The sequence below is a fragment of the Clytia hemisphaerica genome, unplaced genomic scaffold (assembly GCF_902728285.1).
Source record: "Clytia hemisphaerica strain Z4C2 unplaced genomic scaffold, Clytia hemisphaerica genome assembly, whole genome shotgun sequence".
Classification (NCBI taxonomy): Eukaryota; Metazoa; Cnidaria; class Hydrozoa; order Leptothecata; family Clytiidae; genus Clytia; species Clytia hemisphaerica.
The window spans coordinates 344,489-416,577 of NW_027103710.1; the positions used below are offsets into that span (position 1 = coordinate 344,489).

General features: G+C 36.4%; 5 protein-coding genes across 5 annotated transcripts; all 5 read left to right on the forward strand.

Annotated features, from left to right (window-relative positions):
• The first annotated feature begins 1,292 nt into the window (after positions 1–1,292).
• LOC136804200 (ATP-dependent RNA helicase glh-2-like) lies at positions 1,293–1,862 on the forward strand. Its single transcript, XM_067060903.1, has 2 exons — positions 1,293–1,309; positions 1,418–1,862. The coding sequence occupies exons 1-2, from the start codon at positions 1,293–1,295 to the stop codon at positions 1,860–1,862; spliced, it is 462 nt and encodes a 153-aa protein (XP_066917004.1).
• An 8,030-nt stretch (positions 1,863–9,892) lies between these two features.
• LOC136804223 (uncharacterized) lies at positions 9,893–39,784 on the forward strand. Its single transcript, XM_067060923.1, has 21 exons — positions 9,893–9,961; positions 11,256–11,289; positions 15,907–15,997; positions 16,450–16,606; positions 19,606–19,804; positions 20,545–20,715; positions 20,920–21,183; positions 21,694–21,975; positions 23,046–23,291; positions 23,492–23,746; positions 23,946–24,227; positions 24,327–24,554; positions 25,157–25,201; positions 26,646–27,254; positions 29,326–30,952; positions 32,291–32,329; positions 33,645–33,743; positions 35,227–35,271; positions 35,502–35,627; positions 36,848–36,943; positions 39,615–39,784. The coding sequence occupies exons 1-21, from the start codon at positions 9,939–9,941 to the stop codon at positions 39,755–39,757; spliced, it is 5,061 nt and encodes a 1,686-aa protein (XP_066917024.1). The 5' UTR covers positions 9,893–9,938; the 3' UTR covers positions 39,758–39,784.
• Positions 39,785–47,269: 7,485 nt separating this feature from the next.
• LOC136804201 (uncharacterized) lies at positions 47,270–48,079 on the forward strand. Its single transcript, XM_067060905.1, has one exon. It carries the CDS (start codon positions 47,270–47,272, stop codon positions 48,077–48,079), a length of 810 nt encoding a protein of 269 aa, XP_066917006.1.
• Positions 48,080–48,267: 188 nt separating this feature from the next.
• Positions 48,268–50,295, forward strand: LOC136804202 (uncharacterized). Its single transcript, XM_067060906.1, has one exon. It carries the CDS (start codon positions 48,268–48,270, stop codon positions 50,293–50,295), a length of 2,028 nt encoding a protein of 675 aa, XP_066917007.1.
• Positions 50,296–50,453: 158 nt separating this feature from the next.
• LOC136804203 (uncharacterized) lies at positions 50,454–52,596 on the forward strand. Its single transcript, XM_067060907.1, has 2 exons — positions 50,454–50,601; positions 50,801–52,596. The coding sequence occupies exons 1-2, from the start codon at positions 50,454–50,456 to the stop codon at positions 52,594–52,596; spliced, it is 1,944 nt and encodes a 647-aa protein (XP_066917008.1).
• The last annotated feature ends 19,493 nt before the right edge of the window (positions 52,597–72,089 follow it).

Genomic DNA, 72,089 nt, shown 5'->3' on the forward strand with positions numbered 1-72,089 from the left:
ACTAAGTGTTTTTGATAAATGATAAAAAAATAAAATCTTTCCAAGTTAGCCCAAATAATATCCCTGAATGAACTTGAAATTGAAAATTTGTATGAGAACCCATCTCTTCCTCACTTCTCTCCCATAGAGAATTATAAAAAAATTGGATTAGAAATCAGAAAAAAATGAACTGGATTTATGAACCACTCATATACCCGAGAGACTTCATAATGACGTAATCTATTTATAATGAAATGAGTAATTAACTAGCGTATAAATTTTTTATTGCACGATTTTTATATGACAATTAAATAAAAACAATTAAAACGAAATAACTTTTTCATTCATTGGAATAACCGTGTTACACTCAGCCTCCCCAGATTAAAGTTAAAGTTAAAGTTTTTTTTTTCGCGTAATAGAAAAATTTACAATGAATAAAAACCTGAGAACAAAAATAGCTTGTAAATAGTAAGCTTTCTAAGCCGTTCATCAGTACCCGGTATTCAAATCAAAATACGGGGAAGATATAAGAGTTCGTTAAATATAATAAGTCGAACTGGTACTTGCAATAAAGCAAGCCTAAAAATTATGTACACGCATAAGGGGACTAAAAATACCATATAGCACAAGTTTAATGGTCAACAAATAATAAAATGACTAGTTGTATTTTTTTTTATATAAATGGTTTTGAGAATAAGTACATTTATAAATCAAACTTAGGTCGACATTTTATGCAAACTTTTTTACTTAAAGTCGACACGTGCGTTAGGTCGACAAAAAACTGTCGACCTTTCACTTTTACTGCAATTGTTGACCTATGGACAATTTTTTAGACATGAAAAACATATCTCTGCAAAAGAAGGAACCCAGGGCTCTGTTGTCTCCTTTACTCAGTAGCTGATTCTATCTTTAAACTGAATAAAACAATGTGTCGACTTAACGCTCATATAAATTGAAAAGTCGCAAAAATATACCTTAAGTCGACAGTGCAATAAACTTTATTTGCTTTTGAACTGATGTCGATAAATCAGACCTCACCCTTTTCACCTGATGTAGCATCGACACTTGTGTGGTTTATGCTTCAGAATCTTCTGTTGCTTGTTCATAAATGTAGGAATGCAATATTCTGCTGATTTATATGGCTCATTCAATTTTTGTCGACTTATAAACATAATTTTTAGGGAAAGTTCAAAACTTTGGATTTAGATGTTTTTGGCCCTCCAAAATGTATACTTGTTGCAGTTTTGTCGACCTCTCGAGCATACAAAAAGCTTCCAAGGCTTCTGACATTGCGCGCCTATGAATTTTTTTAAATGTTTGAACAATTGTGGTAAAGGCGACAGGAAATAAAAATTGCAGTTTCGTAGACATCCCCAGCATGCAAAAAGCTCTCACGGGTTTTGACATCACGCGACGATGAATTTTATGGTGATTGCAGTGCTGGGGATTGCAATGCAGGTGGAGATGGTTTTGGTGATTGTAATGCTGGTGGATTTGGTCACGGTGAATGCAATTTTGGTGGAGATGTTTCTGGTGATTGCAATGCTGGTGGAGATGATTCTGGTGATTGTAATGCTGGTGGAGATGGTCTTGGTGATTGCAATGCTGGTGGCGATGTTTCTGGTGATTGCAATACTGGAGATGAAGGTTCTGGTGGTTGCAATGCTGGTAATGATAGCTTGTGTGATTGCAATGTTGGTGAAGATCGTTCTAGAGGTTCCAATGTTGGTGGGGATGGTTATGGTGATCGCAATGCTGGTGAATATGGTTCTGTTGATTGCAATGCTGGTGGACTTGGTTTTGATGATTGCAATACTGGTGGAGATAGTTCTGGTGATTGTAATGCCAGCGAATTTGGTTCTAGTGATTCCAATACTGGTTAAGATGGATCTGACCAATGCAATGCTTCTTTTGATGGTTCTGGTCAATATAATACTGGTGAAAATGGTTTTGGTATTTTGCGATGCTGATGGAGATTTGATTTGATCAATGCAATGTTGAATACAGTTCTGGTGAATGCAGTGGTGCAAATGATGGAATCAATGGTGTGGAAGTTTGAGTCAATTGTACAGATGATGAAATCCGATCAACGAGAACAAGTCCACCAGTATTGCAATCGCCAGAACTTTTATCTCCCGTATTGCAATCACCAAAGCCATCTCCATCAGCATTGAAATCACCAAGACCAAGTCCATCAGCGTGGCAATCACCAGAAACATATCGACCAGCATGGCAACCACCAGAACCATCCTTACCAGCATTGCCATCACCAGGTCTCCAGCATGAAGCTCTCACGGGTTCTAACATCGCGAGATTACGAATTGTTTTTAAATATTTAGAAACGATTGTGGTAAAGTCGACATGAAATAAAAATTACAGTTTCATCGACATCTCGAGAAGGTAAAAAGCTCTCATGGGTTCTGACATCGCGCGACTATGAATTGCTTTTAAATCTTTGAAAACGATCGTGGTAAAGTCAACATGAAATGAAAATTGCAGTTTCGTCGACATCTGTAGCATGGAAAAATCCCTCACGGGTTTTGTCATCGCGCGACTATGAATTGCTTTTAAATCTTTGAAAACGATTGTGTTAAATTCGACATGAATAAAAATTGCAGTTTCGTCGACATCTCTAGCATAGAAATAGGTCTCTCGGATTTTGACATCGCGCGACTATGAATTTTTTTTAATGTTTGAACGATTGTGGTAAAGTCGACATGAAATAAAATTGCAGTTTCGTCGACATCACTAGCATAGAAATAGGTCTCTCGGATTTTGACATCGCGCGACTATGAATTTTTTTTAATGTTTGAACGATTGTGGTAAAGTCGACATGAAATAAGAATTGCAGTTTCGTCGACATCTCCAGCATGTAAAAAGCTTTCCGATAGGGTTCTGACATTGTGCAACTATGATTTTTTAAATGTTTGAACAGTTGGGGGTAAAGTCGACATGAAATAAAAATTGCAGTTTCGTCGACATCTCTCTAGCATAGAAATAGGTCTCTCGGATTTTGACATCGCGCGACTATGAATTTTTTTTAATGTTTGAACGATTGTGGTAAAGTCGACATGAAATAAGAATGGCAGTTTCGTCGACATCTCCAGCATGTAAAAAGCTTTCCGATAGGGTTTTGACATTGTGCAACTATGATTTTTTAAATGTTTGAACAGTTGGGGGTAAAGTCGCCATGAAATAAAAATTGCAGTTTCGTCGACATCACTAGCATAGAAATAGGTCTCTCGGATTTTGACATCGCGCGACTATGAATTTTTTTTAATGTTTGAACGATTGTGGTAAAGTCGACATGAAATAAGAATGGCAGTTTCGTCGACATCTCCAGCATGTAAAAAGCTTTCCGATAGGGTTCTGACATTGTGCAACTATGATTTTTTAAATCTTTGAAAACGATTGTGGTAAAGTCGACATGAAATAAAATTGCAGTTTCGTCGACATCACTAGCATAGAAATAGGTCTCTCGGATTTTGACATCGCGCGACTATGAATTTTTTTTAATGTTTGAACGATTGTGGTAAAGTCGACATGAAATAAGAATTGCAGTTTCGTCGACATCCAGCATGTAAAAAGCTTTCCGATAGGGTTCTGACATTGTGCAACTATGATTTTTTAAATGTTTGAACAGTTGGGGGTAAAGTCGACATGAAATAAAAATTGCAGTTTCGTCGACATCTCTAGCATAGAAATAGGTCTCTCGGATTTTGACATCGCGCGACTATGAATTTTTTTTAATGTTTGAACGATTGTGGTAAAGTCGACATGAAATAAGAATGGCAGTTTCGTCGACATCTCCAGCATGTAAAAAGCTTTCCGATAGGGTTCTGACATTGTGCAACTATGATTTTTTAAATGTTTGAACAGTTGGGGGTAAAGTCGACATGAAATAAAAATTGCAGTTTCGTCGACATCTCTAGCATAGAAATAGGTCTCTCGGATTTTGACATCGCGCGACTATGAATTTTTTTTTAATGTTTGAACGATTGTGGTAAAGTCGACATGAAATAAGAATGGCAGTTTCGTCGACATCTCCAGCATGTAAAAAGCTTTCCGATAGGGTTCTGACATTGTGCAACTATGATTTTTTAAATGTTTGAACAGTTGGGGGTAAAGTCGACATGAAATAAAAATTGCAGTTTCGTCGACATCTCCAGAAGGTAAAAAGCTCTCATGGGTTCTGATATTGCGCGACTATGAACTGCTTTTAAATCTTTGAAAAAGGTTGTGGTAAAGTCGACATGAAATGAAAATTGCAGTTTCGTCGACATTTCTAGCATGGAAAAAGCGTCCCAAAACAAAATCCGATAGAAGGAATACCGGAAATATCGGGAGAATCGGAAAAATCGGAATAAAAAGCCGTAATCTTGAAGAACTCCTCCTGCTGGAAAGAAGGGATTTGAAGGGTCATCGGGGCTGACCAAATATTGTAGTTTCATCTGAATGAAGGGAGGAGAGATATTGTGAGTAGACTTAAATTAGGTTCGAAAAGTCGACATGAGAATGCGTTTGTTTACTTTGGAGTATACTGAAGGTGATTAACTTTTTATTGGAGAAATAATATCGCAAATAGCTCTTTCTCACGTACGAATTCTGCGAAAGGAAGACGCGCGATGGAATCATTCACCCAAGTTAAAATTCTCAAAAAGAATATCAGTGACGTATCAGAACCTTGTGAATTTTACAAGCAGGAGTTAGTGGAGCACCAAGATGCAGTTAGAATTGCAATAACGATGTCGTTCATTTTCATTCTCATTATCGTGACATGTAGCATGCTTTTCTGCTTTTTCTTTCCACCTAAAAATGATAAAGTAAGATAATAATTCTATAGCTTTTTGTTTCGATTATAAGTTCATGGATCAAAAGCTCCTAAGTGATTTCTTTTGGGAAGGAAGTTTAAGTAGTTTTGGGGTAGTTTGCTATATGATTCTTAGTTATTTTGATTCAATAATTATGCTTTCATTTATTTTTTCAGCAATTCAATCTTTCCAACTTGAGAGACCCAAGAACGGAAGAGGAAGAAGTTTAATGAAATTTTACCTATTCGTTACCAAATATTATACCTTAACCACACACATTAAAATGCTGTCCATTTCTCTTTTTTGGTACCGTAATCCCAACTCGTCCCCTATAGTAGCGCCCCTGGCCCAAATCACAAAATAAAAATTTTTAACTTAAGGTCAATACACTTACGTTAGGTCGACAAAAACTGTCAAATTTATGTTTTTGCCTCAGTTCTTGATATGTGTAAGTCAAGATTACGTCATTTTTCCTATCGGAAACACCTACCGTGGTCGCCACGGTTGGGTTTTCTGTGAAATACAACTTGTGGAAGCAAACTGTAAGATTTTATTCGCGCTGACTGTCAGCAATAACACCCTCCAATAACAAACATTATTAGATGTCATTATCTAAAACAACTTTAAAACACATCTGAGAAAGCATATTTCCATATTGATCAGCTGCGAGTCTTATTGCAATTTTAAAAAATACATTGTACTCAAACTATAAAGGATACTTTGTTTAAAAACTCTTCTGATACAAGAATCGCATCACATACTAGTACATAAGTGCTTTATAAAACAACTAGCCGTCCCGGCGTCGTCCGAGACGACTTTCACACGATTTTAAATGCCCGCTTCGCTTGCACCTTTTCAGTAATACTTATATAGAAAGCAATGCCCTTAAATTGATACCCTTGCATTGCTTTAAAAACCACAATCAGATTTCTTTCGTACAACATCAGGGTAATAAAGGGTCGTCTAGCCATCGTGGCTAGCCATCATGAGTAGACATTTGAGTGTGACTTTGAAAGACTTTGAAAAACTTTGAAAAATGTTTGTCTTTATAAGTGAAATTGAAGTTTGAGTTAAATTCAAAGGAAATTTTCCAAAAGATGAAGACTTCGGTGGTGTTTTCAAAAATTTAAAATTTAACTGCGGAGGATTGAATTTAATCTACAAACAAAAACGCGGCTAAATAGAGATGCGAGCTAAAAATCGCTAGTGGAAAATGTTTGATGCGAGAATCCTGCAGCGTTTTTTCCCGTGATTTGCGTATTATAATATAGGATTTCACTTATCACTTAAACTGTTTTTTCCATTGCAAAGTCTGACAACTTTCTTTCCTGTTCCTTTGGGAATTAAAAGTTTCTTTTTAAAAATTCTGCTTTCAATACTCTAGCGATTAAAGACAATTGTTAATTGTTATTTTCATCTTTCATAAAGTTATTAACATAGTCAAGTTAACAGAAAGTCAATCTTATTACAAGATCTTATTACTCAAATATTTTAAACAAGCTCCCTTTCGTTAGAACTTTGAGAAAAAATCAAAATAACTAAGTAGATATTTTGTATTATTTGATTCCACAACGGCAATTTGAAAATATCCTTTTTGTTTGGTACAAGAATCTGAATCGAGGCCATGGTTACTTTTGTTCTCACTTGAATAGAAGTGCGATTTGCTTTAACAGTGTGACTTTCACGGCAGCAGGAAACACCCGTTTGGTGGGATAACGGGTGTTTCCGATAAGAAAATGACGTATATATAATATAGCCCCGGGTGTTTTTGAATTCGTTCTTTTATCAGGATTTTTTTGTTTTTTTAATATATTTAAAAATGTTCGAAAAATCGATGCAAAGTTACGCTAGAAAACAGTACTTTTGTCGACAGCTTTTGACAAGGGCTCGGAAAACCCGAGTTAAAAAATCGCGAGTTAGAAAAAACCCGAATTAAAAAACCCGAGTTAACTTTTTTTCAAATTCACGTCATAATTAGAATTAATTTCATCACATCTAAGACAAGATCACTTTTGTTTTTGAGACGTAACAAACCCTACTATCATCACCTACATCGAAATAGTAAGGTGTAAAGGCTAAGCCTCCTGTAATATTTTGTAAAGGAAGTAAAAATTGCAGTGTTGTCGACATCTCCGGCATAAAGAATGTCACGGGTGTTTTGTTTTGACATTGTGTGCGACTATGAATTTTTTCTAAATATTTGAAAAATTGTGGTAAAGTCGACATGAAATAACAAAAAATATAGCAGTTTTGTCGACACCTCCGGCATGTAAAAAAAGACAGTTACAGGTTTTGACATTGCGTGACTTCGTATGAATTATAAATATTTGAAGAATTGCAGTAAAGTCGACAATGAAAATAAAAATTACAGTTTTGTCGAGACCTCAGAGACATGTAAAAAGGTGTCGTTATGGTTTTGACCGCCAGACTACGAATATTTTTTATGTTGGAACAACTGGAACAATTTGTGGTGGTAAAGTCGACATGAAATAAAATTTGCACCTTCATCGTTGACCAAGTCGACGCTCTCTTCGCCGACATCTCCGGCATATAAAAATCTGTCGTGGGTTTTGACACTGCCCGAACGCCCGAACGCTATCGAATATGATTTTTTTTCATAAACATTTGAACAATATTGTGGTAAAGTCGACATGAAATAAAAATTGCAGTTTTGTCAACATTTAAGCCTGTAAAAAGCTGTCGGGGGTTTTTACATCGTGCGAACTAAATTTTTTTATAAATGTTTGGTTAGATGTAGTAAAGTCGACATTAAATAAAAATTGCAGAATTTGTCGACATTTGCTTCCCGCCACTAAAGCAAGTTTCATACCAGACCTTTTCCTTTTTCACTTTTTAAACCCTCGTTCTTGAAACTGGTGCAACACAAGGAGACCGAGGAGGAAGTTGTTCCAATGTCTTTCCCATAAGCCTTTGCGGTCGCGTGGGAACAAATCAAGATGTGTAATCTGTGCCAAATAAATGAAGGAAGAAGAATGTCGACCTGAATGAACCTTATCAAAGTAAGTATAGTTTTTTCATAATTATTATGTAATCTGTTAATTATACTTAAGAGCTACACTTGAAATTTCATTCAAGTACGCTTAAATTGAAGTCTAGAATGGCATGTATCAATGGAAATTTTACTTGTAGAGAATATCAAAATGTTCAACACTGGTACTGTGTAGATTGTGTTATCTCACCAAAAGGTTCAACACTTTCTCCATCTGAATTGCGTCAAATAAGGTTGTTGGGAATAATATTTCCCAAACTTGATGTAGTTTTCATAATAGCTATGTACAAACTCAATGAAAAGGACTTCAAAAAGACAATTCGATTTTGCAATTTTGGAAGTCTCAGGAATCTTAGATCTCTAAGCTACAGGAATCTTGAATCCAAATATAGAATGGCATGTATCCATGGAAATTCTGCTCTTCGAGAATACCAAAATGTTCAACACAACACTACCGAATGGACCAAATGTGTAACCTCACCAAAACTTCAAGATCCAACACTTTCTACGGGTGAATTTTTGTTGGGAGTAGCATTTCCCAAACTTGATTTCGTTTTCATAAAGGCAATGTACAAACTCAATGGAAAGGACTTGAAAAAGACGATACAGTTTTGCAGTTTTGGAAGTCTCAGGAATCTTGAATCAAAATCAAAATCTAGAAACTGCTCATCAACGTGTGTAAAAATTTGACCTCGATTAGTGTTTATGGTTCAACTTGGATTCAATCTAAGCTACCACGGCGTTATCAATCAATCATATTTATGATTTATTAGCGCGAGACGTGTGATGTCACAGTTTCATAATGGCTGATAATGAGATTAGAATTATGTAGCAGAGAAAGAAATATGCGGGCAAAATGGAACAGCCAACATTTTGGTTTCTGCTGAGAGACATAGCCTTCAACAGCTAACTTCCTTCTTGACGGTGGTGCATAGAGCAATAACTAAAGATTCTAGCTTTTTACTTTCGCCAATTTAAGCCTTTGTTGCGCGAACTAAGGCAAAAACTGTGATATTTTGCTACTTTTTTACTTTTTCTTTTAATTTCTCTCTATCTAGTATTAGGGAGGTTGGGCCTTACGCGTGCGGCAGTAACAAAACATAGATTTTCGAAAAAAAATATTCAAGCTTACATATCTCAGGAAGGAAACCTCTTAACATAAGTATTTTTTCCAAAGTGTAGAGAATTTATTCAGCTTTCAGAGAATCGTGCAGCGTTTTTGTTTTCCGTGATTAGCGTATTATAATATTGGAAGACACTACCTTAATCGTACTAATTTTCGCGGGAACTAATTTGCGCGGTTTTGGCCATTTTTAGACAAATTTCTTTCATTTTCCTAGGGCTGAAAAGGTGTCGAAAACTGTTTGCCGAAGTAGAACCAGAAATGTTTCGGAAATCGTCCTTTTTTCACATTTCCGTCACATTATTTCAACTTATTTAATTGTTTCTTTTCCAGAAAAATGTTCTTTATGATGATGCCCAAAACTTAGCATCGTTTGATTTCCAAAAAAATTATCCTTTGAATCCGAAAGTCCTTTAAAAATTGCCGGAACAGCTGAAAACCAGCGTAAAACGGGTTTCCTTCATTTTTTCAAGTTATACTCAACAGATTTTTTTGATTTTTTGCACAATGATGTAAAATGGCAATGCCAAAAATGTGACGGAGCCTAAGAATTTGAGATTTTAAAGGATTTTAGTGCGATTTTATGGTATGTCTTCCAGTGTCTTCACATTTTTAAAAGTCATAAAACCTGAACCTGAACTACCTATGATCACAAAATTAGGTTGAAGTTGAGCCCAGTGCAGTTCACTTTTTTGACTATTTGATATCAATCTTTCAGAATAAATAGTTCAATGGAGAAGAGAAAAACTAATTTGAATGTTAATAACAATGATTCTCATATACTCTGCAAGAAAGCTAGAGCTAACATAAACCAAGACAACAGTGTTATTTTTGATGACATTAATAGAAAAAGGAGCGTTCTCATTAAAAGATTTTTGTGCAAAAAGTTTGGCAAGATACAAAATTTTGCAGCAGTATCCAACTCTGCATATGTTTTCAATTGTACGACAAATCATAAATGATTTAATTGACGCTGCAATCTGTGGAGGAGATACAATATCGATTGATAAATCTTATGATGATTAAAGCCAAATACAGGTAATTAAGAGCAAGGAGAAACAAAATACCTTTTTAATATTTAAACAAAATTATTAGCAAATATTTTTTGGAACTACCTAGGGGTCCTAAAAATTAACCCATGTCTATTCCTCTGTTACCAACTTTTCTCCGAATCAGATCATTATAGTTTTACTGACTTTTTGGACACTGATGCCAAATGGTAATGCTCAAAACGTGACAGATTTCGTGTTTTTTCTGCACAAAGATATGTATATTGCCAACAATTTGTCAACACTTTTTTGTACAGAAAACATTCTGATGACAATGCCCACAATTTACAACTATTTGACTTCCAATAAAATCAAACTTCTGAATAATTGTCGAAACAGTAAAAAACGCTATAAAACAGTTCTTCTTCATGCTTGCAAGCTGTAGTCTGCGTTTTCTTTCTTCTTATCGTTTTTCTATTTTCATCTGACTTTAACCATCAAGTATGTCCATTCAGCATGTTGCTTGTTGATTGAAGATCAGGGAACTTAAAGGGATAATCAGATGACAAATTAAATTTGGCTTATAGACATCTTCCATGGTCTGAAGTAAAACCCAAAAATATTTTAGCCCAATTATTTTCAAAAGTCGTTGCCTGTTTGAGCAATACGGTATGGTAATTTACTTGTCATCTGTCAAGGCATTGTGCTTTATTTTAAGGACCCTCAGGGTTTGAATTAAAAACTTTGTGAATTGTGAATCACAGAGTCAACTTTAGCTCTTATAAAGAAAATCACGAATCAAAAGCAACAATCCATTGTCGTTTGAAGCTTCAAAATTTCAAGAAGTTCATTCAAACCACTTATAATGCGCAACAAATTCTATTTGCCCAAACCATGATGCGTTGGCGTAACCAAAATATTAAAATGAAAGATTGGCAGGTTGTCGTTTACATTGTTGATTTACATTAGAATTGTGAAGTCTATTCTAACCAATAGAATGTCTTGGTGTATAGATAAATAAATATTCAATTTCATTTTGGTTCAATTGTATATAATAAAAAGTTTATTTATGTTCTGAATTCATTTTTGTAAAAACGTTTTCATATTTCAAAATAAGTTCTAAGCACAGGGATGACCCACTATGACGTCAACTTTTGCATAATTCATTTTTTGCATTTTTGGTGTACTGTCCATTGAGAAACTTATTCCAGGGAAATCTTATTCAGCATGCTGGTTTGCAAATGAAATGGAGTATGTCAAATTTCATTTTTGTCTTGTTATCCCTTTCAAGTTTCAGTCATAATTCAAATTATAGTTTTATTTTTGTTCTTGATTTTTTTCAGATTCGTAGTCATGTCACAAAAGGGAAGACGTAAGGTAAGAATTCTCAAACACAAAGCAAGCCTTGTGTTATCTTCCATTCCTCATCATTTTGATAAAGTAGTCTGTTGACTTGAATGTTAACGACTCGTTCTTGCTAGTTCCTTGAGAATGACGCTTGTCGATTCTCAAATTTCATTTTAAGGGCCTGGCTTTTTCATGTCAAAAAAATACAGAAACCACTGAAAAGTGAAAAGTGAAAAGATACTCACGAAAACCTTTCTTCAGTACCGAAATTTTCCACCATTTTGAAATCAATATTATGTCTCGCTAACCTTAACTTCAGAACAATCAAGACAAGACAAGCGGTCACTTGTGAACGCCCATAAGCCTTTTATACTGAGAAAAATTCCCGCTTCTTCTGCACTCTTCTGCACGCTTGCACTCACAATATCTGTGACATCACCTGGTTTTACAGAAAACACCGAAAAACTCAGAAAAGTGTCATGAAAAAACCTGGGAAAGCTCAGTGGTTGCAGGAAGAGGGTTTTGACTGGAGACTTTTTGAAAACACCAGAAGCACAGTAAACACTTCTAGTCTGGAGGTTAGGTGTTTTCGGGATCCCAAAAATGCAGAATTTCAGGTTTCTGTTTCAAAATTTCTGCACTTTCAGTGTTTTCTGGACTTTTTTGACATGAAAAAAACAGGCCCTAAGAGAACATTGGTAATGATTTCAATGCCTTAGGCTGCATACCATTTATACATCCATCCTATCGAACCCAACCAGTTTTCTAAAGTCTAAATGGTTTGGAGTGGTTTAGCTAAACTAAGATAAATTAAGATGACCTTGCAGTGTCAGATTGTTTGTCGCACCGCTGTTTTTAATTCAAAATGGTAGACTAGGCGGATAAAAAAATCAATGCTTTGATTTAGGCTTTTTCGTCCGCTTCTTGTTCGCTCGTCTAGAAAAACGGGAGTTTAAACTCAGGCGTTGAAATAAACTAAAATCAAAACAAAACTACAAAATGGTTCACTCGGTTTGCTAAACGAATCGTTTAGCTATCGAAGCTATCTTGCAAAAAAGCTAGTTTGGTTCGATACATTGTTTAGGTAAACTTTTAAATGGGTTGATCGGTTTGCTAAAACTTTGGTTCCACTTCGATAAGATCTAAGCTAAATGGTATGCACCCTTAATAATCTTCTTGAAACAAAAATAGACAAAAATTTTGAATTTTTACTTCTGAAAAGATAAATTTTTGGTCAAAATAAATGCAGTAAAGAAGGCTAGGCACCACAAGAACAGGTTAACATGCTTCATCCCACCATCACAAGCAAAAAATGTGTGTCGCATAATAGTTTCTTTTTGGACCTACCAACAAAGGTAGTCTTTTAACCCTATCTGCCCCGGGAACCCCCCCCCCCTCCTGATTTTTTCTCCCCCAAATTTTAACCGCGAGCTGAATTCTTTTCAAATTTTCTGACTTCTCCAGAAATTTACCCTTATACATGTATGTATTCCGAAAAAAAATTCCCAAAATCCAAATATTACAGCCTGAGCGGCTACGGATTCGGTGGTAACCGCCCAAAACGCCAAAATCTGAAAATTTCAAATTGCCATAAAATCTGAACCACTTGTCCAAGTCATTTGAAATTTTGTACAGTAATTCAGATTCAGATGTAGAATAAGACTGCATAAAAATTTTTCCCAGAATCCCTTCATTTCTTGACCTCAATTACCCAGGGGGGGGGAGCGAGTGGCGATTTCGCGTTTTTCGCAAGATTTTGCCGAATTTTAATCAAAATTCTCATTCAATGGCATTTTTTTCTATTGAATCTTGTTTTATGTTGTAAATGTCAACTCTGTACCAAATTTCAAGTTCATTGCACCATTTTTCAGGGATAGTTATGGATAATGTGTCATCACACGCAATTTTAAATACAAAGATTTTAGAACGTTCCATAAGAAAGAACGTTCGAGGACGTTTTACAATGGGCTCGAACCATACAGAACGTTCTAGAACGAAATGAATTTATCGTTCCTTCTGACGTTTCGTTCCGTTCCGTTTCTTTTTTCACTTTACCATTGGAACGCATTCTGGAGATAAAATGTTCTAAAGAACGCTCTATAACGTTCCGATATCGTTCTATAACGTTCTGATATCATTCAGGATTGGCCCTAAAAATCATATCTCTGCTGCCGGAAAAACTTCTTACATGGCTGGCTGACAAATTAAAGTAATTTGTGTATCTACAATTTTAGAAACCTTCACCTTTCTTATTTGTCACTTGTTACTAATGTGGCTTTAGATAACGATTTGCGATCTCTATTGCCTGTTTGTACTTATTTTATACCACTGAGACAGGGGTGTACACTTTAAAGAAATCCTTAAAAATCTATAATTTGCTAAATAAACGTTAAGAAGTCTCCATGAAAAAAGAAAATCTTTAAAACCCTAACGAGAACAAACCATGATTTGACACAGAAATTTCTTACCTTTGGCTAATGATCTTTGGGGTCGTGTTTTACATTATGATGCAAATCACCATTATTAGAAGAAGATAGCAGAATCAAAATAGGAGAACTGACTTTATAAAAAAATTAAAGAAACTCTTGCAGTAAACACTGGCTTCAAAGTATTCTTGCTTTTTTCCTAATTTGTTTGAATAAACAATACCACTGTGTACTGTGCACATAAAGACTTCTCTGATCAGCTGTCTTCTCTCAACTCAAAGCTTGAAGATGAAACATTTGTTTATGTTTTTGTTTTACAAAGATTTTGAAAAAAAAATTTGAACATTCGAATATCAAACAAACGTTCAAAAATCAAATCCAAACGTTCGATTGACACGTTCGAATTTGTCAAAGACCTATATACACGATAGAAATTGTTTTTCGTCTACCGTAATTTCAAAGAAAGCGTCAGAATGTTCTGAAACGTTCTGGATCGTTAGTGGAGCGTTCTTAAATTATTGACCCATTAAGAACAGAATTAATGTTTACAAATTAGGAACGGAAGGAACGTTTTTGCAAAAAAGATAGAACGTTCTTATAAAATTTTGAACGTTCAGGAACGTGCAAGGACGCCAAAGAACGATAAAGGACAATAAGAAAAGCGTTCAGAACCTTCTGAAAGATATTGTATTTAAAATCGCTTGTGATGACACATTACAATTATCCGAAAAACCGCAAAAAAACTTTTGACTTTGACTGGTTCCGCCATTATGAAATTTTGATTTTTTGTAGAATTTTCTATGACACTAAATATCTGCATATTTGTGAGTAATTACAAAAAACAGAAGTGAAAAAGCTTATTTCTGCAAAGTTTTATGTTCTTTTGAAAATATAGCTATAGGTAGGTCCATTCAGCGCGCTACTTGTTTCTTTTCATAGGATAAAAAGTGAGGGGATGAACCCAAAAGACAACAATTTTGTCTCAGGGACAAGAATGAGAGAAATTGTCCCAGCCTAGAAAATTTTATCTTGTGTTGCCATCAATTTCTTTGGAGAGATTCATACAATTCTTCGGTTTAAGATTACTTATTCCTAGGAAAATTTAAAAAGATTTGCACTATTCCAGTGTCTTACATTGTCTGCAGGCTGCGTGATGCCAAAAGTTACTTTACAAAAACTTAGGAAGTGCCTTAATAATCGTATTTATTTTTGCTTGTTACAAATTTTCGTGAATCGCAAATTTTTTTCGAGGAAACTTGTTTTGCATGTATTAAATTTTGCAATTTCCAGTTTCTGGAAATTTTTGCGTCAATTTAATTTCACGATTCACTAAATTACGTATTTTCAAAAAGTGGGAATAAAGCAAGACAATGACTGATTTTGCTTGAAACACATGGTATTGGGTGTACACATAATAACTAAATAGTATCAAACATTTTTTGCATTTATTTAATTTCGCGACTTTGTACTTTTGAAAAATTTAAACAGTATTAAAATGAAGAAACCGCAAAAATTTGTAACATGAAGAGTTGACTTTTTTCAACCATCCAATCTGTCCTTTCTGTTCGTTCTCTCCAGACCATTCCAACTGTTCCAAAAAACACGAAAAAAGTCTACTTGGATTGTTTTTCTCTGGTCTCACATACCCAAATTTTCCGTAAGGCTCCTTATGGCAAGTGTGTCCACAGATTTTGCTCTCTATTTTGACTTCCCATTTTAAAAATAATGATAGATGTATTTTACAGAACCGAAAATAAGTTGGCTTATATTTCACATAATGAAATTCTTTGAGGAATTTCTTCACTATTCCGATTATGTAAAATAAATGCTATGTTATCTTCTGTGTTCTGTAAAATAAATATAAAAAACATAAACAAAAAACTGATCACTAAGAATTGTCCAAACCATTCTGGTGAAATGGAGACCAAATCTGGCACAGGAATGTTTTGGACAGATAGAATGGTTTGGATGGTTGAAAAATGTCCACCCGAAAATAAATACCATTAAGGTAGGTTGGATGGAGCATGTTGTATTGCAAAAACTTGAAAAAGCTTTTGGTCTTTCCTTAAGGTTCCCAAAATTCATGACTCTATTTTGTTCTCTTGTTGTAATAAAATCTTAAAATCTGCATACTCCTATGCTACAATATCTCTACTGGATAAGTCAAACCTATTTCACTGAAATTTCAGTGATTTTCTAATACTAGTAACTTTTTTTGCAGCGCCTATCTCCAAGGGCCATGGCCCAGTATTACGTGAAAATGAAAGTGGATCCTTCACATTGTTACAAGAAATATATAGATGCATCAAAAGGTTAGATGGATTATCTATTAAAGGATTTGTCAGTACCAGGAACATTACTTTAACCAGATTAATTTTCGCCATTTACGAATTTTTGCTATTTTGGCGATTTTTTGCGAATTTTTGCCATTTTTGCAAAATTAAATCCTGCGAAAACGTTCGGGATCGCTCATACATGAAATTAAATCGACACAAAATTTTTGAAATGGCATTTTCAGCAAAAACTATGTCTACACTGTCAATATTTAGCAAAAAAGACCATTTTGAAGACTATTCACAAAATTAAATCCACACGAAATTAAATCTTGCGAAATTTAATCCTATATTAAAGTATAATTTTTTGAAGTAGACCACCACTCCTTAGGGTTCTTTTCATATTGGAAAATCAGTGCAGTGCCAGTGGTATTTGAAGAAAGCTAAGTCCATGTTCTTTAGATTTTTATACCATATCAATTCTTCTTAAGGATGGGGAGTATTCGCTGGAAAAAATTTTGAGAAGAACGATTTCATCCTTGAGTATCGTGGTCAATTGAGAAGCAAAACAGATATGGACCTACTGCAAAAACAAAACTCAATCAAAGACACCTACCTATATGACTTTTTGTTCAATGGACCTAAGTGGTAAGGAAATTTAAAGAATGCCTTAGCAAAACACAATAAGGGAGGGGATATGTATGCAGCAGAATTTTGCTGAAAATGCCAAAACCTCAGGGTGCCCACCCCCTGCTTATTCCATCACCCAACCATATTAAGAAAGTTTTAACCAATCAGATATTCTGCTCAAAATTATCTTTCTAAGGATGTGTAAACTCTTTTTATGGAAAAATTAAGACTCAAAGTTTTCGCATTTTAGCTTGGTATGCTTAGCACATGGCTCCGACTGGGGTTCTAGTTCCCCCCGCCAAATTTAGGTCCCCCCTGAGAACAAGGTCCCCCCCAGCCTGATAAAATTTTAGGTCCCAGTATAATAGGGGAAAAACTTTTGATGAATAATTTTTTTTCAATGTGAATTTTTACCATTTAGTCAATGAAAACAGTAAATAAACAGTAAATAAACAGTAGAGTAAATTAGTAGTAACTAAACATTATACAACTTATGCACCCTTGAGTTCTTAATTGCCCTCTGAAATAGTGCCAAGAGGCTTAACTTTTTCCAGAAAGATTTTGCAAAGGACTAAGTTATGTGTAATACAATTTCAAGGCAAGCAGTAAGACTTAGCTATAACAAAAGTCAGCTAAGATATTTCTAAAAGACTGCATGAACTTTTAGCTTGGCTCTGTGACTAGAAACACAACCAAGGGGTTCCTTTTGGATTATCTTTAACAGAAAGTCAATTAAAATTTTAAGAAATTTTTGTGTTGTATAGACTTTTTACATAAGTATGTCTTCATTTTTGCATTCTAAGGATCAGATCGCACTTCGCATGAAAACATAAAGGTTTAGAGAAATTAAAAACCATCAGTAAAGAAAAATATTTAGGAAGTGTTATTTAGCCCCCAGCGTTACATAAAATTATGCAGGTCCCCCCCCCCAAGATAGAGGCCCCCCCCCCCCGCCTGTCAGGAAAAACAAACAGCTCCCACCTCTTATATGGCAAATTTTAGGTGTAGCCCCCCCCCCCCCGCCTAAGCGGGGAGGGGGGGTGCGAGCCATGTAAGCATATGCTCAATCTTTTCCCAAATTTCAGTCTCAATATGCTTATAACATGGTTTCAGCTCCCCCAGATTTTTAAAGGGGACTTATGCCCAATCGTTAGTGGGGGCTATAATTCACCAATTTGACAGGGTTACCTGTTTGTTGGAGGTTGGTACCTAGCTGATCTGATAGAGACTCTGGGGGCTGTTTCCCTGTATTTTCCAAATTGAATACTGCAGACAATTCTTCGTTCCAGTTTTCCATTTTTAACTAAGGTTCAAATCGAAGCCACCCCAAAAATCTTAAGGATTTTATGAATGACAGAAGAACAGATACTTTAATAGAACTAATTTTCGCAATCGAAAAATAAAATAGGAAAATTGCATTTTGCGGGAACTAATTTTTGCAGTTTTGGCCTTTTTTAGACAAATTTCTTTCATTTTCCTAGGGGTTTTTGAAGAATTTTCAAAGAAATCATATTTCACGAGTTCAAATTTTTGCGGTTTCGGCAAAAATCTGCGAAAAACGCGAAAATTGATTCCCACAAAAATTAGTTCCATTAAGGTATGCAAAAGTTGTCGCCATATTTGCATGAATTAATTTTTTTATTAACCAATGGCTTGGCAATAAAAGTAACCATCTTTAGTATCTGGGCAACATGAAATACGGGACTCGGGATGTTCCGGAATGTTTTTTGAAATTGTTCTGGATTTTTTTTATGTAAACAATATTTGTGTTTCTGATGTTTTTATGTCTAGATTTTTCATGTGGATTCTGTACATCAGGTATTATTGATATTTTTATGACATGAATGGTTTAGGCCCATAGATTGGTGCCGAGGAAAGGTTAAAAACTAAAGTGTCCACATACTTTGGATAGACTTCTGGTTTTGTAATTTTTGGAAATATTAAGGAAGACAGCAATAATGTGGTATCTTGCAACCTTTTTAATTTGGACTATCACCTGTTGGACAGTACACTGTGTTGACAAATACAACGTTGAACATGTGAGTTGCTAAACCTTTTAGCGTCCACTTTGATAACCCAGTAGATCAACAGTACATGTACACCCCGTTCTCTTTCTCATTCAGAGTTATAACTGGTTATAACCCCCTTGCCAGCAATACATGTACCTCTGACCCTAATCTAACTGAAAAGATAAGATAAGATAATGAATTGGAAATAAAAATTTCTTAGAATAGAAAAATAACTAATTGATGAACAGCTGGGTCATTGAAAATGGGTTGAACACTATGCTACCCACTGCCACCCATACAATTAAGCACTTTGGAAAAATTTAGATCTCCATTTCAAGGCTCAAAATAACTAAATCAAATGGGTCGGAAAAAATGTCTGAAATAGATTTTTTGAAAGAATTTTGGGCTGGACAATGTCCCATGTCTGACTGCTATTTTGAGTCCTGTACTATTTGTTTTTGGAAAAATGTAACAGGGGTTCCAAGTATGATGTACCCTAAATTTCTTTTCAGACAATGTGCAGACTAATAATAGTGACTTCAATATGCTTGACCTTGATAACTCGCAGGTCATATAAATGATGGGAAGATTTTAAGTACGCTGACTTGACGAAACTTACAGACACATAAAAACATCTGACAAGACGTAAATACTTTAAGACAATGACTGAATAAAGTGACTGAAACTTAGTTGAAGTTGAAGGTTAGTTTGCTTTTAGAGTTGTATATTAACTTCTTTTTACCAAGGTTTAAGATGATCAAGCTTTCTCCTCTTTTTGCAACTTTTTTACTTAGACGTCGCCTTTTTACTTCTTGTTTCAGAAGAGATTCGGACTTAGGCATTTGATGAATAAGATTTCAGTTAGGCGATATGGCTAAAAAAATTTCCACGTTAACTTTCATTTAAACTTAACAATTAAATTATTATTCAATTACTATTTCTAACAACTAATGCTGTTTTCAAAAAACTAGAAAATCTTAAATCTAAACCTCTTTAATCTTGTTTCAGTCTTGATGCATCTGTTGATGATGGCACTCTTGGAAGACTTGTGAATGATTCCAAAGAATCTCCTAACGCAAAAATGAAAGTATTTGAAATTAAAAAGGAACCTCCTCATCTTTGCCTGTGGGCAACAAAACCGATCAAAGAAAATGAGGAAATTTCCTATTTTTACGGGAAATATGATCAACCTTGGTACCAAAGCCCGGTATGCTACTTATCTCCAGATAAAGTTAATAAAAAGGAACCAACAATGAAAGGAACCAACAATCAAAGCAATTGAACCAATTCGAATGCCAAAAACTGCAATCAAACTAATCAAATATTGCGCAGAATAAGGTGTTAAATTGGGTTCAATTTCGTTCAATTGATTGTTGGATCCGTTCCATTCACATCTGACTTTCAATTAATGTTGTAATTTTTCAATTGTTTATTACATGCTTTATGTCATAGTTTAGAGAAAATATTTTCATTTCAGCCTTGGAACCTGTTTGAGACAGCCAGAAAATACCTCTGCACAAAATTTGCCACTCTTCCCTCCCGCCTCTGTCGACACTTGTCTGCAAACCCTCTCTCCATATCCATGCAGACAATTTTTTTCCATTCGTGAAATGAACTTGTACTTTGCTTGACTTTATCATTGTTTGCACTCTGGGGAGTATAGCAGAAAGTGGACACAAGCGGACAAGGCGGTTGAGATATTTTCTACTCTCATAATCTTGCCTTATAAATTTGGTTTGTCCAGATTTACTATAGTGTTTTAAATTAGAAGCGCTCTTTTGCCTCAAGCTCTTCACTAACATTGACCTTATTTAATATAGAGTGCAAACAACGTCCATTATGGATGGTCCCTTCCTCTCTCTCTGTAAAATACAAGCAAGGTCAGTCAGAGTTTTTAATCCATTTTTGACCTTTAAACCAAAGTATTTTTGTATGTTTGAATGCCAGGATGATACTGATGGTCAAACACAGGATATAACTCATGATGGTAGAACACAGGATGAAAGTCATGATGACACAGACCGCACTGGTAAAACAGAGTATGTCCAAGCAAAGGTTTCTGAAACAGAATCTCCAGATTTAAAGCCTCTAGAAACAAGACATTCATCTGATAACCAGGTACATCAATCAAAGTATAAGCATCAATCGTTTTTCTCCATCTTTTAGACCCTCTCCCTTCCTGTCAGCCAATCGCTAGAATTGCTTGGATCTTGCTAACATAGGAAATAATTTTTAGAAAGTTAAGATTTTGACCTAACAACTTTTCGTCACCTTGCATGCATTTCAACATACATTAGATAATTATGTTATCTTTGAACACAGGATGCTACTCATGATGGTCAATCACAGGATAACACTCATCATGGTCGACCACAGAATAAAATTCATGATGAAACAGACTGTGCAGCACTGGTGAAACTAAGGATGTCCAAGCAAAGATTGCTGAAACAGAATCCATCCCCAGAACCTAAAGGAGCAGCAAAACAACGCCATCCAACATCTACAGGATTTCAAGCTTATTATTATATTTCAGATATCTCTTCACATGAAAATCCTCCAGAAACAAGACATTCATCTGATAACCAGGTACATCAATTGTTTTACTCTGTTTTTAGTCCCTATCCCTTCCCGTCAACCAAACGTTAAATTCCTTGGATGCTGCCAACATAGGAAATGAATTTTTAGATAGTGTTAATGATTTTTACCTACTCTCAGGTGTCTAATAAACGTGGGGGTAGAAACAAACGTGGGGGTTAGAATTTTTTCAAAATTTCAATATACGTGGGGGTCTTGATTTACGTGGGGTTTTGGAAATTGTACTTCTGAAAACTCCGAAATGGGTAAATACAGGGTAAAATCAGGCTATTTGGAGCAAAGTAAGGGACTTTCCTTTTGGCAGTTGAAAATATTTTTAAAGATTAATAAACGTGGGGGTCCTAAAAAGGACCGTTGGTTTTTGGAAAATTTTCGAAAATTTAACAAGCGGGGTGGGGGCACATTTATTAGGCACCTGAGAGTAACAACTTTTCATCACCTTGCATGCATTTCACCATAGCATCACAAATAAGGTTAACATTATGTTATCTTTGAAAACAGGATGCTACTCATTATGGTCAAACACAGGATGCTACTCATGATGGTCAAACACAAGACAACACTCATGATGGTCGACCGCAGAATAAAAGTCATGATAAAACAGACAGCACTGGTAAAACACACAATGTTCAAGCAAAGGTTGCTGAAACAAAATCTCCAGATTTGATTTCAGAGCCTAAGGAGGAAACAGCCAAACAACACCATCCAACATCTACAGAATTTCAAGCTGATATCTCTTCAGATAAAAAGCCTCTAGAAACAAGACATTCATCTGATAACCAGGTACATCAATTGTTTTACTTTGTTTTTACGCCCTTTCCCTTCCCATCAACCAAGCGTTAAAATTGCTTGGATGCTGCCAACATAGGAAATGAATTTTTAGATAGTGTTAATGATTTTTACCTAACAAATTTTCATCACCTTGTATGCATTCCACCATAGCTAAATAGAGGCTTTAATGGTCGAATTGTTCAAATTGTGAACAGTCGGTCAAACTTTTTATTAATGTCTCCCATCATTAGTAGATTCCATTTAGAAGTGGTGCCAAAAATTTTGCGCCCCTAGTGACGCCCTAGCAACAGATTTTGCAATTTCTAAGCTAAAGTTCTAACCTACCAAAAAAGTCAAAAATTCAAAGTCGTCAAACCCCAAAACCATTTATACCATTCGAAGGCTCTCGAAAATCAATATAGAAGACTTTTAAGCGGATATTGTTGGATTTTTAACGTAACTTGAGAAATCATTTTAACGTCAACTTTGATTTTAAGACCTTCAGACTGAAGGGGTACTCCTTTTACCCTTTACTCAGACGGGTCTACTGTCTCGTGAGAATTATCGGAATTAGATAATCCGTTTTTATTTAATCGGAATAGATAATCGGATTAGATAAACAAAAAAATGTCTTGATGGTTGTCGGCTGAATAGAGAATTTAAGGCTCCTAGTCTAGAGCAAAAATAGCCAGTAATTCGCCGACAACAAGAAAGATAGCTGGCAAACTGCCGGCAACTAAAAATATCCAACAAACTGCCGACAACAAAGAAAAATAACCGGCAATCTACCGGCAACAAAGAAAAACAATTTCATGATTTTGCCGGCAATTTTTCCACCTTATATCAACCAACAGCCTGCTGGCTACTGGGATTACAGTGCCGGCTACACCAAAGAAATAGCCGGCTGATTGCCGGAAAAACAAGACCAGCTGATTTCCGGCAAGAATTTTGTCTTTAGAATATTTGTGTGGTCACATTTGTGCACAGTTTGACCGACTGTTCACAATTCGAACAATTTGACCATTAAAGCCTCTACTATAGTATCATAAATTAGGCTAACATTATGTTATCTTTGAACACAGGATGCTACTCATGGTCAAACACAGGATGCCACTCATGATGGTCGACCACAGAATAAAATTCATGATAATACAGACAGTGCAGCACTGGTGAAACTAAGGATGTCCAAGCAAAAGTTGCTGAAACAGAATCCATTCCCAGAACCTAAAGAAGCAGCAAAACAACGCCATCCAACATCTATAGGATTTCAAGCTGATATCTCTTCAGATGAAAAGCCTCCAGAAACAAGACATTCATCTGATAACCAGGTACATCAATTGTTTTACTTTGTTTTTAGGCCCTATCCCTTCCCGTCAATCAAACATTAAAATTCCTTGGATGCTGCCAACATAGGAAACAAATTTTTAGGTAGTGTTAATGATTTTTACCTAACAACTTTTCATCACCTTGCATGCATTTCACCATAGCATCACAAATAAGGTTAACGTTATGTTATCTTTGAACACAGGATGCTACTCATGATGGTCAAACACAAGACAACACTCATGATGGTCGACCGCAAAATAAAAGTCATGATAATACAGACAGCACTGGTGAAACACACTATGTCCAAGCAAAGGTTGCTGAAACAAAATCTCCAGATTTGATTTCAGAACCTAAAGAGGAAAGAGCCAAACAACACCATCCAATATATACAGAATTTCAAGCTGATATCTCTTCACATGAAAATCCTCCAGAAACAAGACATTCATCTGATAACCAGGTACATCAATTGTTTTACTCTGTTTTTAGTCCCTATCCCTTCCCGTCAACCAAACGTTAAATTCCTTGGATGCTGCCAACATAGGAAACAAATTTTTAGGTAGTGTTAATGATTTTTACCTAACAACTTTTTGTCACCTTGCATGCATTTCACCATAGCATCACAAATAAGGTAAACATTATGTTATCTTTGAACACAGGATACTACTCATGATGGTCAAACACAGGATGCTACTCATGATGGTCAAACACAAGACAACACTCATGATGGTCGACCGCAAAATAAAAGTCATGATAATACAGACAGCACTGGTGAAACACACTATGTCCAAGCAAAGGTTGCTGAAACAAAATCTCCAGATTTGATTTCAGAACCTAAAGAGGACACAGCCAAACAACACCATCCAATATCTACAGAATTTCAAGCTGATGTCTCTTCAGATCAAAAGTCTCTGGAAACAAGAAGTTCATCTGATAACCAGGTACATCAATCAAACTATAAGAATCAATTGTTTTTCTGCACCTTTAGGCCCTAATCCTTCCCGTCAATCAGGTTAACATTATGTTATATTTGAACACAGGATGCCACCCATGATGGTCAAACACAGGATCGAAATCATGATGATACAGACAGCACTGGTGAAACACACTATGTCCAAGTAAAGGTTGCTGAAATAGAATCTCCAGATTTGATTTCAGAACCTAACAAGGAAACAGCCAAACAATACCATCCAATTTCTACAGAATTTCAAGCTAATGTCTCTTCATATCAAAAGCCTCTAGAAACAAGAAATTCATCTGATAACCAGGTACATCAATCAAAGTACAACCATTGATCGTTTTTCTCCATCTTTAGGCCCTGACCCTTCCAGTTAACCAAGTGCTAAAATTGCTTGGATGCTGCTAACATAGGAAATAAATTTTGAGGTAGTTTTATTGATTTAGACCTAACAACTTTTCATCACCTTGTTTGTATGCATTTCACTATAAATTAGGTTATGATTATGTTATCTTTGAACACAGGATGCCACTCATGATGGTCAAACACAGGACACCCTAACCCTTCCTGCCAACCAAGCGTTAAAATTGCTTGGATGTTGAATTTCCACCTGGTTTAAATTATTTTAAAAGTGGACAACATATACTGAAAATTTGAAGTGAATCAAGCAAGCAATAAAAAGTTACATCCTCACTAATTTTCTAGGAAAACAGAAAGGCCCAGAAAAGAAATCGAAAATGGTCCATATCTTGAAATATGAAAATTTTCAGACCATGTTGCTGAACATTTTCTTAATAAGCGTGAAATTTCTAAAGGTTATGTATAATCAAGGACCTCCAGGATTTCGGAAGATATCCTTATGCCAAATAAAATTTTATTATTTCTAAGAAAATAACTTTTTTTTGCTTTTAGGATTCCCATCAATCTTCAAGTTATGACATCGATTTTGTCACTCAGGTAAATCTTGCAAAGCTAATTTTACCGTAAAGTAAATTACTGTGGCAGGAAGAAAATTGGTTAACCCCTTTGAAAACTTTTTCGATCATCTGCTAAATTAAGTTTATGCCAAAATTAGTTCCTTTTTTGTCCTCTTTGGAGCTCTTCTCATTCTCAACTTCAGTTGAGCTAGAATCTGAGAAAGTCAGTCTGTCTGTCTCGCCACAAAAAAACTTTGGGGTAGCCTCTGGAGACTTAAATTGTTGGATTTGGCTGAAATTTAGCTCACTTATTCCTTGAGTGAATGAATACCTAGCTAATGACTGATTTGACCACCATAAAAAGTGCTAAAACCATGACTTTTCAAGGCTTATTTCTTTGGAAACTGTTTTTAAAAACTAAAACTAAAATTATTTTTTCACAATTGTTATATGCATAATTGCCTATTTGTACCTATATTGGTTTTCAGACCTTCAAATTTAATTACTTGATTGTTTGCAGCAGAGGAGAGATGGCCAAGTGGTCTCTGGCGGCAGTATCCCACGGGTTCTGAGTTCGAATCCCCTGATGGGAAGATTTTAAGTACGAATCCTTCCCAAGTTCCGTTCTGTTCATAGATAGCCGAGCCGCCAGACCGTGGACCCCATGAAAACAATTGAAAGACTGTCCTAGACAGTCCTAGATTACCTTAAGGGAACTTATTTTGGCGAATCTTCTTTTTTCTGCCTTATTTTTATCATTTTTGTCGAAATAAGGGGATTTGGGAAAAATTCCAAATAATTTAATTTTGGTGAGAACTTTATTTTGGCGAGCGAACGAAATATTTAATTTCGGCGGGAACTAATTTTGGCAAATTTTTCTCAATTCGACAAATTCGCCAAAATAAGTTCCCTTAAGGTACACGCTGGACTATCCACGTAAAATATCGCAATTTTCTGACATTTTGAATACTTTGAATTGAATTAAAGTTTTAAAGAGGTTTTGAAATTAAAGTAAAACATTTCCTTACAATCAGTGACATAATATTTGGCACGAAAGGGGAATTCCCTACAAAATTTTAAAACCACAAATGATTCGAGAGTTCTTTAAGGGTTGGAAAGTAGAGTTTTAACTCTGAGTTTTAACATTAGACTTAATACTTAGGATCTACGGATCTAAAAGCTCAAAAATGGTCCAATAAGGCTGAGAATATAGCTTGGAAAGCCCGAAATTGGCATTCTTGCCCGAGCTTTAATTTTCCAAAAACGATAAAATACTCGAAATTGCCAATATATTATGCCACTTATTGTAGGTACTCTTGGAGCAAGAAATTCAACATGGGAGTTTTTCAGGGGTATCGTGGTATATTGATAAGCATTGATAAAATTGCAAGTATTTTTACATTTGTTTAATGAATAATTAAAATTCTGTGTTGATACAAATTGTGATAGTTACCATCAACTCATTGTCATTATAATATTTTTAGAGGAGCATTTTGAATGATTCTGGGTTGCTGGCTGATGTAGACCTAACAATCATTGACACTGATGACGATGACATAAGTGATGAAATTAACGAGTTGCTTTCGGGTGTCTCGGATATATTTGATATTGGACAAATTTCAATGGAAATTGAAAATGGCTTAAATTGTGTGGAGAATGGCAAAACGAAAATTGACAAAGATGGAGAAACAACGATTGACAAAGATGGAGAAACAACGATTGACAAAGATGGAGAAACAACGATTGACAAAGATGGAGAAACAACGATTGACAAAGATGGGAAAACAACAATTGATAAAGATGGAGAAACGACAATTGACAAAGATGGAGAAACAACAATTGAAAAAGATGGAGAGACAACGATTGACAAAGATGGAGAGACAACGATTGACAAAGATGGAGAAACAACAAATGACAAAGATGGAGAAACAACAAATGACAAAGATGAAGAAACAACAATTGAAAAAGATGGAGAGACAACAAATGACAAAGATGGAGAAACAACAAATGACAAAGATGGAGAAACAGCAATTGATAAAGATGGAGAAACCGAAGTTGGCACAGGTGAAGAGGAACCCCCACATAATACCAAGGTATTTTGATTTAGCTCTTGTGCTATGATACCTCAAAATTTAAGTCAAAGCATCCTCTTTATGATGAACAAAAAATTAAATAACAAATCAATTTTATTTGGTCCTGGTAACTAATCAAAGACTGAAAGTTTTTTTCTGAGACAGCCGGTACGATACAATAGAATAGAATAGTAGAGTAGAGTTGAATCTCCATCTATTTTTATTCATTCAATTTTTATTCATTTTTATTCAAACATTAAAAACTGAAAATAATGAAAATTGATTTGTTATTATGCAAAATAACATGGCTGGTAGTAATTCAATTTTGCTGTGTTCATATTAATATTTTCTTCTAGGGTTAGGTTCCTCAACATGGGTGTGTGATGATATAAATTGTTTGGGGTTTACAAGAAAAACAAATTATGCCTATTAAGATTAACTCTTATCTTAAATAAAATTTTCAATTCTCAACTTAAGTTGAGCTAGATTCTGAGAATGTCTGTGAGTGTATCGGTCGGTGTGTCTGTCTGTCACAAAAACTTTAGGGCAGCCTGGAAACTTCAAAATGGTCGGATTTGGCTGGAATTGGACACTTGTTCCTTGGGTGAATATCTGGGAGTGTTTTTTTTAATTTTTTGAAAATTTTGATTTTATCGGCCTGGGGAGTTTTTACACCTAGTGTAGGTGGAATTGTTTTTCGTTTGCTGAAAAGGGGTAGAGCTAAATTTTTGATTGATAATGATAATAGAAGGTCTAAACAAGAGAAAAAAGTATGGTGCCATTTTTTTCCAGGCAAAGCTCTAAACCCTGCAAAATCCCAGAAAATTGATGAAAAATCAAAAAAATTAAAATATGTAACCACTTATACCATCAGAAAGCTCTCGAAAAACGATATCTTATGGTGTGTCCGTTTTTGCCATAAGTTTGGCGCAGAAAATTGAGGACCTTAGACATGACAAATTTTACACCAAAAGATGCGTATGATGATGTAGAAATCGAAAATGGGTGTTAATAAAATTAATTTTTCACTCATCGCAAAATTTCGCAAAAGTTCTTGCTATGACGTCATAATTGATGACGTCATAAAATTTAAAATTTGAATAACTCCTAAACTAGTTATCAAAATGGTCCTCTATATCGTTTTTCGAGAGCTTTCTGATGATATAAGGGGTTACATATTTTAAATTTTTTGATTTTCCGTCAATTTTTTGGCGCTTTGCAGGGCTTAGAGCTTTGCCTGGGAAAAGTGACGTCATGCTATATCTCGGGACCCAGATGCAGAAAAAATTGCACCATACTTTTTCTTTTGTTTAGACCTGTTACTCTTAGGTGCCAAATAAACGGGGGGGGGGGGGTTGGAAAAAAATTTCAAATTAAATAAACGGGGGGGGACCTAATTACCGGGGGGGTTGGAAAATGGACCTTAAAAAAACCCTAAAAAGGGTCAAAATAGACTAGATTGAGGCTTTTTAGAGTAAAACAAGGCACTTTCCTTTTGGTAGCTGGGAATTTTTTCAAAAATTAATAAACGGGGGGTCCTAATAAGGTCCGGGGGATTGGAAAAAAATCGAAAAATTAACAAGCGGGGGGGGGCCGTTTATTTGGCACCTAAGAGTATCATTATCAATCAAAAATTTACCTCTACCCCTTTTCTGCAAACGAAGCTAAAAACTCTTACAATTCCACCTACACTAACCTAAAACAAAGAATATTTTAGCCATAATTTTATTTTTGATTTGTTTTTATTGAATTCCCCTTGTTAGATTCACTTGGCTTTTCTTTGAACAACTCTACCTAAAATTAAAACAACCCTTGGAAAAAAAATAAAAGGAAAAAAAAAGGATTCTGGGGTCAAAGTGAGCAGTTTGACGAATAAACTCATTTTAGATATCTCTTCTTTCAGATCTGTCAAGGAACCTCTGTGCTGAACTTCAGCCACATGCTTCTTTTTAATGCTAAGGCATTTTTCACCAGGTTTTTGAGAGCGATCATAAAACTTGACTTAAAACATGACCACCTTTTAAGTCATTTTCTTTTGTCCCTAGGTGAACATCACATATTGTAAATTTTTTCCTAATTTTTTCTTTTACAGAAATCGAAGAAAAAGCCATCCAGACCTTGTCCTTTTTGTGACCCATCAAAAGAAATTCATTTCAATTCTGCTCTTTCCCGTCACATAAGAACCAAACACAAGAACCTCCCTCTTGTGAAACTGGCATTATCAAAACCGAAGAAGGAAAAAGATGCTATGTTTCAGGACTTTAAACGCAGAGGCATTGAAATGTACAATGCAAAGGAGATATCAAAAAACAGTCCATCGCTAGTTTTCGAAAGAAAACAAGGAGAAGGTGACGTTGACATAACAAAATACACTAAGTGTTCAAATTGCAAAATATTTGTCAAAAAGACTTACTGGCCACGACATAAAGGATCATGCTCTGATAGTGTCCCACCTATGGCTGTACCAATATCCGCTGAACCTGCTATTGTATGCTCTGATTTATTCAAGCAAAACATACTGAACAAGTTTCGCAGTGATCAAATTGGCAATTTATGCAGAAATGACGAACCCATACTTCAATTTGGTATTAACGCATTCGACAAAATCAAAAGAAGAATTGACAAACAGGTGGAAGTAAGAAATTCAGTGCGCAATGAAATGCGAAGATTGGCAGGGTTATACATTGAATTCAAAAATCAAGATGTTGTTTTATCAAAATATGATAACTCAGCAGATATGATTAGAAGGGAGAACTTTCATGTGCTAAAGAAAGCAATAGAAACCTTCACTGTCAAAGGTGATGACTTGAAGGCAGGAAAGAAAGCATCTCTTTTTTATAATATAAAGAACCTGGCTAAAACCCTCAAAGTCAACTTGCTGATTGCTGTGAAAGATGAGGAAGCTAGAGCTGTTGACGACTTTTTATCCATCTTGGAATCATCAAAAGACAATGTCTTTGGTGAAGCAACTCAAAAGATTCATAAAAATCGACAGATTAAGTTGAGAAAACCTGTCGAAATGCCACTTGAAGAAGATATCAAAATGCTGCGTGATCATTTTCTCGAACGCATCGAATCATTTACCAACGATTATCAACTACTAGACTCTTCTGGGTACATTGAACTACGTGATAACGTTTGTGCTAGACTTACCTTATTCAATGCAAGACGCGGAGGTGAACCTGCTCGCATGCTACTAGAAAATCTTGAGGAAGCGAATAGTGGGGCCTGGTTAGACCCAAGAAGAGTGAATTCGATTGAAGACCCTTTTGACATATCCCTCTTTAACTCGCTTAAAATTACTTATCAAATGGGGAAAGGAAATTTTAAGCTCGTACCGGTGCTGATTCCCAAAGATTTGGATAAAGCTTTGGACAAGCTAAAGAATCCCGAAATTAGAAAAGATGTAGGCGTTCTACCCTCCAATTGTTATGTTTTTCCAGCGACACAGGGATCAGACGCCCATGTTGGGGGGTGGCAGTCCATAAAAACAATATGCAAGAAGCTTGAACTACAAAATGAGAAAACCATAACGGCAACCAAACAGCGCCACAGGATGTCAACAATTTTTGCATCATTGGATTTGCCAGAAATGGAGAGAGAAAGATTTTTTGACCACATGGGGCATAGTGAGGAGATAAACAGAAATGTATATCAAGCTCCCCCAGCCATGGCTGAAATTTTGACCGTAGGAAAGCATTTAAGAAACATTGACGGAGGTAACTTTTTGTGGCATATTGCCCTTTATAATTAGCCCTTAGCCAGATTAGAAATTTACCTTAAAAATCCTCATTTTGTTTCTTGGTATCATTAGAAGCGCGATGTTTGGGAAAAATCCACAAAATGCGGGGTTAATAAAGTTCTATTGGAATGGTTTTTGTTATTTTCCCTAGGAAAGTGGCACTTTAGGCAATTCTGGGTGAAAATTTCATAATTATAATCGTCATGATCAGAAATATTGGGGTTAAAAAATCTGAAAAAGTGCAATTTGACCCTCACTTTTCAATTAGGCACAAAAGAGGACTGAGGGCTACTATGTTTTCGTGTGAACAGACTTGCTAGAAGCACAAGCTAATTTTTTTTTAAATGATCAATTAGGTCCTAAAGATCACTAAAAGTCATGAATTCTTTACTGGTCCCCATATTACACATTTTTTTTATAAGCAACCCCAACTTTCGGCTCAGGGCTGGAGCTGCTAAGGATTTTCAGGATTTCAGCCCAAAAGTTGCTTATGGATTTTGAACCAAAAACACTTGGCAACTTTCAAAATTTGGGCTTTTTACCTCATTTTATGCCTAAATACCTTAAATTTGGTATTAGAAATACCTCCAGTACGCATTTTGATGCCAAATAATGCAGAAAATGTCATGATCAGTTTTGGGCATGCCCAAAAAATTGAAATCGAAAGTGCTCCATATCTTGAGATAGAAAAAATTTCAGACCATGTTTCTGACCTTTTTCTTGATCAGCGTGAAATTTCTGGTCAATTGATGTGTAACATGCCTAGGTTTTGCGCAAAAAAACCTAGAACTCGAAAAAAAGGGTAAGACCCCAAAATCCGCCATTATGGATTTCCGACCATGATCCAAATAACGTAAGTAAGTTTATTGGACCCATATAACCCATGTATTTTCATTTCCAGAAAAAAACCCAGTGGAACGGCAATATCCTACGGGGAAAAAGGGAGCCCCTAGAGTATAGCTGCCAGCATGTCTCTTACCCCTTTCAAAGAGCTGATTCCAATGCCAGGTTTAAATTGCTGGCGAAACGTTTTTTTCTACTCGTTGCGCTTTTTTTGCCTAAAAAGTGCCAAAAACCTTCATTTTCCTAGGGAAAATAACAAAAATAATTCCAATAGCACTTTATAATGACCTCCCCTTATTTTGTGGATTCTTCCTCTGAACACCCACCCCCACCCCTAATTAGACCCCCCAGCAATTAGCCACAAACGAGTACATGAAGTTTAGCAGAATTTGAGTACACTTGATTGCTGTTAGTCCTTTTGTCTATTCGATCTTTCTTGTTGACTCATTCAACGTTTTGCTTGTATTATTAGGTGCAAATGGAGTTCCCGTAGTAAATGTAGCCAATTCAGGTGAGTTATGTTTCTTTAACCCGTACTTACTGATCCTCTCTGAAAGGTACCTTTTTGTCTTAAATATCCCAGCCCCCCCCCCAGCCACAATATTTAGCTTCAGAAATTATTTAATAAAAATTATTGTGCCGTGCGTTGACTTGATTTATAAACCTTTCTAAGAAAACTAAGAAATAGAGAGATACACGCTTTTTTATAAGAATAGTGTACTTTGGCTGAGGGTCAAGTATTCTAAAGAAATTGCCAAAATTAAGGGTGAAATATTCTTAACGTATTCTTACATTTTCAGACTTGATCCTGCTTGACCTTCATACAACACCATAAGAAATGACCTTTTTGAGAGTTTGGCCCTTTTTTGTGCACATTGGAAGCTAAAATTATATTTCTACCATAGAATTTTAGTTTAAGTCGAACAAAAAAACTTAGTTATTTTTGTTACCAAATAGAAAACGACAATATTCTTAATAAAATCTATGAAACTCACCCTGAAGGGTATTCTTACGATTTGGCCAATTTTCACCCTAATATTCTTATAAAAAAAGCGTGTAGTCCTTCCGATGAACGGAATAGGTCCTATCCAGGACAGTATTCACTGTCTTAGGACAGGGAAATCACTGCGCTTGCCTTGAACTGCCAACCCTGTGTTCGCGACACTGCAGAGCTATTTGTGTATAGTTATGATACTCGAACGACACGGGGTGAACCGATTGTTCACGCACGGTCGAACCTAAGTATCACTACCACATCACAGCTCTTGGCATATCTCCCCACACTCTTGTATCAGAGTAGTGGTACCCAATGGACTTTTCCAAAAAAAAATTTACCCCAAATGCAGACGATATCTATTTTGGAAGGAAATCAACCCCCTGGATATACGCATCTACAGAAAGGAACCCCCTGGATATCCTCTCTGCAATTATGCTTACCCCCTGGATATCCACTATTTTACCTGTAAAAATGTTTTACCTCCTGGATATCCTCACCGTTTTAGATGCTAAAACCCCTGGATATCCGCTTCTGAACAGAAAATCGTTTACCCCCTGGATATCCAATATCCTCTACAGGGGGGGATACATACATTTTCTGGAAAAGCCCTATTCCCCTCACATGGTATGAATGGGGTTAACCCGGGTGAAGGTACATTCACATGCCAAGCGAATCTCAGCACTGCATAGGAATCGAACCCTGTCCTCCTGAACGAGAGTCAAGATTGATACCCACTACACCACTGTGCCAAAAAGAAAACTAATAAACTAATGATAAAGATGTATAATCTCTCTTGTCCTCCCAGTAAATTTCAAATCTTTTTATACAGCCCCAGGTCCATCATCCAAAAGGAAAGAAACTGGAAGAAAACGAAGAAAAACGAAAGCGATTAATATGAAGAAGAAGAAAGTGAATGTGGAATATATAGGTAAGTCATCAACACTGATTTCTTTATTCCGGCAAGTTGATGACTGGTAGAATGTCAGGAATAACAAGTAAAAACTGCAGCCTGTAAGTAACAAGATGGGAACAGCTTAAAATCCAACAACTTTTTTGGACCTGCCTTATAGTAGTCCTTTAAATTAACCCATGTCCGTCCGTCCGTCCGCATGTTACCAGCTTTTCTCGGGATCGGCTCAGTATTTTCTAATTTTTTGAACTATGATGCAAAATGGCAATACCCAAAATGTGACGGAGCCCGATTTTTTAAAAAAGATTTTGGGGGGGATTTGGGCCAAAGATTGTCTAAAATAGGGTTTTTTGGAGCAAAATTACTTCATTAGTTTTTTCTGATTTTTTGCAGAAAGATAGGATTCGAAAGATAGACTGGTTGAAGTAATTTTTCCTGGGAAAACTTTTCTTGGCCGTAAAAATCACATTTTCGTATTTGGTAAAGTCCCTTTTACCATTTAAGGGTTTCGGCCATAGTTTGGCCCAATGCGGTCGATGACCCTGACCCTCTATATGGAGGCAAATTAATATCAATCAATATTTAGAAAAAACCGATAATATCTCTTCAGTTGAGCTAGAATCTGAGAGTGTATGTGTGTGTGTGTCTGCGCCTGTCTGTGTGTCAAAACTTTGGGGCTGGCTGGACACTTCAAAAATGGTCAGATTTGACTGAAATTTTGCACGCTTGCTCCTTGGGTGAATAACTGGGGTGTTTTTTCATTTTTTCAAAATTTTCATATTTGGGGCTTGGGGACGAGTTTTAGCGTGCCAAAACGAAGCTGAAAACCTTTGGGCAGGCTGGAGTCGGATTTGGCCGAAATTTTGCACACTTGTTGTATCTGTAACTTCTTAAAATAATTGCCTTAATTGCCATAAAACAGTTCTTCCATGTTTACAAGCTGCAGTCTGCATTTCTTAATGTTGTTGCCATTTTTTCCTTGCCATTTTTCATCTGATTATTTTCATCAGGTAGGTCCATTCCGCTTGATGCGTGTTGGATTTTTTTAAAGGTCTTCAAATGTTGAAACTAATTACATTACGAGCAGCAAGGAGATTCCTTTTGATCAATTGATAGGAAATATTACTGAGGGGGTGGAAATTGGAAATTATTCAAAAACTCATTGCCGGGGGGGGGGTTGGAAATTTATTCTTTATTCAAAAACTCAATGCCGGGGTTGGAAAGTGGCTGATAAGAATTGAGGCGAAGTCTGTAAGTTGGGCGGAAAATGTTCTTTTAAAAGTTGATAAGTGGGGAAAGGAGGGTTGGAATGTTCGAATGCCCTGGATGGAAAATTTTCGAAAAATTGATTAGTGGGGGGACCAAAGTAATTTGATTATAATTGCCTGATCAGTGCAAAACAGCAGTTTTCCTTTGTGTTAACAAGCTGCAGACTGCATTGTTTTACCATCATATTGCCTGTTCCTGCTATTTTGACTTTTTTTGGGCTTTTTTATTTTAGGTGCTAAAGTAAAACTGAGGAAAAATGCCAAAACGAATTATTTTGGTGAGTTTCGGTGTTGTAGAGACAAATGTATAAGGTCAATTTGGTACATTTATTACGAGCTTTCACAGAATCTTAAACCTGGTTTGACAATTTTGAAGAGAATTTTGTCAAGTAGTTCTAAGCAATTTTAGCAAGTTTGTATAAGGGTTAAATTTTCCTTATTGCTGTATTTTTTGGTATGGCTCTTGTTCAACGATGAAAATTGAAGCATTTTATGTTTTATTTCACAGAGTCTGGAGAAGATTCTGAAGGGTTAGATGAAGACAGTTTTGATGAGTATGCTCCATCAGATACGAATGAAAGCAGCGACGAAGAAGAATTGGGACCACCTCATAAGAAAAAGATCATCGCTGCAGGTAAAAAAAGGAAAGGATAAATGACCATTTTTGAGATTTGAGTAATCTTCGTTACCCATCAAGTTGGCTAGATACCCTAAAATAGAATATTTGTGTAGTACTTGTACTAGTTATTGTTTAAGTACACGTTTTTTTTTTTAAGAAACATGAGGCTCAAAATGCCAAAAACTTAAGAAACATCGAAGAAACATGGTCAGGCTGAAAATTAGAAACATAATACTTTTTTGTCCATTTTCTTTTAATTTTTCCTTTTCAAAACATGATTAATGATTAACTAAACGCAGGTTCCAAAATATGTTTCCCAGACATTGAAAAGTGGTTTTAAGTTAAGAAACATCTAAGAAACATTTTAGGCTCAAATCGATGAATTCTTAAGAAATATTGAGCCTGCTGAGCAAAACGTGTTTCTTAAAAAAAAAAAAAGTGTAATCTTGTTAGATCTTTGATCGAGAAATAAAGAACTAACTTATAATTGATACACTGTGTTTCATGCTGGCGCAATCTTCAGGCAATGCGATGTATTGTAGGTATTGTTTCCAATTGGAAAATAATAATCCGATTGGGAACAATACCTACAATACATCGCATTGCTTGAAGATTGCGCCAGCATGAAACACAGTGTATCAATTATAAGTTACTCTTCTGTGCTTAATTGTAGGGGGGGGTCGAATAAGCAGAGGGGGGGTCGACACTCCGGAAAAAAATCATAAAATGGAAATGGGGGGTCATAATTAAGTGATATTCGAATGATTTTTGTGATTTTGCCTAGGAAAATGAAGGTTTTTGACATTTTTGGGGCAAAGTCATAAAATGGGGGGGGGTCATTATAAAGTGATTTTGGGGGTGAAAAAATCGAAAAAATGGAAAATGACCCCCTCCCCCCCCTACAATTAAGCACAGAAGAGTAGTTCTTTATTTCTCGATCTTTATCTAGCTCGAACTTTTGTTCCTGGGCACTTTCGTGACTTTCAACTTCTGTGTTAGATCTTTGTAATTGTTGGGTCTTTGTCTTCCTAATAGATGAACAATTACATCTAAACCTCGCATTTAATTTAGAATATGGTAATCACCAGGTTGGCCATAACACTAAAATTTGATTTTTTTTGCTTTTCTGCTTGGTTACTTCTTTATAGAATTTCACATCTGGATCACGCTTTGCGCTGAAAATCCCCCTAGTTTGAGTAGGGCAATTTAATACTATTACATAATTCTTTGTTTAGGGAGAAAGAATTTTAGATGGACGACTGTTCAAGAGCAAGCTTTGTCAAAAGAATTTGGTCCTTTCTTGAAAGCTACATGTGGAAAATCAAAACCTGGTAAGAAAATCAAGAAAAAACGATACTTACCTCATAAATAATTCCTCCTTCTGTATTGTTTAGTTTTTTTATAACTTTGACCTCTCCGATAAAAATGGGATGGGATTTGAGAGAATGCATGTGCAACATTTCACTGTTACTGATAGAAAATTGTGCCTATTTTACATTAAGGGAAGAAATTTTCGCGGCATTTAATTTCGCGGTTTTGGGTGTCAAACGCGAAATTAAATGCCGCAAAAAGACAAAAAATCTCATGTTTGGAATTTTTACCCCTGAAATTCGCATTTTGAGGCCAAATTAGCCAATATTTTGGAAAAAAATGCCCTCAACCGCGAAATTAAATGCCGCGAAAATTTCTTCCAAGGTACCAAAAAACTTTATGTGAATTTTTTTTAACTGCAGTCTTGCTAGGTTAGGTTTTACTGGAATCTAAAATCTGAGAATGTCTGTCTGTCTTTCTGTCAGTCTGTACCCTCAAAATTTAGGGGCGTGGACACTTGAAAATGGACTGTGACTGAAATTTTGTACATCCCTTGGGGTGTTTTTTCATATTTTCAAAATTTTGAAAAGTTGATTTTTAGCGAGACTTCAAAATGCTCCGATTTGGCTGAAATTTTTCACACTTGATCCTTGGTGTGAATCTTTGGGGGTATTTTACATTTTTTTCAAAATTTTTATTTTAAGGGCGTGGTCACGAGTTTTAGCGCCAAAACGAGGCTAAACTTTTAGTCAGGTAGAATTGCATAACTACCCAGACAAAAATGGTGTAGAGATGAAATTTTGCACAAAGGTCCAGGAACATGTTAGGAATCACCAAAAAAAAAGCCCCACCACCAGGAAGATGGGAACACCCTCAAATCCATAATGGCGGACATGGTACTTTTTTCTACAATTAATCAAGGGGGACCCTTGATAACTGATTTTTAATGGTTTTCAAATGTCAAAAATAACTAGACAGGGAGATTCCTCTCGATGAGTAGATAAAGAAAATGGGGTCACTTTTGAAATTTGGACTACGTGATCCCTAGTTATGACCTCTAAAGTCCAAAAAATGACGATTTTGATGACGTCAACATTTTTACTGAGAGCGATAAATTGGAACATCGACAAACTCACCATGTAGCCCTGGTCATGGGCTTTCAGAAAAGTATATGGTTAAATATGTTTAGATCAGCCGTTGGCGAGATATAACGATTTTAAAGTCGTTTTAAACGCTTATTTTTGAGTCAGCACTTTTTTTCGATTTTAAAATCGTTATATCTCGCCAACAGTTGGTTTAAACATACTAAACCATATATTTTTCTGAAAGCCCATGATCAGGGCTACATGACTAGTCTATCGACGTTCCAATTTATCCATCTCAGTAAAAATACTGACGTTATCAAAATCGTCATTTTTTGGACTTTAGAGGTCATATCTTGGGATCACGTGGTCCAAATTTCAAAAGTGACCCCATTTTCTTTATCTACTCATCGAAAGGAATCTCCCTGTCTAGTTATTTTTGACATTTGAAAACAATTAAAAATCAGTTGTCAAGGGTCCCCCCTTGATTAATTGTAGAAAAAAGTACCATGTCCGCCATTATGGATTTGAGGGTGTTCCCATCTTCCTGGGGGTGGGGCTTTTTTTTTTGGTGATTCCTGACATGTTCCTGGGCCTCTGTGCAAAATTTCATCTCTACGCCATTTTTGTTCCGGTTTTGGCAGTTTATGACCTAATTCTACCTGACTATTTGGGGCAAGCTGGGGACTTAAAACATGGTCCGATTTTGCTGAAATTTCGCACACTAGATCCCTTGGGTGAACTCCTGGGGGGGGGGGGGGGTTATTTTCATTTTCTAAAAATTTCCACTTTTAAAGTCTGTCCCAAAAGTATGTGGGAACTTGCCTAATAGTCGGTTGGTGAAAAGGCTCGTTTTACCTCGGTCTCAGTGGCGTAGCAGAAAATCGAAAAAATACACCCTTGCAGTGCATATCACAGTGTAGACGGAAATCCGTCCAGATGAGATCGAAAGTTTCATTTTCCGTCTTGTCAGTAATAGGAGTTTTGGCAAAGAAACTCAACGAAGCTATGCCTTTTTATGATTTCCGTCCAGATTTACAAACCCTGGTTGCAACACTGAAACACAAATCACGCATGTGGATCACATTCGTGTGAAAATGTAATTCACATTCCACCACCTTCTCTCACTTGTTAAATTGAAGTGAAATACTTTTGGGATATTCAAACTTTTTCTCAAAGGAAGACAAATGAATCACACGCGTGTGATCCTGCACAGAACCACATGCGTGATTCGTGTTTTTGTAGATTTCTTCCTGTGCATAATTTTTTTTCTGTGCAGTTTGGAATAAGCTTTGAGGCCCTTAAAAAGCCTATTTTTGACGGTTCCTTATTTGGCTAAAAGTGATTGCGCCATTAGATAGAGCTTGAAAGGTAGATGTTGAGATTGGGATCATTTGTCTAATTTGGTCGACTTAATTTTTCCTCCAAATTTGTTCGATTTGTTCGCCCTAAAAGATGCAAAATTTTATGTTGATGTCAGCATTTATATGTCAGCTAATTTCTACATACTACTTGGTTAACTCCTTTTCCCTGCATCCAAAAAGAGATCAGGAAGATTGATTATACGAAGGTCAAGACAGGGCTAACATTTTTTAATTTCATTTTGTAGACGAAGCATCAATGAAGAAGTTTGTAGATAAATATGGCAATGGCATCATGACGATAAGGAAATTGGAAGTGAAGATTAATAATGAACGATCAAAGAGTTTAAAGCAGATTGCAGCATTGAAAAAGTCCATGAACATGTTGTAATTTCGAAAGATGTCAAAGTTGAATGAACTTTTCATGGTTTCTGAACCCTCATTTTTTATTCTCTTTTGAAGTTTTTTAAAGCCTGAATTGTTTTTAATAGTAAGAGTCACTATACAGTCCCTGTCCCACAGAATGCAGGTTACTTTTTGAAAAATTCTGAATAAAGTTTTGAAAATCTTAATAAGGAATGGCACATGCGTGATAAATTTCTTCTATTGTCATTGAACTTCGAAATAAAAGTCAAAGGAAAGCACAATTTGTTATTTTTGGTCGGGTTTTAAGCAGTTGACTTACCCCTGGTAGAGCAAAATTGCCTTTTAGATCCACGATTTTGACTTATTTTCCATAATTTCTCAAAAGGGGATCCAAAGTGTATGAAGTTGACAACTTTCTTCTCATTTTATCAAATCTGTACTAATCGTTTTAAAAGGAGTACTCTTCTGTGCTTAATTGTAGGGGGGGGGGTCGAATATGCACGGGGGGTCGACACTCCGGAAAAAATCATATAATGGGGGGTCATAATTAGGGCCATTCCGAGGAAATGTCAACCACGATTGGAGTCTATGCCCGATTGAACCGCCTCAATGGGTGCTATCAAGTGGTGCATGGGTCGCGGCGCTCCTAGGTCCCTACTGGCGGTATCCAGTCTAAAATGAGCGTGACGTAACGTACCCCTTGTTCTGGAATGGCCGATTAAGTGATATTTGAATGATTTTTGTGATTTTGCATAGGAAAATGAAGGTTTTTGACATTTTTGGGGCAAAAGTCATAAAATGGGGGGGGGTCATTATAAAGTGATTTTGGGGTTGAAAAAATGGAAAATGACCCCCCCCCCCCACCCCGTACAATTAGCACAGAAGATTAGCTTTCTTAGGATGAATAGGCAGCAGCTCAAAACGTGTATCGTTTGCTTCAATGACAATATTTTAAAAACAAAATTAGCGAAAACCTGCATTCTGTGGGACAACCCCTTTATTTTAAAGATTCCCATTTTGACGTAAAAACAAATTGTGAAATGGAAGTTGTACCCTTGGAAAGATTTTTGGTATTGAAAGGTTTCCAATCAAAACAAAACAAAATTCAGATTCATCATTAATCCGTCAAAATTCCATTTGGAATATCACCATGGAGGTGCTATTATGGATGTACAAATGTTATGTTTTAAATGGTCTTATATATTCCATTGGGTCCATGACTCACAATGTTGACTTCAAAGTCTAGAAATCGGTTATTAAAAGTTGTAAAACACTTCAATTTTCATATTCAACATAAGTTTACGAAATTCGAAAATGTTTTTTTCTACCAAATCGATATCTCCCACATCCATACGAGATACTGGTAAATGACTAAACAGTGCAAAGCATCATCTATTTCGAAATCACTTGTAGATAGACGCTTAATAGGGAAATCTATGAAAAGTTCCATAGGTGCTTGCCCAACGTGTTGATGACCTTGACAGAAATGGAGTTCTTCAAGATATTTCCTTTTGTTTAAGAGTAGGCACGTATTATTTTTTTTTTTTTTTAGAATTGTGGAAAATTATAGAAATTGACCGTAATTCAAACATGGGTTTTTTCCCATCCCCTTTACGCAGGATGTCTTTGGAAGATAGTGATTCTCACCTTAAACAATGATTGTTAGTTTTTACAAACAGCATGTAGTGGGGCCGATCGTACTCTCAATTGTATGCGAGGGTCAAGTAGCTTATTTCTAGACACCCCTTCCCCTTTAAAGAGGTACTTTGTATTTTGTTAGTTTATTTGTCTTCGTTGTTTGTGTATCGGGTTATTTTGTAATCAGTTTTTCTTTGTTGATTATGAAATATCAAGCACGGTGCATCAAGTATATTTTATTTTCTTGTTTGGTACCTTAGCCTTAATGATTCTAACATGAATGTTCTTTTTTGCGTTGTTTTTATCCATTTGTCGCCTAGTACTTTGGCTGCGCCGGCCCGCTCACTTTTGAAAAAAAATGGATGTCGAGAGGGATTGCTGTAAAAAGAACATTGTTATCAACAAGGCGTTTTTCGTGCAAAGGCAGATAAATAGGAAGGTGGATTTTTCTCAACTTCAGTTGAGCTAGAATCTGAGAATGTCTGTGTGTGGGTGTGTGTGTGTATGTATGTCCCAAAACTTTGGGGCAGCCTGGAGACTTCAAAAATGGTCGGATTTGGCTGAAATTTCGCACAATTGTTCCTTGGGTGAATATCTGGGGGCAATTTTTTCATTTTTTAAAATTTTTGGGGTCTGGGATGAGTTTTTTTGCACCTAAAACAAAGTTAGAATATTTTCAGGCGATTAGACTTCTAGAACCCTCAGATTTTGTTGATTAAGCTTAGCTTATCAATTTTACAATTGAGCCCAGTGCGGTTAGCACGTTCGACTATTTTTTATATGTGAAAAACACGTTTTGATTTAGAGAGGCTCTATCTTACAATTCCTGCATTACTAAAAATAGACAAAAAGAACGACAAATTTCATAAAAAAACGACAAAAAAGAACGACAAATTTCATATTTTGCCATCCACAACCCCGGCCGAAAGTGACTGTACCACCCCTGTCAGTCGAACCCACTGTTATTACTCTTCTGTGCTTAATTGTAGAGGGTGGAACTCTGGAAGAAAAATCGTAAAATGGGGGGAGGGGGTCATAATTACGTGATATTGGAGTGAAAATGGAAAATGACCCCCCCCCTACAATTACCTTAATCGTACTAATTTTCGCGGTTTTTGGCTAATTCGCGAAAATAAGTACCCGCGAAAAATGTTTTTTTTTTTGAAAGAGCCCTAGGAAAATGAAAGAAATTCGTCTAAAAATGACCAAATCCGCGAAAACTAGTTCCCGCGAACTACGTTTTTTTCGATTTTTTAAAAAACCGCGAAAATTAGTTCCCGCAAAAATTAGTACGATTAAGGTAAGCACATAGGAGTAGTTGTGATTTCGATACCAATGCACTTATCGTAAAATTTTGTGGAATCTCTATCTCGAACTCCCAAGGTACCAAATAATTTGTTCAAGATAGAGAAAGTTTGCTTTAAAATTCGGATGTTGCATTTTTCGATCGAAGTCTTGGTTTCAAGCTTTCTTTTGTTTTTTTCCACTCAACTTTCGAATTATTGACGTTCGATTTCGCATTTCTGATTGTTTTTTGTAGTTTAGATAGAGCAATTAATACTGTTCGAGATGAGAGATGAAATAACCAAATGGACCAAGCTTTTTGTTCGAAATAGAGAGATATTCGACTTAAAGAGATTCTAGCCTCGTTAACTGCTGTCTTCACACTGATGGTAAGATGATGATTGCTAGGGTTTGGTAGGAGGGAAATGATGATTTAACAGTTAGGATCAGGGTTGGAGCTCGAGGTTCAAAATAGCGGCTTGGGAGTTTCAGCTATATGTACTCGACTTGCAGGCAGGAGTGAGGGGGCTAATTCTTAGAGAGTAAGTAACGTTGAGAAAAGTTTTGAATTTTGAGGCGCTAAAATTGTAATTTTTAGGGCACATGAGCGAATTTTAAGAGAATTCACAGAAAAATAACTATGAATTTTCAATTTAGATTTTCAAAAAAAGTGAGGTTTCTGAATTTATTTGTCTGTTTCAAATGTAAACGTCGACTTAAAACTGCGATTTGAACTACTGAGAAAAGGAAAAAGGTACTCAAAGTCGACAATTTGTTCAAAAATTTGAAGTCGACATAATCATATGAATTCTGAATTTATTTGTCTGTTTCAAATGTAAACGTCGACTTAAAACTGCGATTTGAACTACTGAGAAAAAGGAAAAAGGTACTCAAAGTCGACAATTTGTTCAAAAATTTGAAGTCGACATAATCATATGTAAACGTTGACTTAAAATTGCGATTTGAACTACTGAGAAAACTTATTGATTTCTCAAACGTTATTTATTATATGTAAACGTCGCCCAGAAGCTACGATTTGAACTGCTGAAAAAAATGTACTGAAAGTCGACAAATTTAAAGTCGACTCAATTATAAACGTCAACTATAAGTTTACGATTTGAACTAGTGAGAACACTTTACTGATCTCTCAAACGTTGTTTATATGTAAACATCGCCTAAAAGCTACGGTTTGAACTACTGAAAAAAAACGTACTGAAAGTCGACAAATTTCATGTCGACTTACATGCTCAATATTTACTATGAAAACGTTAAGTCGACAAAATATGATAATTTCTCAATAACTTCTCTATTATTCATTTTTTCAAAAAATTGAAGAAATCCATACTGTCTAGCACCGAAAGTCGACAGTTTCGAGCCTTTTCTACACAGTTACCACATGTCGACTTATCGCCACTAATTAAATAGTGTTGACCTAAGTAATGATTTAACGTATTGTATATTTACATTCTTTTGTAAAAACTGGCTGTCATTTCTTATTAAAATACGCACAGTATTTTTATCCATTTCCAGGCTCGAAGCAACTCTCACAATAAGAAAAGAAAACTATAGATGGCTTAATAACACTTCAAGCCTTATCTAAGAAGCCCAAAAAGGAATCGAGGTGTAATAAGAATCGAACCATACGCTCCAAAACTGGATTCCTTTGGAAACACAACATTCCCATACGCTGGAAGAAAATTAATGAAAAAGAAAGAAACTTCAAGTAATTTTGTGATGAAGTATTTCCAAAATATATATATTTTCAGTTAGCACCTTGATTAAAACTTAAAAGTGTCATTTTCTCTAATAAAGCTTGGAAAATGGGTTATTTGAAAATAATAATTAAAGAAAAATGTTGTTCTTACTAGGCTTGTACTTACCCATTATTGACTTCAGATTTAGACATTGAAGACACTGAAGAGTGTTCATTTCTACCTGAACAAGGTAATACACTATTCGTTATAACAACGCAAACGAACTATGTATTTTATTATATACCGAAAAAGTTTATTTTCATTGATTTTAATGGTTATTCTAAAATGTGTATTACTTCGATTTTAGTGTGTACTTGAAAATTCTTGAAATACGAGTTCCCGCATTTCAAAAACTGAGCATGCGTACTGAATTCCGTAAACTTTGACATTTAGAGCAAAAATGGTAGCCTCAGTAGTGTAAGACGAAGTATTCCTCCTGCCTGCATAGGAATTCACTTGGGCGGCAATAAAAAATATGTTGCGTTCGGGTCCTAAAATGACATAAAAACGAGTCGGTCGGTCGGTCGGTGGGTACCAAATATGTTCGGGTTTTTAATAATTTTCAAATGTCCGACGACTTGAGTCGGTAATTATGTTGCCGGAAATTTCTACCGCTACAATCATGGAATTGAAGTAGGAACAGTTCAAAAAGTAGGCTACCTTGTTAAAGAATATTAACGAAGCAGTATATAACATGAATTTATAGCGGTTTTAACCAAATTGCAGGGCCCGCGCCACCGGGGGGCCGGGGGCCATGGCCCCTCCACTTTTTTGCAAAGCAAAATAAAAAGTTTCTCTTCACCTAATTATTTTTTTCTTTTCTGTGCGCGTGCCAATAAAAACGTTAGAACCTTTCTAAGACGGGACAGATGGACACTTAAATAAGTCTAATTATACTATTTTGTTTTAAACAAACAAACTTAACAGTTTTCGTTCAGAAAATCAGAGCAAAAAGGAAGCTGTTTTAGCCAAATAAGACAGGTCAAAATCCAAAATTTTCCCGCCCGTTGGCGCAAACCATGGTTGCGCCTCCTTAGTCACTATATTTTGTTGGCCCCCTCACTTTCAAAATCGTGGCGCGGGCCCTGAATTGAAGCTAAAATTCGAGGCCCTATAAAATCATTGAATGGAAACTACTTCGGTGTTCTGAAAACTGACATAATGATGTCGTCAGGTTTTTGATTTGACTAACCTGCTGGTCCCAAGCCCGGAAAAAGACAGAGGGGCCCATCAAAAAAGACAAAGTAGGTAGTCTTATACATTCGTAGTAACAGCTTGTAGTACAATGTAAATCATAAAAGGAACAAGTTTTAACAATAGGAAAAACTAAACTATGATTATACAAAATTCTGGAAAAAAAATAAAAGCTCTGCAATAGATGCTCCGAAATAAATGTAATACTTATTAAAGTAATGCTTGTTTCTTAATGAAAAGACAAAGTACAAAAGTAAACTTCTCTTCAAAAAATCATAAGAAAAACCTTAACCTAAAGAAAGTCCGTTTTAAATATTAGGAAAATATAGTGTAAACAAAGCCAATATTTGATAAAAAAAGTGAAAACTAAAATTTTAAATTCAATATTCATCCATTGAGTCGGAGGAGTCCCCCGATAGTTCAATAACAGCATCTTTGTGACCCTGACAGAGCCAAGAATCACGGCGTATCTGACGCCAGTCGCCCTTTTTCGCACAATTAGTATGTACCCATTGCTCACAGACGTCAGTTCGAAAAATTTTCTCTGATTTTCAAAAATTTCCTACCCTTAGTGAGACTTTTTTGTAATTTTTTCTTTCAAAATCAATTTTTCTTTCTGAAAATCGTGATTTTTCCCACCCTTAGAGAGACTACTTTGAAATTTCCTGATTTTTGTAACCCTTAGAGAGACTTTGAAAGGTGAAAAACCCGACCCTTACCATCCGCACATACCCAGCACCTATTTTTGCCTAAGTACCCCCCCCCCCGGGTTTCTTGCGCGTTCGTTTCGATTTTGAAGCTGATGTCGTTTTACTGGATTGTTTGACAGGACCTCTGCTCGCATGGGTCGTTTGAATGGTTGATTTGGTCGAAACTTTGGCCGATTGTTTCGATGTGGTAGCTTTGGAGCTGTTGCTTGCTGATGTCGTTTGATTCTGATTGGTTGGTTTGACAGGAGCTTTGGGACTGCTCGCATGGATCGTATTAATCGTTGGATTGGTCAGAGTTTTCTCATTGATTGAAGAGGTCGAACGTTTCGATTTTGGAGCTTTGGAACTGTTGGTTGCCGATGTCGTTTGATTGGTTGGTTTGACAGGACCTTTGGGACTTTTGACGCTCGCATGAGTCGTTTGAATGGTTGGTTTGGGTGGAGCTCTATTGCTTGAAGAGGTCGATTGTTTGGATGTTGGAGCTTTTGAACTGTTGGTTGCTGATGTCGTTTGATCTTGATCTGTTGGTTTGAGAGGACAACCTTTTTCGTTTGGAACAGCGCTGAAATTGATTGTTTTTTGTCCCCTCTTTTTTGTTTGGTTTTTCTTTGGGGGTTGTGAATAATTGATGAAGTCACGTGACAATTAGTATATAAAGCATGTTTTTTGTTGTAAAGTTAGCGTTTTTATTTAGTTGAAATTTGAAGTTATATAAGAAACATCTTGTGAAATTTAATAGAAAAATACAGTCCTCTTTATTTGCTTGGAATCACATGGTCCTGACCGACCCGGATATTGGAATTGATTTGTTGTTGTTATGAGATTTGATTTATTGGAATTGATTTGATTTTTGATACGCGGTTCGGATATTGAAGTTTTGATTTGATTTTGGATTTGTTACCGATAGCAGATATTTGAGATTTAATTACACGTGATTATTGATTTGATTTTGAAAATATGGCTGACCTTGCCAAATTGAAGAAAAGCAGAAACGCTTACCGACTGAACGCTAGTAAATTGTTTGCCAAGTTCGACAACCCGAATTTTGATACGCTCACCGAAACACAACGATACGATGTAATGGATGAACTGAATAGCAATATCATCACGATACAAAGTAAGCACGATACGATTAAAAAACTTGACGAGAAAATTTTGGAACTCCTGTCTGATGACGAGGAAATGGCTGATGAACTGAATGCCAACACTGAATTTGAACTGAAAGTACAGAAGTACGTTTCAAAACTTAAACGATTAGAACGAAAACTTGAAGCACCTTACGCTAACGTAAACGTCACGCCGATCGCTACGGGTACAATCGCTGCCACAGTACAACAACCGATCATCGAAAGAAAGAACGACGGTGTCCGCTTGCCGAAAATCGAAATCCCGAAATTCAAAGGAGACCCGTTAGAATGGAATTCGTTTAGAGACACGTTTACTGCGACCATCCACGAAAATTCGAAACTGTCTGACATTGAAAAATTCACGTATTTGCAAAGTTACGTTCGAGATGAAGCTCAGCAAGCAATTCAAGGACTTCCACTTAGTGGAGAAAATTATGATAAAGCCTGGCAACTCCTAACTGAACGTTATGGAAATTCGCAACTCATCCGTTCGAGTCTTATGAATAAACTGATTAAATTAGAAAAGCCAAGTAACGGCTCAGCTAAAGAACTTCGAAAATTGTATGACTCAGTCGAAAGCAACGTCCGTGCTTTAAAATCAACCGGAATTGAGAAAGAAAAACTTTGGGTCCGATGTTGATATACCTATTGTTTTTAGAGAAATTACCAAATGTCGTTCGTTTACATCTCAGTAGAACTCTTGGAAGTAACACTTGGGACATAACTGAATTTTTGAAAGCTATTAATGAGGAAATTCTAGCAAGAGAAAACTTTGATTATTTGAAAGGTCCCGAAGCAGAAAATTCGAATTCGAAAAAACGTTCCTCAATGAACTTTGGAGGTGCACAACAAAGAAAAAAGTTTTGCAGATTTTGCCAAAGCACAGATCATTACAGTGATCAATGTACTATTGTTACGACAAATAGTGCTCGCAGAGAAATTTTAAAGAAAAACCATTGTTGTTTTAATTGTTTGAAACCGGGACACTCGAAAAAGGAGTGTAAAACTACGATCAAATGCTACAAATGTGGGACCTCGGGGAATCACCCTACCGCTTTATGTCAACAAACAAACACAAAAGGAGAAAAAACTGATGAGAAAAGTGAGGAGAAAAACGACGAAACACTCTCCCTCACAGAATTACAAACTGCTGTTATTATTGAGAAAAGTCAAAATTTAGTTGATGATTCAGGAACTGTTTTATTGCAAACCGCCAACGGAATTGCAGAAAGTGATAATAAAGCTCGTGGAGTTCGTGTACTGTTTGACTCCGGTGCTCAGCAAACCTACATTACTGAGAAAGTTGTTAAAGATTTGAATTTATCGCCCATTCGCAAAGTAAACATGTGTGTAAAAACTTTTGGCTCGTCGAAAGAGAAAATTTCCTCCGTGAAAGAGTATGAATTGAGTTTGAAAGGAGATTCCGCTGTCAAAATCAAAGCTTTTGCTGTACCAACAATCTGTGCCCCCGTCAGCGGACAAGATATAGGAACTGTTTTAGAGGAATTTCCGCATTTGAAGCAATATACCCTTGCTGAGAATGACAAAACTGTGGAGAAATCTATTGACGTATTGATAGGAGGAGATTATTATTGGGAGCTTATGACAGGTGATGTTAAGAAAGATAAAAGTGGATTGACTTTATTGAAATCGTTATTTGGGTACGTTTTGAGTGGCCCAATGAAATTTCCAGAAAGTAGTACCAATGTTGTGTCAGCCCACGTTATGAAAATTGTCTGTGAAACTCGTGAGGATAAACTCCTGTCAGAGGAAGTGAAAAACTTTTGGGACTTAGAAACTATCGGTATCAAGGAGAATGAACGCTCCGTTTATGACAAGTTTAACGACGAGATCGATTTTGCTGAAGGAAGGTTTGTCGTAAAACTTCCGTTCAAAGATTCGCAATCTTCGCTACCCGACCATTATTTACTGAGCAAGAAACGCTTAGACTCGTTACACAATCGTATTGGAAAGAATCCAGAACTTTTTGAACAGTATAGTGCTGTTTTTGATGATCAATTGAGTAAAGGGGTGATCGAGCCCGTACCTGACGATGACCCAGGCGAGCCCGGCATGGTGACGTATCTACCACATCGAGAAGTGGTGAGACCTGACAAAATTACAACCAAAGTCAGGGTCGTGTTTGATGCAAGTGCTAAGTATCGTGACGGCGTCAGTCTTAATGATGTTTTGTACAAGGGTCCGTGCTTAAACCCTTTGTTATTTGACTCGTTATTAAATTTTCGTTCACATCCCATTGCTTTGTGTGCTGATATTGAAAAAGCATACACCCAGATTGAAATTGATCCTGCACATCGTGATTTTATGAGATTTTTATGGTACAAAAATCCTTATGCTAAATTTCCTGAAATTCAAACATTTCGTTTTACTCGTATTATCTGGGGTGTTACAAGTTCGCAATTTTTGCTAAATGGGTGTGTGAGAAAAGTTGCCAAGAAATATGAGCAACTTGATCCTGAGTTCAGTAGAAAGGTCCGTGATCATTTCTACGTTGATGATTTAAACACCGGAACTAGTAGTGTTGAAAATGGTCTCGATTTGTACAAGAAATTCAAATTGAGATTTATGGAAGCGAGCTTTCCTCTGAGAAAGTGGCGCACGAACAGTCAAGAACTAAGAGAAATAATAAATGAGAAAGAAGAAAAAGAAATAAATAAGAAAAATGAAATAAATAAGAAAGAAAAAGTAGAATACAAAAACGAAGATTTACAAAATAGTAAAGTTCTTGGTATTGTCTGGAATGAGCTTGACGACAAATTGATTTTGTCCGTCAAAGGACTATTCGAGAACGTCAAAGAGTCAAAGAAGAAATGCCAACAAAGAGAGAAATTTTGAAAATTATTGCTGGAATCTACGATCCAATTGGTTTCGTTCAGCCATTAACTATTGGCTTGAAATTGCTTTTTCGTGAAATTTGTTTATTGAATGTTGGCTGGGATGAAACACTCCCAAACGAAATTTGTACAAAGTGGTTGAAAGTTGTTCAAAGTTTTATGAATGTTCCAGCTATTGTTGTGAATAGATATTATTTTACTGGTTGCTCGATTAATGACCCGATTGAGAAAATTTATTTACACGGTTTCTCCGATGCTGCTGATTTAGCTTATGGCTGTTGTGTATATATTAAAGGAGTTACCAAATGTGAGAATGTTATTATTAATTTTGTTACGTCGAAATCGCGTGTCGTTCCATTGAAAAAGCAAGAGTTTACGATTCCACGAAAAGAGTTACTTGGAAATTTTATTTTATCAACTTTAATTGAAAATGTTTATTCGTCGTTATCGAGAGAAATGTTTATTGATGGCTATTTTTGTTGGAGTGATTCAATGATCACACTTAGCTTGGATCAAAGCTATTCACAAAGAGTTTAAAACTTTTGTTGAAAATCGAGTTAACAAAATTCGTAAATTTGTTTCGCCATCTTTGTGGAATTACTGCAGTACGGACGACAATCCTGCTGATTTGACGACACGCAAAGAGAATTCCGTTCACGACGATTTGTGGTGGCAAGGGCCATCTTTCCTGTTGGAGAACATTGAGAAAACTTTACACGAAAAGAATCTTCCTTCCCTGGGAGAGGATTCCCTGATTGAGTTTGAGAGAGAGGAGAAGAAGAAATCTGTTCTCATTAATATTAATGAGGTACACCATTCAATTGGAAAAGTTATTGTTATTGAGAAGTTCTCGTGTTTACAAAAGCTGTACAGAATAACAGCTTATGTTTTGAGATTTTTGAGAAATATTCGAGTACCTAAAGAAGAAAGAGTTATGACGTCAAAACTGAATGTTGACGAGATACGAGAGGCGGAGTTTCGATGGATCAAAGAAAACCAGACAATAATTGATCAAGAAGACCGACAACAGTTAGAAAAATGCTTGAACGTTACCCTCGATACAAAAGGTCTATTACGTACAAATGACCGTATTAAAAACGCAGATATTCCATACGAAACCAGATCTCCTATTGTTATAAACAGAGAACACAAACTCGCTGAATTGATTACAATTGATTGTCATAGACTAGTACAACACCTCGGTGCTCGACAAACACTTGCTGAAATTAGAAATCGTTTTTGGATTACGCGCGGTCGTAGCTTCGTAAGAGGCGTTCTCGCAAAATATCCGTGCCCTTGTAAAAAGTTCAACCCTAGACATTATCGTTATCCAGAAGAAGCTGACCTTCCAAAACTTCGTTTGAGAGACGATGTACCCTTCAGTGGTACTGGTGTTGATTATTTCGGTCCTATCCTTTGTAAGAACGTTTACATTGAAGACGAATTAGAAGATGAACTCTACAAATCCTACACTGCACTATACACCTGCGCTACTACTAGAGGTGTGGTGCTTGATCTTGTCCAAGATGCAACAGCTACAGCATTCGTTTCTAGCCTTATTCGTTTTATTGCTAGACGAGGATGCCCTCAGAAAGTCTTGAGTGATAACGGGACTATGTTCATTGCTCAAGAAGTGCAATCCTTCGCCACTTCACGTAATATTGATTGGAGTTTCAACATTGCCGAGGCTCCGTGGCATGGAGGAATGTTTGAAAGACTTGTACAAACTGTTAAACGTTGTCTAAAGAAAACTATTGGCAACGCCTGCCTTAGTTTTACTGAATTTCAAACTGTCCTTGCAGAAACTGAAAACATTGTAAATTCGCGTCCTTTGAATGAACTTGACGATGATGATTTAGAGGAACCATTGACGCCTAATCATTTATTATTTGGTCGAAAGTTGAGTCTACGAAATACAAACGAAAACGAAGTAAATTTGAATGACGAAATTGAACTGTCGAAACGTCACAAGTATCTTCAAACTGTGATCGATCATTTCTGGAATCGTTGGCGAAAGGAATATTTGAACACCTTACGTCAATACACCATACAAAATCGACCTAGAGGACAGTTAATTCGCGTTAATGACGTAGTTTTAATTTACGACGACAAACAACCACGACACAAATGGCGACTCGGTCGCGTAAGAGAACTGATTGGTACTCGTGGTGCTAAGATATTTGTTGGAAAGACTAGAACTTTGATTACTCGCCCCGTGAATAAACTTTATCCCGTAGAAACTTTCAAGAAAGAAACGGTTACGAAACGCCGTACCACTGGCCGGGGGAGTGTGAATAATTGATGAAGTCACGTGACAATTAGTATATAAAGCATGTTTTTTGTTGTAAAGTTAGCGTTTTTATTTAGTTGAAATTTGAAGTTATATAAGAAACATCTTGTGAAATTTAATAGAAAAATACAGTCCTCTTTATTTGCTTGGAATCACAGGGGTTAACATAAGCTGGGTTTTTCATCTTGCTTTGCAAATTGTGCAAATTGGATAAACGGTGCTGAACTCGGCCAGTTTTGTCGTCATGTCATCCTTGATAAACTCAGGACACCCACAGTGATAAACTCAGGACACCCACAGTGATAACAAACATATTTATCTTTAGGTCGTGAGATGTAGTATGTGCTTTCTATGGGCGAGCTGCAGTTGAGTTTTCCACAATAGATTGTTGATGTGCGAAGGTCCATACCACACGTAAAGACGATATCGTCGATTTGCTGGATACCTCAGTTGAAATGCCATTTTGTCCTTTGAGACAGTATATACCACGTGGTTTGCCACACTTTTGACAATCAAGGACGGACACCAGTTTGCTAGCCAAGTACTTGTATCTAAAATGAAATGTAATAAAAGAGACGGATAATATCCAGAAAATCCACCACATGACCCCATTTTCTGACCAGCGTCTCAGCTCAGGCGCTCGATTGACTTTTTGACCTAATTTTAGGCTTTTATTATACAATGACCGTAGTGCAGTGGTAGAGCATCCGGCTACGGTGCACAAGGTTGTGGGTTCAACCCCCAGCCGGGTCATACCAAAGATTCCCAAAATGGTACTTGATGCCTCTCTGCTAGATGCTCAGCAATTAAGAGAAGGATCAAGGGTAAGTGGAGCAATCCAGGGAGAAAGAGTGGCGCCCTCCCCTACCTTCGGGTAGACAGCTATCGAAAGAGGAGCCTTCGGGTCGCCTCCGACTGCGGTCGCAGACTTACTTACTATTATACAATGAAAGAATGAAAGAATCGTCCAGAGTCATAATAAGTAGATTCTTAAAGCAAGCTTAAAAACCATGGCTCACACCTCAGCAATAGAGTATGGTAAAACATGGAAAGAGAAAGACTTCCAAAAATGATAGAGCAAAGATTTGACTTACCCTTCTTTTTTTTTCTTCTTTTGATCCTTGTCAGTCTGTTGGAGGGAAGGGTAGTTATTTTCTGTGGTTTTCACTTTGCCATAAAGACTGTGAAACGACATGTAATGATCTTGTCCTGGTATGGGAACGGTAATGGCACAAGAGGTGGTAAATCCCCGTTCCTCTTCACACAACATTCGGTGTTACCACATTTACGAAACTGTAGCAGGTACAGTCCCTCTGTCATGTGTGTTTCGAAGTACGTTTTCAAGCGAGGGTAATCAATCAAATTTGGACGGTTGTGAGGTATTGACACTTCATTTGTAATCTTTGGCTCGATGGTTGTAAGCGTCTCGATAATTTCGCCAGACTTGTAAAAGATTTTAGCCTATCTAATCCAGAGCTTTTGGTATAGGTTAGGCTATTATGGACTTGATCATTGAATTTAAGCAAAAAAAAAAAATTTCCTAAAAATCCTGAATTTTCCGACCCTTAGAGAGACTAATTTAAAACTTTCTGATTTTTCCGCCCCTTAGAGAGACTTTGAAAGGTGAAAAAACCGACCCTCAGCAATAGAGTATGGTAAAACATGGAAAGAGAAAGACTTCCAAAAATGATAGAGCAAAGATTTGACTTACCCTTCTTTTTTTTTCTTCTTTTGATCCTTGTCAGTCTGTTGGAGGGAAGGGTAGTTATTTTCTGTGGTTTTCACTTTGCCATAAAGACTGTGAAACGACATGTAATGATCTTGTCCTGGTATGGGAACGGTAATGGCACAAGAGGTGGTAAATCCCCGTTCCTCTTCACACAACATTCGGTGTTACCACATTTACGAAACTGTAGCAGGTACAGTCCCTCTGTCATGTGTGTTTCGAAGTACGTTTTCAAGCGAGGGTAATCAATCAAATTTGGACGGTTGTGAGGTATTGACACTTCATTTGTAATCTTTGGCTCGATGGTTGTAAGCGTCTCGATAATTTCGCCAGACTTGTAAAAGATTTTAGCCTATCTAATCCAGAGCTTTTGGTATAGGTTAGGCTATTATGGACTTGATCATTGAATTTAAGCCGAATGCTAGAAGTTAATCTTAATCTTTCCCGGACAATGGATAAAGGATGTTTCCGAGCATCATTTTTTCAAAATCTAGCGATAAATGCTATTTTCAATCTAGCGTTTGTATGGAAACCACGCGGGTTGCGCAACTTTGGTAGGATTAAACTTGCTTCAAATTCTACCACGCAGATTCACTTCTAGCTATCGGCTTCACTTCATTAGACTTTATAACACCAGTGAATACCAACTAGTGTCTAAAATCATGCAGTATTTGATAACAACTGGTTAACGTTTTTCCCGAAAGTATATTGTCCGCTTTCAGATGCCCTTATTTTCTGGTAGCAAAGGACAGACTTTCAGGTATGATCTAGGTGGCAGTATCCGTGCTGTTTCCGTTGTATGGATGGTTCCAAATAAACGTAACATCGATGAGGTACTTACAAAGGGTCTCAGATTTTAAGTGAAATTGAAGAATTCCTGCCTTTTTACCATACAAGACAGATGCGCCGAGATTTTACCAATAAAGTTTCAAAAATTCAGGGTTTGGCCATTCCCAAACATGTCCTTCGTAATATCTACACCGATTTGACTGGAGATGCAACCGTCGATTAAAACAAAGAAATCGATGGAAGGTTAAGGCAAGCAATCCTAGGGGAAGACCCAGACCCAGTCGTTGATCTACGATACCTCAATAAAGGACGTCCGGGTGACTCCTACAAAGTTTTTTCGATGCCATGGAGAAAGCCATCAGTAACCCTTGCAGTCGATATTCCAGAGGAATTAGACACTTTTTACCGAGGTCAAGTTACAGTTTCTTTAAAAGATTCTGTATTGCAGACAAGCTCTCCTTATAGACATATTGCGGAAATGAATGAACTTCTTCAAACTTGCGCAAATCCTGTCTTGACGATTTTCGCAGACGGCGGACCAGATCATCGCCTTACCTACCATTCTGTTCCACTATCATTGATCTCGTTGTTTTTCAACCTGGTTGCTGATTTGCTCGTAGCCGCTAGAACAGCTCCAGGACACAGTTGGGCTAACCCGGTTGAACGTTTGATGAGCTTACTCAATCCGGCTTATCAATACGTGGGTCATTCTAGGGAGCCCCTCAGTGCAGATATAGAACATCTGAAGAACTGTACTGGTATGGCTGACATTCGAAAGTTAAGTGAAACCGACGAAGCTGTACGGAAAGCATGGCCAAGAAGCGTCCAACCGATGATCGATGTTCTTAAGGTTCTAGGACAATTGCCCCCGTGACAATTCCCCCCCGGACAATTGCCCCCCGGACAATTGCCCCCCGAACAATTGCCCCCTGGACAATTGCCCCCCAGACAATTCCCCCCAGGACAATTGCCCCCCAGACAATCCCCCGCTGGACAATTGCCCCCAGATGTCAAAAGTAAAAAAATATGTCAAAATTTATGGTGATCGAGTAACTCGATTTTAGCCTTAATGTTCTTATAAAAAACTTCATCTTTGAAATATCCTGAATTTTTTTGAAGACGTTTTTTTAAGTTTCATGAATGAATGAATGAATAAATAAATCGCACCTGGGTTTTCTCGGAGCCAAGAATATTAAAGCGACAACATGAAAGAGCGTCCCAGCAGCGTCCCACCTGAGCGTTCCACCATCGTCCCACTTGAGCGTCCCACCTGAGCGTCCCAGCATCGTCCCACCTGAACGTCCCAGCATCGTCCCACTTAAGCGTCCCACCTGAGCCATCGTCCCACGTCCCACATTTTCATTTTGTTTATCAAGAAGAAGCCCGTGGGGCGTGAATGCCCAGCAACTTAAAATATGAATATGCAGGCAGAAGAAGAGGCTGTCCTTGATGAGGTTGAAAATTAAAATCACCGAGGAAGTTAGACTGTTATAGAACGGTGTTGAAATTAACAAAATTGGTCATGACAGTATTCATAAATTCAGTAAATTCACTGAAGTGAATTTTATTTTTTTGAATTTGAATTTTATGAAAGTTATTTAAAATGCAGACTATTTTCTCTGTAATCGTCAAAAAGTCTCTCTTGAGAAAAATCATACAGCATAGTATTCTTGAATGCACTTTTCAAGTCTAACAAGAAAAATAGTCAAAAAGACTAACGATCACCCGATCAAGAATTGTCTCAACGGTGATTGTCTGAATTTTTTTTTTTTTGGGGGGGGGGGGGGTAATTGTCCGGGGGGTAATTGTCCTGGGGGTAATTGTCTGCGGGGAAATTGTCCCGGGGGCAATTGTCCTGTCACGGTTCTTAATGAGCAAACTCAACGCGTCGCATTAGAAGGAAAGAAATTTGATATCCTTCCTCCTGCTTCTCACAAAGATATTATGCATATTGAAGAATCCGCTATTTCAAAAGTCGACAAAACCATTGAAAAAGGAAAGTATCAGGCGAAAGATCTCAAGTCAAAGAAGGGATTCCACTCATTCTTGAAGAATCACTGTCGATTGAGAACCCCGGGGGGGGGGTACTAGGGTTGGCGAATGAGGGGTATGTGCGGACGGGACCTCCGAAAACCGACCCTTAGAGAGACTGATTTTTGCTGAAAAGGTGACCCTTAGAGAGACTTTTTGAATTTTTTATTTCGATTTTTGAAAAAAGTCATACCCTTAGAGAGATTTTTTTACAATTTTTTCTCTGGAAAACAAAAAATTTCCTAAAAATCCTGAATTTTCCGACCCTTAGAGAGACTAATTTAAAACTTTCTGATTTTTCCGACCCTTAGAGAGACTTTGAAAGGTGAAAAAACCGACCCTTACCGTCCGCACATACCCGTCATCCATCTTTGCCTAAGTACCCCCCCCCCCCGAGTTGAGAACCTATTCCTTTCAGATGAAAAAGTGCGACGATAGGAATTGTTGTGGTCCGATAAGAAACCCGTCTCGAACAAATTTGAAATGGTTACCTGATCCTATACTTTCGGCAAACAAAGAACGATTCGCCGACTCAAAGAAGTAGAAAACAAAGAAACCACCGAAAAGGATCTTCCAAGCGCGAATGTGCAATCAGTGGTTGCAGTTACCGAGGTCCTACAGGTATGATTTCATTTAAATCTTGTTGATGCAGTCGTTATTAAATTATTTAGCTTGCTTTCTTGGTTCTTTTTATTTTAATAAGTAAATTCAAGGCAAGAATTTCCTCGGTGTATTTCTTTCTTTAAGCTGGACTGCGTCATAGCACATATTCGTATATTTTATTTTTTGGTCGCCTACGGGAGACCCTTAATTTCGGTACTCTCTCGAGAATAAGACCAAAAAGTTGGAAGTTTGGTCGCCCGATTAGCAATCAGGTTGAACGTTCGGGAAATCGGGATATGGGTTGCAAATTATTGCATCAGCCGTTTTATCTCCCTAGTATCACGCCACAAAAACATTCCAGCTTTGGCGTTTCATAATTTCTTAACTCCGCAGTAATTAGCGCATTCGTTCAGTTGAAATTTCATAAACTTGGAAGTGGCTGGATGTCTGGGGATGTCTCATGCAGTTTGACACTTTTACTTATGGTGAGGGTCTTTAATCCTCGGATCCCTACTTATTTAATCGTTGTGTGTTTTAGATAGCAGCAAGTATAATCACTGGTATAGCTACCTCACTTGCTAGTTATCTTTAAAAGATAGCAGAAGCTTATCTGTGTTATATATCAGACAAGCAGCTACACCTAGAAAAAGAGGTAGCATGTGCATGCAAACTTCTTGTATATGCATCCTCTTGCTTAACTTACTCAGCTTAATTAACCTATTCAACAAATCTAACCAACCAATCTAGAACCAAAACTTTGCGTCGTTGGACATCCGAATTCGGGAAAGACGAGCTGGTTCAGCGCTATCCAAGTTAAATTTTCCATTTTGAAAAGGCATCTGAATTAAGCATTTGGGCTATGACTTGCTTTCAATCTTTAGAGGCGCTTTTCTTAATGACTGAGGTCTTTTTTTTTAATTTAGGTGTCATTCCTGTACGTTACATAGCGGGTATGATAAATAACGGAAAGTTTTCTGCTTCAATGCTTACTGACAATACACAAGTGGTTCTCATGGATGAATGGACACCGGAATGTCTTGGCTGTGGACGATCCTTAAAAGAATTCTCCAAGGTAATGCATGCTTTTCTTGATAAAGTTTTATTGCATGTATTGAAAGCTTTATTTGACAGAGAAATACAAGAGTTTCCGTCTTAATATAATTTCCTTTTTAATTTCCTTTTAGGTGGTCTGCTGTTTTTACCCCAGAAGCACAAACAAGGCAACCGGATCATATACAACTCTGGATTTTCCTTGACGACAAATGAAATGCCCGACTTCGTAAATGATATTGATTACACACCACACTTCTTGAGGTCTTCAATTGTGATTAATTCCCAAAGAAAGACAAGAAAGTTACACGTGAGCATTATCTTTCATCTTTTAGGGTAATAGAACGAGCATATCTTGATCAAAATCGATACGTATATTTTTATGCTTTTTGTTTTTGCATTTGGAGCATATTCAGTAACTAGCTGGTCGTACTTTGTTATATCTTTGTTTCACTTTTCTCAGCTTGGCTTCGTCAAAACTGTATGCAAGTCTTCCATTATCTCTCCAAGGTGTTAAAGGACACGGCACTCTTCGATAATAAGGAGATCCTCGAACACAGAGCGGTTTACAACGATTTTGACTGCACCCCAATGGAGAGTCTCGTGGAAGCGGAAGCGGACAAGATTAAGGGCGTCTTGTACGACTAACTGCAATTGGAGTCTCCACATTTCGACAATGAATCAGAAACGTGCGATATGATGCATACTGCACAAAAGTTCACAACCTTCTCACTAACTTTGAAGGCGCCTGAGACGAAGTTGTGATCTCCGAAAACGCTTAAAAGATTTTCCATCGTCGATTGAGGATGAGCTGGGTTCTTTCCGATTCCGTGTTTGACACATGGCTGTTGAGGAAAGGCTGGCAACGAAGCTTGTTCGACCTTCACAACTTCTGCCTCCTCTTCCCAGACTACGAGGACAACATTCCCAAATCTCCTGAACCGCTTTGAAGGAGAAACGTGCTGAGCTCGAGCGATGATGAAATGGTGACGCAAACAAAAGACAGCGACTTGTTTTTACAAGTGACAGTGAAAAAGAGGCACTCAAAACCGACAATGAAGATGAAAATGCAGCAATCACTCCACTCCAACATCAGCCCGCTTCAACCTCAGAAGAAATGGAACAAGACAAACCAGGTGAAACTGACGAAACAAAGGAAGATGATCAAAAGGAATCCGAGATCAGAGAAGAGTTACCACCTGACACTAACATGACTAATGGAAAAACTGAAAACGAAGATGGCAAGACGGAACCACGACCAAGGGAAAAGGAAGGTCAAATTAATGCATCGGACTCTGGTGTTTCGTTTAAAATCACCGAAGCAGACCTAGTTTTAGACATTTGACACAATAAAACGAAAATTCTAAGTTTTAAAGTTTTAGATTTTTTAAGACGAAAAACCTTTTAATGAGCTGAAAATTCGTATTTTTTAATGTTTTCTGTTTTACTATTCCTAGTTTTATTGAAAGAGGTAATTCCCGACTACTGCTTTGAACGCGTGCTTTACAAAAGCTCTAGTTTACGTGTTGTTTTAGCTTATCATGTTTAAGTAATTCTTTTTATCAAATGAAAGAAATATAATATCAAACTAAATACTTTTCGTTTATACGTTTTCTCAAAATTCTAGTTTCTTCCAAACCTGTGAAAAGTGTAGATCGAGTGAGATAAGACGTTATTAAGGGTGAAAGGGGGTGACAAGACTTCCACTTTTTTTTTATTTTCTTAAACTTGATGAATAGTATCTAATAAATGTTTACATGATATTCAAAACTAATTATGGTAGTTAAAAATTTTCACTAAAAGTTAATCGATATAATTATTTATACAGTTGAACTAGTAAATATTCTAAAAAATCAAGTTTTTAGCTTTTGCTCTTGTCATAAGTGTAGCATTTGTCTGTGAAGGGTGAAAAACAAATTCTGGATCTTTAAGAATGAGTGTCCATTTGCCTTGGCCATACTTCCTCAGTCCTTTAGAATAAAAAGAATAAAATCGTCTTCCTCTGCTGTGAAAGGGACTTTCTGTTGGTGAGCGTTGTGTACTTTTTTGAGGTTTGGCTGTTGATGTAGGTTTCTTAGGTTCCTGAGATTCGACATTCCGTGTGATTCGGAGATTCGTCGTCTGGTTGAGAATTATCAATAGCAGTGTCACTCGAGTTTTCAAGGTTTACCGTATCTGTCCCATTGTCCTGATCGCCATTGCTGGTAGAACTAGGACTATTGTTGATCGGTATTTTCATGCATTCGCTGGCCTTTCGCGCCACATCTCGAGATTTTTGTTTTTGATAGTAGACTTTTGCAACATTTCAAGTGTAGTTTTTGGTCCAAGCTGACGATTGCCCATTCTTCTGTAGTCAAACGTTCTGCGCTCTCAGTTTCAATGATCTGTCGATATCTTGTTGGATTCACATATTTTCCAATCGCTTGACCATTCTGCCAAAAATATCACCAAGATTCTTCAGTTGTGTACCATTTCCGTTCACTAAAAGATACTGACAAGATGGTTTGAAATTTGGTCTCAAAACTTCAACATAAAGTTTCACTTTTTCTAAAACTGTTTTTCAAATAGTAGTCAGTTAGAGTTAAAGTCAAATGAATATGTCGAGTTTGTTTTAAATTTTGTTTGGTCAATCATACCATCCTCTTTGATCGAATTCATCATGGGAATCCTTATAAATTGGTAAGTCATTGACCTACTTGACTTCACTCAAGAGCATTGTAACGACAAATGATAAATCCCTTGAAGAATGGTATCTATTCATATCTAGTTTCGTGGAATGGCAAAACCGTTTAAAGCTCTGCCAAAGTGGCCCAGCTGTTTTTGCTCTCAAGTGTTTCAATACTGTTTTCAATACTCTATATCGAATGTTATTCGGCGTTATTATCCTCCGTAAGTATAAGCTCGCGTTTAATCATCTCCTCCCTTCCAAACATTACAAATTACTGTGAAAAATATTTAACCAGCTGAACAAGTTATGTTGATTCTTAATTAGTTTTTATCTTTAAGAATGTTATTTTGTATCTAAACGATAATAAAAGATAATTTCAACATAAGCTCTGAATAAATGAATATACCTAATATCCCAACATCTCCCCCCAGATCACAGCAGGTCCTGTTGGGAACGAACGAACAAAAAACGAACAAAAAATAAAATCAACAGGTGCTTTAAGAGCACGGATGGAATGAATCTCTCATAATGTATCAAGGACAATTCAGTGTCCTGTAACAGTTCATATATAACAAATAAAGTAATGTCATGCTCTAAAAGCACTGAGAGTATCAAAAGTCTCTCGTATAGTTCAATCAGACTTAAAACGTCAAGCATCAATAAACATCAATAAAGTTAATGTCACATCAACGTGAAAATTACACAGTTCATTTCACTACTTTCATCGTGGAACAACGTATGGACCAGTTTCATGCTCGTGCGTCTTTCTTGGTTGACGTATGCGTGATGAGCGTCGTGGAGAGACAGTCACACGAACAACTGACCGCTCTTTGTTGACAGCCGCATGTGGCTCTGTGATGATAGCCGCAGGTGGCTCTTCGTTGACAGCCGCAGGATGTTAAGGAATTGCTCAATTGTCCCATATGCACTTGTTGCAATTTCGACATTGTATATTGTCATACCTGTAATCAGTTTGCAGGCTTCAAAGATTGTATTTATCGCGTCGATTCGTGCCCGCTTTGCCGGGCTAGTTTTTCCATCACTTGTGATCGATGTTCCAATGAAATCAATTTCCGCCCAAAATCGATCACGATTCCTGGGTTACGCGATATTCTGGAAGAATAGTCATATAATGCGCTTTGAAAGTACATTTTGAGATTTATTTTTAAGAAGAAAGATTGCCAAATTTAGATATTTTACGTTTTACTTTAGCTAGAAAACGCTTCAATTTGAAAAAGTCAGTCGTCCAGGTTTTTAAGCATTTTTACCCACAGCTAAAAGGGTACAAAATTACGTTTGAAAACTTTTATTTTTTAATACATTCATTTTATATGTTTTTAAAAAGAAAAAGATTTTGTAGTTAAGACTTTGTTATGATTGTTATTTCAGAACTTTTACTCATATTATTTTATTATTTACTTGTATTCATTATTGATCCACTTTAAAGCTAAGGGGACTTTTTTTTGATTTTAGCAAAAATAGGGTCGGTCGGGCCTGTAGAACAACATATTAAATTGGTATCGCCTTATTATTTAAATATGTATATCATTATTAAAGTGTATCCAGATATAATTGGCAGTGGAAACAAAACTTTTGATAGTCAAATACAATTGGGAAATTTTTTATTGCTTGTATTAGAGGATCAAAAGCGCTATATAAGTTTTTTTTTATTAGAACACCTAAAATTTGGCTGAGCCTGGATGTGCTTATTTTTTTAGAAATATTCAGCCTAAAATGTTCAGATATAGCGCTTTTGATCCTCTAAAACAAGCAAAAAAATTTTGGCAATTATATTTGACTATCAAAAGTTACAGACATTCTTGTTTCCAATGTGAATTATATCCGGATATACTTTTAGCGCGATTTTACAAATTTCCCTCTAACGAAATTTCCAAAACCACAAACATTCCTCATTTAAAGAAGCTAACTTTTGCGGAGGTCTTTTATGGATGTTCGAATAGATATGGGATCAATCCAGAGGACTTAAACAGCTGTTACGGTCTCGATTTTTGACAACGTTCGCTCCTTCCTGCATTTTTCCGTTCAGCAAATCGAAATCATTTAATCAAATATCTTTCCTTCACTGATGTACAACCATTATTCTTCCACACGTTGTTTTGTCTCGTTCATCTGCGATCATTAATTCATCCTTATTTTTCGTTCCTCGTTTCACCACGTTCTGTGATTCTCTTGAAATGACGATAGAATAAACGCTCTTGTGCTCGATATAATTCCTGAAAAAATAAATGAGCCCACTTTTTGAAGAAATCCAGAGGAACAGACTAGAAAGGATGGAAACAATTTTCTTGCTTCGATAACACTTTCAGAATAAAGTTAAGTATTTTTTTACCTTTTAATTTTCCTGAATCTATTTTATTTTGCCATAACTTGATTTCAAAGATCGTAGTGGTCCTCAAAACTGAAAGTCTTTTTTAAAATGCTACGTGTTATGGTTTATTTTCAAGTTTTATAGGGGTGAGGGGATTATAGAATTAAATATTGACAATCAATTAACTTTCGAAAAAAATATCAGAAGTCAATTTATTTTTTGAACGATTTATTGACAATTGATATAGAAATAGAAGGTTTTATTGACGGTCAATAAAAAAATCGAATCTTTTATTGACCAATCGAATATTATATTGACCGTCAATGGATATCCGGTCATTTTTTGGGAAGTGTGCAGGCTCTAAATTGTATCTTTGACATTAATCTTTGACAATCAATTTCGATAATCTTCGATTTTTTTATTTCACGTCGATCTTCACACGAACACCATGTCTTCTTTACCTGGCCAAGCACCAACACCAACACCAGTCTTCAACCCAGCAATGTTTGTCAGGTCATCACCAACAGCATCAACGGGTGGTCCGTCGCCAGAATTGCCAATGATCGAGCAGAATTTTCAAACATACAGCCATCCCATAAACTCACACAACCTTCTCAACTACATGCAACCACTTCATCAATTATCATTAAACACTCAACAAACACCACCTTCCAACAACCGCCCAACTCCTAAAATTCAAATTGCACGACCATCAGAGCAAATAGAAGAAGAAAACCTAACACAAAATCAATCACAATCAGAGCTAACATTTGAATTCCTGTTGGAATTTTACAACAAATACAAAGATATTGTCCCGTTCTGTCGGTGTGAAACTGACTTCACGTACACACTTGAAGAATTTAAGAACAAGAACCATCAAGAACCATCCCAACAATTATGCTGCTTATATAGTGTATTTGGTAAGTTCACGTCTTTAAACTTTAAATTTTTTCATCGTCTTTTGATCGTGGTCGATTGTAGGGTATTGGAAAATTTACTTTAGTTCACCTCGCCCCCTTACTACGACCTAGTAATAAAAAATAAAAGTCATTCTTTCCTTTTCCTTTTCTGCCGAATTTGGTTTATTTATGAAAAACGTGAAAATTCGCCTTTAGGGAATTTTTGGGACTTCTGGTTTCACCCTTTTTCCTAAACGATGTCCTGTGTTTGTCCTTAAACCTTGTACTATCTTCAAGAGGTATAACGATTCATTTAATTTTTTTTCAGAATGTTACTAATAAACCTATCAAGAGGTTTCAACTCAACGAAGGAGAGGAAAATCATGGTAACGAGATAGAGAAGGCAAATGCTCTTTACTGGGTAAATGTTAACTTAAATTTTATGTCTCTGATTATGTCGAATTCTTATACGTATCCTGCTCCTAAATTGTTGTTAGAAAGAGCTGTCACTTTAAGCGAGAAATTTGCACTCAAAACATTTTTAGTATCCATAGGCTAATAAATAATGCGCTTTTGCTATAGCTAATGAAGGCTTTAAAGATGGAAACCACGGACAAGCATGCGAGAAGGTTCTTTAGCAAACGATTTTCAGCACCAAGAGAAGGAGAAGTTTTGTTGATCTATTGTTATTTCAAATTCTTAATAATCATGGTGTAATCTTTCCATATGAACAATACCTTAATCCATGATAAATTTGAATTGGTGTGACAATCAAAGAAAAGATTACATCATTAAAAATATAGAAATTGCATGCAAAAAGGGAAAACCCTAAGGTCAACTATTATTTTTCCACTGTTTCTTTAAGATTTTATAATTTTTATAAGAATCAGGAAATTTAGACTTTTGCTGGGCTGCTGTTATTCTTTTGCTGAATTTCTTTTTGAGTTATTCTGCTTTTCATACGCTGGTATATACTACTTAATTCTGAGGCCAAGAATTAGATATTTATCAAAGGTATAGCCGAATTTCAGCTTTGTGTCTTGTATAACAATGTTCTTATAAAAATACGTGTAATTACCTTTCAATGTTTACCTTCCAGTGTTTTACGAAAAAGATTTATGCTTTAAGGATGCAAGCCGAACAAGAAGGAATAAGCCTTTACCTATATCGCCAACGAAGAAAGCTGGTAAATCAGGCGAACAAAAAGAGAAAGAGAAATACCGACCAACCTACCACTGATACAATTTCCGACCAACCTACCGACGATCTCGCCACCGACCAACCTACCGACGATCTCATCACCGACTATCCCGCCACAGACCAACTTACCGACCATCTCGCCACAGACCAACTTACCGACCATCTCGCCACCGACAAACCTACTGACCATCTCGCCACCGACCAACCTACCGACGAAAACAGCATCTATCTGAAGAACGTCTATCCTCCAATAATTAAAAAAGGTGATATCGCTGCTGTTGCTTGGGAAACGGAGCTGGGATTTTGTGAGGTGTGTGAAGAAATCGAAGAGGGGGAGATAAAAACGGTGGATCTCAAACAAATAAAAATGAAGGATGGGGTACTAATGCTTACGTGGAAACGCAAGGTTTGGAGTCTTTCTAGCAACTTTTTGTTAGGGACTGTTGAATTAGACGCCGACAACAAAGTAATGGATCTACAACATGATGTAGAACATTACCAGGCCTACTATGAGAAATATCTTGTTTTTCATCCTTCTTCTGAAGACGAAGACATCAGAGAATAGGTGTTTCCTTTGTCTTTTCGTCAGAGTTCTTGATAGAATTTAACAACCACGGTCTGTAAGAATCAGAGTGTCAGAATGTGATTTGCTTTTCTGGATATTTTGTTATAATCAATAATGTATAAAAATTTCAGAGTCTGACTTCAAACGGTTGTCGTTTTATGGCAATTCTTTGAATTCTGGTATTTTTCTGAGGGAAGCAAGACAATGAGGTTTTAGTACCTTTTCAGTGCACTAAATCTTCAGATTAATCTTCACAGCCAATTCTGAAAAAATAACTTCCACACTTTCCTGATACAGTACGACTCTTACAGACAGTGGCCCTTATAGTAGTTCTTGTGTGTGTTTCACTAAATTTGCAATGTTTTTCAAAGTTTCTCTCTGTGTAATCTTTGTATCGGTCGGTACAATTTACATAAAGCTCTTAGGGTCGTAGAAAAACAAATTACACAAGTAACGTTCAGTACAATATAAAAGGGTCGGAAAGGCTAATACCAACAAATTTTTGTAATGGTCAGTACAATTTACATAAATATCTCAAAATCTCTTAGGGTCATATAAAAACAAATTGCACAAGTAACGTTCATATAGAAGGGTCGGGAAGGTTAAAACCACGTTTTGTAATGGTTTACCAATTCATATAGATTTCTCAAAAGGTCGGAAAGGTCAAATAAGCCATGAAGTGTATTTTTTAATAACGTCAAAAATAATTTATTGAGGTGTTGCCAAACAAACTAGTTCTGAGGGTCTTAAAAAATATGTACATATTTATATCCACAATAGTTTTAATTTACCTAGGGAGTTCATTTTCAAATATTTTTTAGCTTTAGTGAGAAGGAAAATGTAAGTGATTTGATTTCAATGTGTTCCATTTTTTAACTAATATTTCATATACAATGTATAGCAATGTGCCCTCCCGGTTATTACCATAATGGCTTTATGGCAACTCCTGAACTTGGGCACAGGATGTACGGTTTATTTCATATACTAAGCTATATTTTTCTTTATCCTAATATATATAAATATCCAATATCTGGAACGAAAATATAATCTATAATAATATACAATTTTATAATTTTACTTGTACCATAAACAATTTTATATACTAGCGCATAGTAGTTCCATTCAAGTTTTATTTGTAAGTATTCGAATTAAACTTATATTGATCAATATTCATGGTCACAAAATTGCATTTTAGTTGTTCCAATTTTATTTGTAAATATTCGAATGATGTCCAATAGATTCAAAATAAATGACTATTAACATTACGGTCACCCAGTGTCTTGTACAATCTTCTGTTGAAGCTTTTACGTAGCTGTTTATCTTGAGTGCGTGCTAAATGAGAATAATAACATTCAGGATTATCTTTTTAACGTAAAGAGGCCTACAAAGATTTAACTTGATTCAAAACTGAATAGTAGCAGTTTTTCTTTTTAAACATCGAAACTATCTTACCCTCGTTAATACACGGGTTTCGAATTAAATTTTTGCTTAGCTTTAGCTTTGATCCCATGTAAATTTGCACGAAAAATATCAAGTAAACAGAACGAAAATTGGCCGTGTATCAAGCAATTTTAGCTCATTTTTCCATTTTGACAGACTTTATGGGTCATTATGAAAACAAAAAACATTAAAATAAAAAGTCAATCGTTTAATCATATTTCTTTTATTGAATTTAAAATAGAAAAACATCTTTTGAATGAACACCTGGCTTTCAAAAGAGAAGAAAGGAAATCTATTAACCTTTTATGAGGCATTTCCCCTTATCGATCGTTTTATTTACTTGAATTTTTCTCTCGCGCCAGATTTAATTCGAAACCCGTGTATTGTGTTGTATTGGCTGTGTTTAGTCATCCTTGATCAAGAATTCTTTATTCAAACAACGATCTCTTCCTTCTAGAAGTTTCACTTGGGCGATCTCCAAATACTATAATCGAGAAAAAAAAACATAAAAAGTTAGTAGGAATATTTTCTTTCTTGGGATGGAGTTTGGGTTCAAAATTTTAGTTCGAAACAACTGCGAAGGAGCGCTCTTTTTTTTTTGAGAGACATCGAAACATTGTTGTTGTTTGATTGGCTCGCTCATTGTTTATGGAATTGATTCTACCAATCACTACGTTTCGAATGTCATGCGAAGAGATAAAATTTGTAAACAAACTAAAATTGAACAAAACTACTGCTGTGATGGTAGGCAGCTGCTTAGCAAGATAAAGGGAAATAAGTAAGTAACTGTTTTGTTGATCAAAAAAATAAAAGTCAGTAAATAAGGCTAAATTTATTTTCATTCTTTATGTAGTACAATTACAAGTTGTAGAACTGTAAACAAAGTTTTTACATATAATAGTTAACATCGTTGTAAGGCTGTAGACAAATTAACAAGAGTATCTTCTTAAGAATCTTTTAAGAGGAAAGGAATTTAAACTAAATAAATCATTAAATCGTCCACTTATGCTTTCAAGCTTGACAGTCAATGTAAAAGACCAGCTGTCATCAAAATAATTGACTGTCAACATTCTTCTTTGGTAAAGATGACGGGTGGCTCGCGGGCGCCAGAGAGTGCTTACTCTTGGTACCACACCTGACTCTAGGCTTTGTCTTCATCTTGCCATTTTCTTTTTCTTTGTATAGTTGTTTGTTTGAATGTTTTGTCTGTTTTGTATCATATTTGTTGGTATTGTCGGTCGAGCAATTGGGGTGTGATGGTGTTTCAGTTTTTGCTGAGATTATGTTGAGGGGAAGGTTTTGATCCAAAGCCAAAGAGACAAGTCAATCCAAAAAATTGACTGTAAATAAAGAAATATTGACGGCCAATATATTTTTTTTCAAGGCCAATATATTTCTTTTCAAGAAAATCGATTGACAGTCAATATAAATTATTTTTGTCAATAATCTGTAATAATCTGTACAGTCCAATAAAACTGTTGATTGTCAATAAAAGCTACCGACAGTCAGTGAAAAACATTGAACATGAGCCTAATCAATGTTTTTTGACCTAGTAGTGATAGTCAGGATGAAGCAGTAGATATCACAGGACTAAGTGGCACATAAACAACCAGGATGGAATAACAGGATAGTCAGGATGAGGAAGTAGATATCACAGGACTAAGTGGCACACAAACAACCAGTCAGTAAGTACTGATTCAGTGTTCAGGTCTTACAAAGGAAAGGATTTAAATTATGTAGAATTTTTTCAACACAGGATTTTTTAAAATACAAAGGATATTCACCGAAATGGTAACTCAAATTACCTCCGTCATATCAAATTTGACGTATACGTCAGAATGATACGAAGAACGAGTCAACCCTCCGTGACCCGTGAAGTAAGTCATTATTTAGGAGATAACAAACGTGAAGAACATCCCGGGAAATGATAAAACAAATTACCTCCATTATAGTAAATTGATATTATTGGAATTTATTGTAAAGCGAAAGTGATGCCATTATGCTTCAAAACAAACATGGCGGCAAAAATAGGTTGTTGCTATTACTCTTTTACTTTGTTGTCTTTGGTTTTCATGATTTTAATGAGTTGAATTGGATCAAGATTTTTATATGATTGTCACAAGAAATGGCTTATGTTGTAGTGTACTTATCATTTTTTCCTGAATCGAATGTTTTGTTTCCATTTTGATAGTTGGAATGAGTGTGAGTGAGAGATACAATTTCTTTCAAAAACAGGACAATCTTGTAACTTTCACTGACTTAGGAGCATCGATGATAGACCTTTTTTCAAAGAGGCCACCCTGTTGAATAATTATGTAGTCCAGCAGAAAAACAATGATAAAACCGTGCATAATTATTACAATATGAACGATACAGTAAAGGACCCTGCCGACGCACCGGACTGTCCGGTGTATTTGTCTGGTGGCAAAAAGTATCCTTTCGCTACACCGGACACAATAAGTCTGGTGTTAGACCGGTGTTGCATACAGGGAATTTTGGACGCCGGACATTTATGAAACAAAGAATTAAGAAACACAGGACGCACCGGAGTAGTCATGTCCAGTGGTTTTGATTGTCCGGTGGGAAAAAATATCCTTCTCCGACACCGGACATCCGATTTCCTTAAGTCCGGACTAGAAATTGTCTGGTGGTAAAAAAAATTCTCATTTTACACCGGACTTTCGTGTGACAGGTGCTTCAACTCGAATGGGCTGGAATAGGAACTTTAAAAACACTGAAATGGGTTTGCCCAAACAAGCATTGTGGAAAGTGGGAGACATCAGAAATCATTCTGACCAGTGCTATTATTCTGTCAGGGAACAATTGGGGCAAATGTGATCTGCTTTTTAAATCTATGAACTTGAACTTTATTGGCAGGACACTGTCGCGTTTCATTGAATTTAAAATTTGTTTATTTCTCCAGAAATTCGTGACTTTTGGGGAACCATGCGGAACGACCGTAGAGAAACAGAAGGTGTTTCTTTTCGACGAGAATGGAAAAGGAAGGTCTTGTAAGACTCCTTTTAAAACTTTCACACGAAAAAAGTCTTTCTGAAATCACCACAGATGCATCCAAGTCTGTTATCAAAGCCCACAGGGAAATGATCACCCGCAACTTTCCTCCCAGGTCCATTTTCTTGACACTTGGCACAAAGCAAAATCATTAAGGAAAGCCCTATCTGTTGCTGCCAAATCTAAAGAGGGGGAAGCACTTGCTGAATCATTAACCATTTTTGGCACTGCTCCCAAAGTTGTGGCGATGACCTCGAAAAACTGAAGGTAAGATTATTTTTGGGTATTATAGCTACTAAAGGTGTGTAATAGATAGCTGTGATAGATGGAAAGATTTCTTAGTAGTCGTGGTTGAAATAAAAATGCTTATGTGGAAATCTATAGCCTGGATACCCAGTCTGAACTTTTCTTATTGATTTTGATGCTTATGTGTTAACCCGTCAGAGCTTGGATATCCAGGCTAGATAATATCTAGCCTGGATATCCAGCCCGTAAACTTTTTTTTGATTTTGATATTTCTTATGTTTACGGTCTGGTTTACCTAGATCGTCTGCATTCTCATCTGAGGATGATTATGCGGATATTCTGATTGGTTGGTCCAAGCGAATCAGAGATCTGAATGGTGGCGCCCGTATAAGAAATTATGCGAGCCGACTTGAAGTGTTCGCCTAAATATTTAGGTGGACCGCGCGGGCGATCAGCAAGGCGCATACGCTGCTTTGCAAATCTCCCTGACTTTTCTTCTTCGAAGCAAATAACAATAGAATATCTAATTATCTCCCTTGGGGTGTTTGACCACGCATCCAAATAAAAATAACAATAATGGTAGGGAAGAAGTTGAAGATCAAAACATGGGAATTTTTAGATGTTCTGGTTCTTTTCTTTTCAATTACTTGCTTAGATATTCTTGTTTTAATCTTCTTAATGACTTGGTTGCATCGTGTAAAGAACTAAAGGTATATCTTTCTTTTGCTTCAATTCTTCTTTTCTGTTTGCCAATTTTGTATTGCTGTTTTGGGTTGAATATTTTGAAAAAAATTTTCTCCAAAATTTACTTTGCACTTTCTGTCTAACAGACTTTCCACCACACTGTCTATATTTTATGGTCAATGCTGCCATTCTAAATTGATTTATCACTGCTGGGGTACCATCTTGAAATTATGCATGTCATTATGTGCATATATTTATTTGCA

Excerpts from the sequence above, each read along its gene's own strand:
- LOC136804223 (XM_067060923.1), top strand. The coding sequence starts at position 9,939 with ATGATGATTAAAGCCAAATACAG. Across the intron at positions 21,976-23,045 it reads GACATTCATCTGATAACCAG|GATGCTACTCATGGTCAAAC; the intron begins GTACATCAATTG and ends CTTTGAACACAG. Across the intron at positions 25,202-26,645 it reads ACATCGATTTTGTCACTCAG|AGGAGCATTTTGAATGATTC; the intron begins GTAAATCTTGCA and ends TAATATTTTTAG.
- LOC136804202 (XM_067060906.1), top strand. The coding sequence starts at position 48,268 with ATGAACTTTGGAGGTGCACAACAAAGAAAAAAGTTTTGCAGATTTTGC.
- LOC136804201 (XM_067060905.1), top strand. The coding sequence starts at position 47,270 with ATGGCTGACCTTGCCAAATTGAAGAAAAGCAGAAACGCTTACCGACTG.
- LOC136804203 (XM_067060907.1), top strand. The coding sequence starts at position 50,454 with ATGAATGTTCCAGCTATTGTTGTGAATAGATATTATTTTACTGGTTGC. Across the intron at positions 50,602-50,800 it reads TATTAAAGGAGTTACCAAAT|CTTGGATCAAAGCTATTCAC; the intron begins GTGAGAATGTTA and ends GATCACACTTAG.